This window comes from Coregonus lavaretus, assembly GCF_964263955.1.
Source record: "Coregonus lavaretus genome assembly, chromosome: 9".
NCBI classification, from domain to species: Eukaryota; Metazoa; Chordata; class Actinopteri; order Salmoniformes; family Salmonidae; genus Coregonus; species Coregonus lavaretus.
In genome coordinates this window covers 60645435-60717523 of record NC_139996.1, presented here as the reverse complement: position 1 = coordinate 60717523, position 72089 = coordinate 60645435, and the positions used below count along the sequence as shown (strand labels likewise).

At 42.6% G+C, this 72089-nt stretch overlaps 2 long non-coding RNA genes and 1 pseudogene across 3 annotated transcripts; all 3 read right to left on the bottom strand.

The window, feature by feature from the left end:
* Nucleotides 1-45864: 45864 nt before the first annotated feature.
* On the bottom strand, nt 45865-47343 carry LOC311134746 (cyclin-dependent kinase 5 activator 1-like; annotated as a pseudogene). Its single transcript has 2 exons — nt 47273-47343; nt 45865-46835 (listed from the first exon to the last, which is right to left on the bottom strand). The product of its transcript is annotated as a cyclin-dependent kinase 5 activator 1-like (transcript).
* A 4639-nt stretch (nt 47344-51982) lies between these two features.
* Nucleotides 51983-52698, bottom strand: LOC311134607. The gene is made up of 4 exons (XR_014613707.1): nt 52620-52698; nt 52443-52525; nt 52223-52314; nt 51983-52037 (listed from the first exon to the last, which is right to left on the bottom strand). It is a non-coding gene; the product is annotated as an uncharacterized lncRNA (long non-coding RNA).
* Nucleotides 52699-53962: 1264 nt separating this feature from the next.
* Nucleotides 53963-54648, bottom strand: LOC311134552. The gene is made up of 3 exons (XR_014613704.1): nt 54565-54648; nt 54225-54342; nt 53963-54000 (listed from the first exon to the last, which is right to left on the bottom strand). It is a non-coding gene; the product is annotated as an uncharacterized lncRNA (long non-coding RNA).
* Nucleotides 54649-72089: the final 17441 nt, after the last annotated feature.

Here is a 72089-nt window from a genome sequence, read left to right as displayed (position 1 = left end):
CCCGATTGGCCCGTTACGGAGGCCTCCTCTGTCGGCTATCGGAAGGGATGCTTTGCTTCTCTTTTTTTTTGACCGCGCACCCAAAACAGTACACTGCGCACCCAAAACAATACAATGCGCGCCCATAAAACACACTGTACGCCAAAAAACAATACACTTTGCGTGCGCCCGCAATAATACACTGCGCGCCCAAAACAATAGATCACTGCCGGCCTTTACACGCAATAATAGTCGCCATAGTCAAGAGTGAAATCTTGTGTTATAATTTAATGCTAGCCTGCTATGGCAAACGAGGCCAATTGTACACTGCGCGGATGCAACTGCACACTGCGCGCAGGCAAAAGCACAATGTGCGCGCAAAAGTACACTGCCGGCCCTTTATGCGCAATAATAGTCGCTGAAGTCAAGAGTGAAATCTTATGTTCTAATCTAATGCCAGCCTGCTATGGCGAACGATGCCAATAGTCCACTGCGCGCAGGCATTAGGACACTGCCGCGCGATAATATTCGCCAAAGTCAAGAGTAAAATCTTTTGTTCTAATCACCACATGTTCAGTAATGGCATTTCCCCCCTTTATTCAAATTACAACCTCTCACTTTCAGTTATTTGAAATGAAATAATCTCTCAAATATCACTATATCTAAAACAAGCCATAGAAAGTTGGTTGCAATTTCAATTAAATCATCCAGAAACGACAGAACAAACTCAAATACACTAATAGGAGAAAATATATATTTATTGATATTGTATGTTGTATAGCCTTACTTGTTGGTATCTCAGACGACCAGAACCTTAATAATAATCACCATACTTACTTCACATAGCACGGACATATAGTAGACTACTGACACTCACTCCTATGGAATGGGTATGGGGACTGGACACGCCGGGACCCAGACCCTACTGTTGTCGATCACACATATTAATGTCGTGTTCAGGGTGCTATCAGAGTTATCGGAAATACCTAGTTCCGACTGGGAAGTTTCACTTGAATGACCCTCCAAGTAGGAATTACAAGTGAGAAATAGTGAAAATGTTGTTGCCAATCTTATTGGTTTAAGAATTGTTCCGACTTCAAAACCACTTGAACACAATCATGTGGGAGTTACAACTTCCCATTTTCCACGAGAATGTGAAGTTGGCATAATACAGCATTCAAGTGCTAGTCGGTACTAGGAAACGGACATTTCTGACTTGCTAACTGGTTGAACGCGTTACAATAGCCTAAGTATATAATATGATTGACATAACCACAATAGAAAGGCCTTGGAAGTGCCATAAGTGAAAGCCGACATATTTCATTATTTTTACATTAACCTCTTTAACATGTATTAAATGAATAATGAAGAAAATTGTGTAATTTAGACTCTACGAAATATGAAATGCATTATGAAGAAAATCGTGTACTGTTGCCTACACGGAAAAGGGGGCTTTCTGACCAAAAGTGCACCAGTGTCCCAAAGTATTAATCGAAATCAAGCATAGAAAACAGCGTTAGCATTAATAAAACAATTTTTCCCACGAATTAAGTTGCACGTAAATGTGTGTATTTTCTCACAAATGATGTTCAGAAAATCTCAAACAGTACATAGGCATACAACTACAATGTTTGAAACATTATTAAATAAAGACAACATTTCTGTATATTCATAACGTTTAATTAGCCATAATAAAGAAAATAAAGAAAAATAGGCTCTCCGTTTATGGTTGTTGTGTGTTAAATTGCTGTCTTTTCACACGAATTAAGTAGCACATAAATTCGTGTCTTTTCACACAGAAACGCACGAAATCTGATGAAATACATTATGCTACCTGTGGTTTTCTCGAGCACGGTTATATGTCAGACATTTAAACGGCGACGGATAGCCGAATGCAAACCCCGTATTGAGTCAATACTGTCATCGATTGGTAAACATAATCCTTAACGTAAATATCCCAGGTTCGTACACAACGATTTTCCTTACATGTTGACTTTGCGCGCAGCCTTGGCGGCGAGCTGCATCCTTTAGGCTTTGCACCGGGTGGATTTGCGAGCGGTTTGCTTGGTTCTGGCCATGGCGCTAGCTTCCTTCTTAGACAGTCGGAGTATAGCCTCGAAATGCCCATGTGAAATGTATAAAGCCGGCAGTGGCATCTGCTGATTGGACACCATCTCCCCACCACCCCGATTGGCCCGTTTCGGAGGCCTCCTCTGTCGGCTATCGGAAGGGATGCTTTGCTTCTCTTTTTTTTGACCGCGCACCCAAAACAGTACACTGCGCACCCAAAACAATACACTGCGCGCCCATAAAACACACTGTACGCCAAAAAACAATACACTTTGCGTGCGCCCGCAATAATACACTGCGCGCCCAAAACAATAGATCACTGCTGGCCTTTACACGCAATAATAGTCGCCATAGTCAAGAGTGAAATCTTGTGTTATAATTTAATGCTAGCCTGCTATGGCAAACGAGGCCAATAGTACACTGCGCGGATGCAACTGCACACTGCGCGCAGGCAAAAGCACAATGTGCGCGCAAAAGTACACTGCCGGCCCTTTATGCGCAATAATAGTCGCTGAAGTCAAGAGTGAAATCTTATGTTCTAATCTAATGCCAGCCTGCTATGGCGAACGATGCCAACAGTCCACTGCGCGCAGGCATTAGGACACTGCCGCGCGATAATATTCGCCAAAGTCAAGAGTAAAATCTTTTGTTCTAATCACAACATTTTCAGTAATGGCATTTCCCCCCTTTATTCAAATTACAACCTCTCACTTTCAGTTATTTGAAATGAAATAATCTCTCAAATATCACTATATCTAAAACAAGCCATAGAAAGTTGGTTGCAATTTCAATTAAATCATCCAGAAACGACAGAACAAACTCAAATACACTAATAGGAGAAAATATATATTTATTGATATTGTATGTTGTATAGCCTTACTTGTTGGTATCTCAGACGACCAGAACCTTAATAATAATCACCATACTTACTTCACATAGCACGGACATATAGTAGACTACTGACACTCACTCCTATGGAATGGGTATGGGGACTGGACACGCCGGGACCCAGACCCTACTGTTGTCGATCACACATATTAATGTCGTGTTCAGGGTGCTATCAGAGTTATCGGAAATACCTAGTTCCGACTGGGAAGTTTCACTTGAATGACCCTCCAAGTAGGAATTACAAGTGAGAAATAGTGAAAATGTTGTTGCCAATCTTATTGGTTTAAGAATTGTTCCGACTTCAAAACCACTTGAACACAATCATGTGGGAGTTACAACTTCCCATTTTCCACGAGAATGTGAAGTTGGCATAATACAGCATTCAAGTGCTAGTCGGTACTAGGAAACGGACATTTCTGACTTGCTAACTGGTTGAACGCGTTACAATAGCCTAAGTATATAATATGATTGACATAACCACAATAGAAAGGCCTTGGAAGTGCCATAAGTGAAAGCCGACATATTTCATTATTTTTACATTAACCTCTTTAACATGTATTAAATGAATAATGAAGAAAATTGTGTAATTTAGACTCTACGAAATATGAAATGCATTATGAAGAAAATCGTGTACTGTTGCCTACACGGAAAAGGGGGCTTTCTGACCAAAAGTGCACCAGTGTCCCAAAGTATTAATCGAAATCAAGCATAGAAAACAGCGTTAGCATTAATAAAACAATTTTTCCCACGAATTAAGTTGCACGTAAATGTGTGTATTTTCTCACAAATGATGTTCAGAAAATCTCAAACAGTACATAGGCATACAACTACAATGTTTGAAACATTATTAAATAAAGACAACATTTCTGTATATTCATAACGTTTAATTAGCCATAATAAAGAAAATAAAGAAAAATAGGCTATCCGTTTATGGTTGTTGTGTGTTAAATTGCTGTCTTTTCGCACGAATTAAGTAGCACATAAATTCGTGTCTTTTCACACAGAAACGCACGAAATCTGATGAAATACATTATGCTACCTGTGGTTTTCTCGAGCACGGTTATATGTCAGACATTTAAACGGCGACGGATAGCGGAAAGCAAACCCCGTATTAAGTCAATACTGTCATCGATTGGTAAACATAATCCTTAACGTAAATATCCCAGGTTCGTACACAACGATTTTCCTTACATGTTGACTTTGCAAGCAGCCTTGGCGGCGAGCTGCATCCTGTAGGCTTTGCCACGGGTGGATTTGCGAGCGGTTTGCTTGGTTCTGGCCATGGCGCTAGCTTCCTTCTTAGACAGGCGGAGTATAGCCTCGAAATGCCCATGTGAAATGTATAAAGCCGGCAGTGGCATCTGCTGATTGGACACCATCTCCCCACCACCCCGATTGGCCCGTTACGGAGGCCTCCTCTGTCGGCTATCGGAAGGGATGCTTTGCTTCTCTTTTTTTTTGACCGCGCACCCAAAACAGTACACTGCGCACCCAAAACAATACACTGCGCGCCCATAAAACACACTGTACGCCAAAAAACAATACACTTTGCGTGCGCCCGCAATAATACACTGCGCGCCCAAAACAATAGATCACTGCCGGCCTTTACACGCAATAATAGTCGTCATAGTCAAGAGTGAAATCTTGTGTTATAATTTAATGCTAGCCTGCTATGGCAAACGAGGCCAATTGTACACTGCGCGGATGCAACTGCACACTGCGCGCAGGCAAAAGCACAATGTGCGCGCAAAAGTACACTGCCGGCCCTTTATGCGCAATAATAGTCGCTGAAGTCAAGAGTGAAATCTTATGTTCTAATCTAATGCCAGCCTGCTATGGCGAACGATGCCAATAGTCCACTGCGCGCAGGCATTAGGACACTGCCGCGCGATAATATTCGCCAAAGTCAAGAGTAAAATCTTTTGTTCTAATCACCACATGTTCAGTAATGGCATTTCCCCCCTTTATTCAAATTACAACCTCTCACTTTCAGTTATTTGAAATGAAATAATCTCTCAAATATCACTATATCTAAAACAAGCCATAGAAAGTTGGTTGCAATTTCAATTAAATCATCCAGAAACGACAGAACAAACTCAAATACACTAATAGGAGAAAATATATATTTATTGATATTGTATGTTGTATAGCCTTACTTGTTGGTATCTCAGACGACCAGAACCTTAATAATAATCACCATACTTACTTCACATAGCACGGACATATAGTAGACTACTGACACTCACTCCTATGGAATGGGTATGGGGACTGGACACGCCGGGACCCAGACCCTACTGTTGTCGATCACACATATTAATGTCGTGTTCAGGGTGCTATCAGAGTTATCGGAAATACCTAGTTCCGACTGGGAAGTTTCACTTGAATGACCCTCCAAGTAGGAATTACAAGTGAGAAATAGTGAAAATGTTGTTGCCAATCTTATTGGTTTAAGAATTGTTCCGACTTCAAAACCACTTGAACACAATCATGTGGGAGTTACAACTTCCCATTTTCCACGAGAATGTGAAGTTGGCATAATACAGCATTCAAGTGCTAGTCGGTACTAGGAAACGGACATTTCTGACTTGCTAACTGGTTGAACGCGTTACAATAGCCTAAGTATATAATATGATTGACATAACCACAATAGAAAGGCCTTGGAAGTGCCATAAGTGAAAGCCGACATATTTCATTATTTTTACATTAACCTCTTTAACATGTATTAAATGAATAATGAAGAAAATTGTGTAATTTAGACTCTACGAAATATGAAATGCATTATGAAGAAAATCGTGTACTGTTGCCTACACGGAAAAGGGGGCTTTCTGACCAAAAGTGCACCAGTGTCCCAAAGTATTAATCGAAATCAAGCATAGAAAACAGCATTAGCATTAATAAAACAATTTTTCCCACGAATTAAGTTGCACGTAAATGTGTGTATTTTCTCATAAATGATGTTCAGAAAATCTCAAACAGTACATAGGCATACAACTACAATGTTTGAAACATTATTAAATAAAGACAACATTTCTGTATATTCATAACGTTTAATTAGCCATAATAAAGAAAATAAAGAAAAATAGGCTATCCGTTTATGGTTGTTGTGTGTTAAATTGCTGTCTTTTCGCACGAATTAAGTAGCACATAAATTCGTGTCTTTTCACACAGAAACGCACGAAATCTGATGAAATACATTATGCTACCTGTGGTTTTCTCGAGCACGGTTATATGTCAGACATTTAAACGGCGACGGATAGCGGAAAGCAAACCCCGTATTAAGTCAATACTGTCATCGATTGGTAAACATAATCCTTAACGTAAATATCCCAGGTTCGTACACAACGATTTTCCTTACATGTTGACTTTGCAAGCAGCCTTGGCGGCGAGCTGCATCCTGTAGGCTTTGCCACGGGTGGATTTGCGAGCGGTTTGCTTGGTTCTGGCCATGGCGCTAGCTTCCTTCTTAGACAGGCGGAGTATAGCCTCGAAATGCCCATGTGAAATGTATAAAGCCGGCAGTGGCATCTGCTGATTGGACACCATCTCCCCACCACCCCGATTGGCCCGTTACGGAGGCCTCCTCTGTCGGCTATCGGAAGGGATGCTTTGCTTCTCTTTTTTTTTGACCGCGCACCCAAAACAGTACACTGCGCACCCAAAACAATACACTGCGCGCCCATAAAACACACTGTACGCCAAAAAACAATACACTTTGCGTGCGCCCGCAATAATACACTGCGCGCCCAAAACAATAGATCACTGCCGGCCTTTACACGCAATAATAGTCGCCATAGTCAAGAGTGAAATCTTGTGTTATAATTTAATGCTAGCCTGCTATGGCAAACGAGGCCAATTGTACACTGCGCGGATGCAACTGCACACTGCGCGCAGGCAAAAGCACAATGTGCGCGCAAAAGTACACTGCCGGCCCTTTATGCGCAATAATAGTCGCTGAAGTCAAGAGTGAAATCTTATGTTCTAATCTAATGCCAGCCTGCTATGGCGAACGATGCCAATAGTCCACTGCGCGCAGGCATTAGGACACTGCCGCGCGATAATATTCGCCAAAGTCAAGAGTAAAATCTTTTGTTCTAATCACCACATGTTCAGTAATGGCATTTCCCCCCTTTATTCAAATTACAACCTCTCACTTTCAGTTATTTGAAATGAAATAATCTCTCAAATATCACTATATCTAAAACAAGCCATAGAAAGTTGGTTGCAATTTCAATTAAATCATCCAGAAACGACAGAACAAACTCAAATACACTAATAGGAGAAAATATATATTTATTGATATTGTATGTTGTATAGCCTTACTTGTTGGTATCTCAGACGACCAGAACCTTAATAATAATCACCATACTTACTTCACATAGCACGGACATATAGTAGACTACTGACACTCACTCCTATGGAATGGGTATGGGGACTGGACACGCCGGGACCCAGACCCTACTGTTGTCGATCACACATATTAATGTCGTGTTCAGGGTGCTATCAGAGTTATCGGAAATACCTAGTTCCGACTGGGAAGTTTCACTTGAATGACCCTCCAAGTAGGAATTACAAGTGAGAAATAGTGAAAATGTTGTTGCCAATCTTATTGGTTTAAGAATTGTTCCGACTTCAAAACCACTTGAACACAATCATGTGGGAGTTACAACTTCCCATTTTCCACGAGAATGTGAAGTTGGCATAATACAGCATTCAAGTGCTAGTCGGTACTAGGAAACGGACATTTCTGACTTGCTAACTGGTTGAACGCGTTACAATAGCCTAAGTATATAATATGATTGACATAACCACAATAGAAAGGCCTTGGAAGTGCCATAAGTGAAAGCCGACATATTTCATTATTTTTACATTAACCTCTTTAACATGTATTAAATGAATAATGAAGAAAATTGTGTAATTTAGACTCTACGAAATATGAAATGCATTATGAAGAAAATCGTGTACTGTTGCCTACACGGAAAAGGGGGCTTTCTGACCAAAAGTGCACCAGTGTCCCAAAGTATTAATCGAAATCAAGCATAGAAAACAGCGTTAGCATTAATAAAACAATTTTTCCCACGAATTAAGTTGCACGTAAATGTGTGTATTTTCTCACAAATGATGTTCAGAAAATCTCAAACAGTACATAGGCATACAACTACAATGTTTGAAACATTATTAAATAAAGACAACATTTCTGTATATTCATAACGTTTAATTAGCCATAATAAAGAAAATAAAGAAAAATAGGCTATCCGTTTATGGTTGTTGTGTGTTAAATTGCTGTCTTTTCGCACGAATTAAGTAGCACATAAATTCGTGTCTTTTCACACAGAAACGCACGAAATCTGATGAAATACATTATGCTACCTGTGGTTTTCTCGAGCACGGTTATATGTCAGACATTTAAACGGCGACGGATAGCGGAAAGCAAACCCCGTATTAAGTCAATACTGTCATCGATTGGTAAACATAATCCTTAACGTAAATATCCCAGGTTCGTACACAACGATTTTCCTTACATGTTGACTTTGCAAGCAGCCTTGGCGGCGAGCTGCATCCTGTAGGCTTTGCCACGGGTGGATTTGCGAGCGGTTTGCTTGGTTCTGGCCATGGCGCTAGCTTCCTTCTTAGACAGGCGGAGTATAGCCTCGAAATGCCCATGTGAAATGTATAAAGCCGGCAGTGGCATCTGCTGATTGGACACCATCTCCCCACCACCCCGATTGGCCCGTTACGGAGGCCTCCTCTGTCGGCTATCGGAAGGGATGCTTTGCTTCTCTTTTTTTTTGACCGCGCACCCAAAACAGTACACTGCGCACCCAAAACAATACACTGCGCGCCCATAAAACACACTGTACGCCAAAAAACAATACACTTTGCGTGCGCCCGCAATAATACACTGCGCGCCCAAAACAATAGATCACTGCCGGCCTTTACACGCAATAATAGTCGTCATAGTCAAGAGTGAAATCTTGTGTTATAATTTAATGCTAGCCTGCTATGGCAAACGAGGCCAATTGTACACTGCGCGGATGCAACTGCACACTGCGCGCAGGCAAAAGCACAATGTGCGCGCAAAAGTACACTGCCGGCCCTTTATGCGCAATAATAGTCGCTGAAGTCAAGAGTGAAATCTTATGTTCTAATCTAATGCCAGCCTGCTATGGCGAACGATGCCAATAGTCCACTGCGCGCAGGCATTAGGACACTGCCGCGCGATAATATTCGCCAAAGTCAAGAGTAAAATCTTTTGTTCTAATCACCACATGTTCAGTAATGGCATTTCCCCCCTTTATTCAAATTACAACCTCTCACTTTCAGTTATTTGAAATGAAATAATCTCTCAAATATCACTATATCTAAAACAAGCCATAGAAAGTTGGTTGCAATTTCAATTAAATCATCCAGAAACGACAGAACAAACTCAAATACACTAATAGGAGAAAATATATATTTATTGATATTGTATGTTGTATAGCCTTACTTGTTGGTATCTCAGACGACCAGAACCTTAATAATAATCACCATACTTACTTCACATAGCACGGACATATAGTAGACTACTGACACTCACTCCTATGGAATGGGTATGGGGACTGGACACGCCGGGACCCAGACCCTACTGTTGTCGATCACACATATTAATGTCGTGTTCAGGGTGCTATCAGAGTTATCGGAAATACCTAGTTCCGACTGGGAAGTTTCACTTGAATGACCCTCCAAGTAGGAATTACAAGTGAGAAATAGTGAAAATGTTGTTGCCAATCTTATTGGTTTAAGAATTGTTCCGACTTCAAAACCACTTGAACACAATCATGTGGGAGTTACAACTTCCCATTTTCCACGAGAATGTGAAGTTGGCATAATACAGCATTCAAGTGCTAGTCGGTACTAGGAAACGGACATTTCTGACTTGCTAACTGGTTGAACGCGTTACAATAGCCTAAGTATATAATATGATTGACATAACCACAATAGAAAGGCCTTGGAAGTGCCATAAGTGAAAGCCGACATATTTCATTATTTTTACATTAACCTCTTTAACATGTATTAAATGAATAATGAAGAAAATTGTGTAATTTAGACTCTACGAAATATGAAATGCATTATGAAGAAAATCGTGTACTGTTGCCTACACGGAAAAGGGGGCTTTCTGACCAAAAGTGCACCAGTGTCCCAAAGTATTAATCGAAATCAAGCATAGAAAACAGCATTAGCATTAATAAAACAATTTTTCCCACGAATTAAGTTGCACGTAAATGTGTGTATTTTCTCATAAATGATGTTCAGAAAATCTCAAACAGTACATAGGCATACAACTACAATGTTTGAAACATTATTAAATAAAGACAACATTTCTGTATATTCATAACGTTTAATTAGCCATAATAAAGAAAATAAAGAAAAATAGGCTATCCGTTTATGGTTGTTGTGTGTTAAATTGCTGTCTTTTCGCACGAATTAAGTAGCACATAAATTCGTGTCTTTTCACACAGAAACGCACGAAATCTGATGAAATACATTATGCTACCTGTGGTTTTCTCGAGCACGGTTATATGTCAGACATTTAAACGGCGACGGATAGCGGAAAGCAAACCCCGTATTAAGTCAATACTGTCATCGATTGGTAAACATAATCCTTAACGTAAATATCCCAGGTTCGTACACAACGATTTTCCTTACATGTTGACTTTGCAAGCAGCCTTGGCGGCGAGCTGCATCCTGTAGGCTTTGCCACGGGTGGATTTGCGAGCGGTTTGCTTGGTTCTGGCCATGGCGCTAGCTTCCTTCTTAGACAGGCGGAGTATAGCCTCGAAATGCCCATGTGAAATGTATAAAGCCGGCAGTGGCATCTGCTGATTGGACACCATCTCCCCACCACCCCGATTGGCCCGTTACGGAGGCCTCCTCTGTCGGCTATCGGAAGGGATGCTTTGCTTCTCTTTTTTTTTGACCGCGCACCCAAAACAGTACACTGCGCACCCAAAACAATACACTGCGCGCCCATAAAACACACTGTACGCCAAAAAACAATACACTTTGCGTGCGCCCGCAATAATACACTGCGCGCCCAAAACAATAGATCACTGCCGGCCTTTACACGCAATAATAGTCGCCATAGTCAAGAGTGAAATCTTGTGTTATAATTTAATGCTAGCCTGCTATGGCAAACGAGGCCAATTGTACACTGCGCGGATGCAACTGCACACTGCGCGCAGGCAAAAGCACAATGTGCGCGCAAAAGTACACTGCCGGCCCTTTATGCGCAATAATAGTCGCTGAAGTCAAGAGTGAAATCTTATGTTCTAATCTAATGCCAGCCTGCTATGGCGAACGATGCCAATAGTCCACTGCGCGCAGGCATTAGGACACTGCCGCGCGATAATATTCGCCAAAGTCAAGAGTAAAATCTTTTGTTCTAATCACCACATGTTCAGTAATGGCATTTCCCCCCTTTATTCAAATTACAACCTCTCACTTTCAGTTATTTGAAATGAAATAATCTCTCAAATATCACTATATCTAAAACAAGCCATAGAAAGTTGGTTGCAATTTCAATTAAATCATCCAGAAACGACAGAACAAACTCAAATACACTAATAGGAGAAAATATATATTTATTGATATTGTATGTTGTATAGCCTTACTTGTTGGTATCTCAGACGACCAGAACCTTAATAATAATCACCATACTTACTTCACATAGCACGGACATATAGTAGACTACTGACACTCACTCCTATGGAATGGGTATGGGGACTGGACACGCCGGGACCCAGACCCTACTGTTGTCGATCACACATATTAATGTCGTGTTCAGGGTGCTATCAGAGTTATCGGAAATACCTAGTTCCGACTGGGAAGTTTCACTTGAATGACCCTCCAAGTAGGAATTACAAGTGAGAAATAGTGAAAATGTTGTTGCCAATCTTATTGGTTTAAGAATTGTTCCGACTTCAAAACCACTTGAACACAATCATGTGGGAGTTACAACTTCCCATTTTCCACGAGAATGTGAAGTTGGCATAATACAGCATTCAAGTGCTAGTCGGTACTAGGAAACGGACATTTCTGACTTGCTAACTGGTTGAACGCGTTACAATAGCCTAAGTATATAATATGATTGACATAACCACAATAGAAAGGCCTTGGAAGTGCCATAAGTGAAAGCCGACATATTTCATTATTTTTACATTAACCTCTTTAACATGTATTAAATGAATAATGAAGAAAATTGTGTAATTTAGACTCTACGAAATATGAAATGCATTATGAAGAAAATCGTGTACTGTTGCCTACACGGAAAAGGGGGCTTTCTGACCAAAAGTGCACCAGTGTCCCAAAGTATTAATCGAAATCAAGCATAGAAAACAGCGTTAGCATTAATAAAACAATTTTTCCCACGAATTAAGTTGCACGTAAATGTGTGTATTTTCTCACAAATGATGTTCAGAAAATCTCAAACAGTACATAGGCATACAACTACAATGTTTGAAACATTATTAAATAAAGACAACATTTCTGTATATTCATAACGTTTAATTAGCCATAATAAAGAAAATAAAGAAAAATAGGCTTTCCGTTTATGGTTGTTGTGTGTTAAATTGCTGTCTTTTCGCACGAATTAAGTAGCACATAAATTCGTGTCTTTTCACACAGAAACGCACGAAATCTGATGAAATACATTATGCTACCTGTGGTTTTCTCGAGCACGGTTATATGTCAGACATTTAAACGGCGACGGATAGCGGAAAGCAAACCCCGTATTAAGTCAATACTGTCATCGATTGGTAAACATAATCCTTAACGTAAATATCCCAGGTTCGTACACAACGATTTTCCTTACATGTTGACTTTGCAAGCAGCCTTGGCGGCGAGCTGCATCCTGTAGGCTTTGCCACGGGTGGATTTGCGAGCGGTTTGCTTGGTTCTGGCCATGGCGCTAGCTTCCTTCTTAGACAGGCGGAATATAGCCTCGAAATGCCCATGTGAAATGTATAAAGCCGGCAGTGGCATCTGCTGATTGGACACCATCTCCCCACCACCCCGATTGGCCCGTTACGGAGGCCTCCTCTGTCGGCTATCGGAAGGGATGCTTTGCTTCTCTTTTTTTTGGACCGCGCACCCAAAACAGTACACTGCGCACCCAAAACAATACACTGCGCGCCCATAAAACACACTGTACGCCAAAAAACAATACACTTTGCGTGCGCCCGCAATAATACACTGCGCGCCCAAAACAATAGATCACTGCCGGCCTTTACACGCAATAATAGTCGCCATAGTCAAGAGTGAAATCTTGTGTTATAATTTAATGCTAGCCTGCTATGGCAAACGAGGCCAATTGTACACTGCGCGGATGCAACTGCACACTGCGCGCAGGCAAAAGCACAATGTGCGCGCAAAAGTACACTGCCGGCCCTTTATGCGCAATAATAGTCGCTGAAGTCAAGAGTGAAATCTTATGTTCTAATCTAATGCCAGCCTGCTATGGCGAACGATGCCAATAGTCCACTGCGCGCAGGCATTAGGACACTGCCGCGCGATAATATTCGCCAAAGTCAAGAGTAAAATCTTTTGTTCTAATCACCACATGTTCAGTAATGGCATTTCCCCCCTTTATTCAAATTACAACCTCTCAGTTTCAGTTATTTGAAATGAAATAATCTCTCAAATATCACTATATCTAAAATAAGCCATAGAAAGTTGGTTGCAATTTCAATTAAATCATCCAGAAACGACAGAACAAACTCAAATACACTAATAGGAGAAAATATATATTTATTGATATTGTATGTTGTATAGCCTTACTTGTTGGTATCTCAGACGACCAGAACCTTAATAATAATCACCATACTTACTTCACATAGCACGGACATATAGTAGACTACTGACACTCACTCCTATGGAATGGGTATGGGGACTGGACACGCCGGGACCCAGACCCTACTGTTGTCGATCACACATATTAATGTCGTGTTCAGGGTGCTATCAGAGTTATCGGAAATACCTAGTTCCGACTGGGAAGTTTCACTTGAATGACCCTCCAAGTAGGAATTACAAGTGAGAAATAGTGAAAATGTTGTTGCCAATCTTATTGGTTTAAGAATTGTTCCGACTTCAAAACCACTTGAACACAATCATGTGGGAGTTACAACTTCCCATTTTCCACGAGAATGTGAAGTTGGCATAATACAGCATTCAAGTGCTAGTCGGTACTAGGAAACGGACATTTCTGACTTGCTAACTGGTTGAACGCGTTACAATAGCCTAAGTATATAATATGATTGACATAACCACAATAGAAAGGCCTTGGAAGTGCCATAAGTGAAAGCCGACATATTTCATTATTTTTACATTAACCTCTTTAACATGTATTAAATGAATAATGAAGAAAATTGTGTAATTTAGACTCTACGAAATATGAAATGCATTATGAAGAAAATCGTGTACTGTTGCCTACACGGAAAAGGGGGCTTTCTGACCAAAAGTGCACCAGTGTCCCAAAGTATTAATCGAAATCAAGCATAGAAAACAGCGTTAGCATTAATAAAACAATTTTTCCCACGAATTAAGTTGCACGTAAATGTGTGTATTTTCTCACAAATGATGTTCAGAAAATCTCAAACAGTACATAGGCATACAACTACAATGTTTGAAACATTATTAAATAAAGACAACATTTCTGTATATTCATAACGTTTAATTAGCCATAATAAAGAAAAATAGGCTATCCGTTTATTGTTGTTGTGTGTTAAATTGCTGTCTTTTCGCACGAATTAAGTAGCACATAAATTCGTGTCTTTTCACACAGAAACGCACGAAATCTGATGAAATACATTATGCTACCTGTGGTTTTCTCGAGCACGGTTATATGTCAGACACTTAAATGGCGACGGATAGAGGAAAGCAAACCCCGTATTGAGTCAATACTGTCATCGATTGGTAAACATAATCCTTAACGTAAATATCCCAGGTTCGTACACAACGATTTTCCTTACATGTTGACTTTAGGCGCAGCCTTGGCGGCGAGCTGCATCCTGTAGGCTTTGCCACGGGTGGATTTGCGAGCGGTTTGCTTGGTTCTGGCCATGGCGCTAGCTTCCTTCTTAGACAGTCGGAGTATAGCCTCGAAATGCCCATGTGAAATGTATAAAGCCGGCAGTGGCATCTGCTGATTGGACACCATCTCCCCACCACCCCGATTGGCCCGTTACGGAGGCCTCCTCTGTCGGCTATCGGAAGGGATGCTTTGCTTCTCTTTTTTTTTGACCGCGCACCCAAAACAGTACACTGCGCACCCAAAACAATACACTGCGCGCCCATAAAACACACTGTACGCCAAAAAACAATACACTTTGCGTGCGCCCGCAATAATACACTGCGCGCCCAAAACAATAGATCACTGCTGGCCTTTACACGCAATAATAGTCGCCATAGTCAAGAGTGAAATCTTGGGTTATAATTTAATGCTAGCATGCTATGGCAAACGAGGCCAATAGTCACTGCGCGGATGCAACTGAACACTGCGCGCAGGCAAAAGCACAATGTGCGCGCAAAAGTACACTGCCGGCCCTTTATGCGCAATAATAGTCGCTGAAGTCAAGAGTGAAATCTTGTGTTATAATTTAATGCTAGCCTGCTATGGCAAACGAGGCCAATAGTCCACTGCGCGCAGGCATTAGGACACTGCCCTGCGATAATATTCGCCAAAGTCAAGAGTCAAATCTTTTGTTCTAATCACCACATGTTCAGTAATGGCATTTCCCCCCTTTATTCAAATTACAACCTCTCACTTTCAGTTATTTGAAATGAAATAATCTCTCAAATATCACTATATCTAAAACAAGCCATAGAAAGTTGGTTGCAATTTCAATTAAATCATCCAGAAACGACAGAACAAACTCAAATACACTAATAGGAGAAAATATATATTTATTGATATTGTATGTTGTATAGCCTTACTTGTTGGTATCTCAGACGACCAGAACCTTAATAATAATCACCATACTTACTTCACATAGCACGGACATATAGTAGACTACTGACACTCACTCCTATGGAATGGGTATGGGGACTGGACACGCCGGGACCCAGACCCTACTGTTGTCGATCACACATATTAATGTCGTGTTCAGGGTGCTATCAGAGTTATCGGAAATACCTAGTTCCGACTGGGAAGTTTCACTTGAATGACCCTCCAAGTAGGAATTACAAGTGAGAAATAGTGAAAATGTTGTTGCCAATCTTATTGGTTTAAGAATTGTTCCGACTTCAAAACCACTTGAACACAATCATGTGGGAGTTACAACTTCCCATTTTCCACGAGAATGTGAAGTTGGCATAATACAGCATTCAAGTGCTAGTCGGTACTAGGAAACGGACATTTCTGACTTGCTAACTGGTTGAACGCGTTACAATAGCCTAAGTATATAATATGATTGACATAACCACAATAGAAAGGCCTTGGAAGTGCCATAAGTGAAAGCCGACATATTTCATAATTTTTACATTAACCTCTTTAACATGTATTAAATGAATAATGAAGAAAATTGTGTAATTTAGACTCTACGAAATATGAAATGCATTATGAAGAAAATCGTGTACTGTTGCCTACACGGAAAAGGGGCCTTTCTGACCAAAAGTGCACCAGTATCCCAAAGTATTAATCGAAATCAAGCATAGAAAACAGCGTTAACATTAATAAGGGTGGCAGGTAGGTTAGTGGGTAAGAGCGTTGTGCCAGTAACCGAAAGGTCGCTGGTTCTAGTCCCCGGGCCGACTAGGTGAAAAATCTGTCGATGTGCCCTTAAGCAAGGCACTTAACCCTAAATGCTCCTGTAAGTCGCTCTGGATAAGAGCATCTGCTAAATGACTAAAATGTAATAAAACAATTTTTCCCACGTAAATGTTTGCATTTTCTCACAAATTATGTTCAGAAAATCTCAAACAGTACATAGGCATACAACTACAATATTTGAAACATTATTAAATAAAGACAACATTTCTGTATATTCACAACTATAATAAAGAAAAATAGGCTATCCGTTTATGGTTGTTGTGTGTAGCTTACTGGTTAAATTGGTGTCTTTTCGCACGAATTAAGTAGCACAAACTCAAACATTTGAGTATATCATTGCTTATATATTTGGAGTTCATGTTAAATATAATTTTTAATTATAATTAAATGTACTGATTAAGCCAACTCAAACATTTTCAGTTTATGCTACTCAGAATATTTATTCATCTTTCTCATTGCAATATCTCAAGAGAACTTAATAATTTCAAGCATGAAAATGAAACATAAATATCCTGAGTTAACTTAACATTTATTCGTTTTTTCAATCAATCTTCTGATTACCCATAACTCAAAACCATAGACTTGTTACAACTCAAAATCATTTACCAAACTTAAAATATTTGTGGCAACTGATTGCCTTAAAAATAATAAGTACTCTTGACTTAAAGGTCAAACAAAAAAACATCATCTATTCAGATGTTTAGTATAAACTTTTCTTGCCCAGTCTTTTAGCAAAAAAATATGAAATAAAAAAACATTAATAAAAAATAACAATTAACAAGTCTACTTCTTGGCATTTTGTTTATACTTTAAGATGAACTATGTAATAGTAGAACATATTCAAACTCAGAAAAGCAAAAATTACATTAAGAAAATATCATTATATCACAAATAGCTTATAAACTGTTAATACAACATTACCAGGAGGGCATCAGCAAGTCTTGGGTGGTGACCAAACATTTGTTTAGAAATATTATTTGCCCACACCTGTGCCTTTTAGCACAAAATGAAACAATCTATTTAATAATAATAGTAATATAACAATAATAGTAATACAAATAATTAAGAATTAAAAAGAGATTTAATATAAACAATTACAAAGCCACGCTTTTGGCCATCTGGTTGTAAACTTGGAGTGCAGCAATGTATAAACAAATTGCTTGTAAATTCTTCACAACTAAAACTGCTAAAATTTCAAAACGGTACATTAACATGTACAAAGGCAGTGTTTAGCCTTCCTTTGGCTATCTGGTTCAAATCTAGCAACTTCAGGGTGCACTGTATAGTTTTAGAAAATTAATTCAAACTCGAAAAGCAAAATTAACAATATTAATAAGACAATAAAAAGTATTTAACCATTTCCATAACTGAATAAACATCCCATCCTCAGAAGAAAATAAAGTCCCTATAACACTGTTTCCAACTAGAAAGGTGGCTACTTTAAAGTAAAGTAGCCTGAAACTTTGAGGACAGTTTATTTATTTATGAAAATGTATCAATGAAGAGCTTTCCTTTCTGATAAAAATGTACTTCCCAAAGCTATATAGTACACCTTTTAAAAACAAAATGCCATAGTGTATAAATATGGAGGATATATTCATTCATAATTCAAATTGAAAGTCCAAAGAGAAAAAGAAGCAAGATCAAATTAATAGTATTATTTTACTACGCTACTAGGAAAAATCATGCCATAATTAAATGTATGATGTAAAAGCTTAAAATGGAAATACTTCAATTAAAATCTAAAATATAATTGTTTTATTTTAGCCTTTCCCCTTTATAATTTTCAATTCGACATTTTATCTTTTGAATTTTACGTTTTACATTTGACATTGACATTTTCAGATTCACCTTTTACATTTTGATTTAAGCTTTTCATTTAGAAGTGACAGGTGTCAATTTAAATGAGGAGGCATGGCCCAACTGCTGGTGGGAGGGTCTGAAACGACTTCCAGCTGACAGTTGAAGCTTTGCATTTTAAATTTGACTTTTTAAATTTAATTATGGCATGATTTTTCCTAGTAGTGTAGTAAAATAATAATATTTTTAATTTGATCTCGCTTCGTTTTCCCTTTGGCCTTTCAATTTGAATTATGAATAAAAATATCCTCCATATATAAACACTTAATTCAACCCTGAATTTCAGTTTAACAACAATTAAATGTACATTAAAACGTACAAAGACACTGTGTACTTTGTGCCATTTGGCTGAAAACCCGTTGAGTAGAGCAGCAACTTTAACATAAACAGTTGAACAGTATTCAACATGGACCTGACATGACATATTCTCATTATGGATTATGCTCTAACAGAGTGAGCCATCAGAATCCACCACTCCTTTTTGGATCTTCAGTTACACATACAACATCAGCTCATTTTTAAGATTCTGCAGCTTGGGTGACAGTTTAGAGTCATCAAGACCAAGTAAGATTTTCTGTGTGAACTCAAAAGTGTTTGTCAGTCCCTTGGGATAGCTGAGATGTAGTGCATAAATCAGGCCGAACATTACCAGGAAGGCATCAGCAAGCCTGGGGAGATTGACAACCACATCACCCTCTAGGACGACAGAGACTCTCACTGGGTGGTAGTGAACTGGGCTTGTGGCATCATCACTGACTGTTGTAAGGAGGACCACTGATGCATCCCACAGGTCTGGCTCATCCATATCATCCTTTAAAAAATGAAAGGTAGAACATATACTAATCACATTTACTGAAACTATGGCAATTTTGATTACAGTTGGATGTAGGGGTGGAACAGTACATGTATTTGTATTGAACCGAAATGGTACGGGCGTCTCGGTACGGTACATGAATTTACACGGAGAATACACAGTATAAAAATAAATAAAACTTGAGTGCAAATTTATTAATGTAATGCGGAACTACTGTTAGACAAGCGGTTCTTTAGGGACACCTAATCTGTAGCCCTGCCTTTAGCTCTGAAGCTCCCGAGCCCCGCCTACATGTCGAGTCAGTCAGTCCAGTCCAAATGAAGAGTCCACATGAAGCGAACTAGTCCCTTCCAAATACAACCAAACACGGACGTAGCTGTATCCCTTCTCGCCTCGACCACAAATGGCCTCCAGGCCCGTTTGATTCGCTGTTTGCTCCGGTATTAGCTGTTAGCTCCGCCGTTTGCTTCGCCGTTAGCGTGTGAAGCTAACACCAAAACTCACATCATCCCCTGTCACCTGCAGCTGGCATTCCGTAACGACGAGGACCCAACATCCGGGCGGTGCTACTCCCCAAGAAGACTGAGAATGCCGTCAAAGCCAAGTAAATTCGCTACTGCGGCTTCAACTTGACTACTCAACCCCCAAAGGCTATTTTAAGTGCCAACCAATTGAGTGGGTGTATACACAAAGAACCAGACACCTGGATAGTACCCGTTGAGGTTCCCCCCGGAAGAGAAATGGTTTCTGACTGCAACAGTGAGTCCTACAACATCTTAATTATATCAACCCCCTCTCCACTAAGCACCCCAGTTATTTTAGGGACACATATCACTTCTTAGAAAATATCAAACACATAGCTGTTCCCTCCCAAACATATACACATATATACAGTATCTCACAAAAGTGAGTACACCCCTCACATTTTTGTAAATATTTGATTATTATTATTATTATTATTATTTTTATTTTTTTCACCTTTATTTAACCAGGTAAGCCAGTTGAGAACAGGTTCTCATTTACAACTGCGACCTGGCCAAGATAAAGCAAAGTAGTGCAATAAAAACAACACAGAGTTACATATGGGGTAAAAAAAACATAAAGTCAGAAATACAACAGAAAATATATATACAGTGCGTGCAAATGTAGCAAGTTATGGAGGTAAGGCAATAAATAGGCTATAGTGCAGAATAATTACAATAGTATCAACACTGGAATGCTAGATGTGCAAGAGATTATGTGCAAATAGAGATACTGGGGTGCAAAAGAGCAAAATAAATAACAATATAGGGATGAGGTAGTTGGGTGGGCTAATTTCAGATGGGCTGTGTACAGGTGCAGTGATCGGTAAGGTGCTCTGACAACTGATGCTTAAAGTTATTGAGGGAGATAAGAGTCTCCAGCTTCAGAGATTTTTGCAATTCGTTCCAGTCATTGGCAGCAGAGAACTGGAAGGAATGGCGGCCAAAGGAGGTGTTGGCTTTGGGAATGACCAGTGAGATTTACCTGCTGGAGCGCAGACTACGGGTGGGTGCTGCTATGGTGACCAATGAGCTAAGATAAGGCGGGGATTTGCCTAGCAGTGATTTATAGATGGCCTGGAGCCAGTGGGTTTGACGACGAACATGTAGTGAGGACCAGCCAACAAGAGCGTACAGGTCACAGTGGTGGGTAGTGTATGGGGCTTTGGAGACAAAACGGATGGCACTGTGATAGACTACATCCAATTTGCTGAGTAGAGTGTTGGAGGGTATTTTGTAAATGACATCGCCGAAGTCAAGGATCGGTAGGATAGTCAGTTTTACGAGGGCATGTTTGGCAGCATGAGTGAAGGAGGCTTTGTTGCGAAATAGGAAGCCGATTCTAGATTTAACTTTGGATTGGAGATTCTTTATGTGAGTCTGGAAGTTGAGTTTACAGTCTAACCAGACACCTAGATATTTGTAGTTGTCCACATACTCTAGGTCAGACCCGTCGAGAGTGGTGATTCTAGTCGGGTGGGCGGGTGCTAGCAGCGTTCGATTGAAAAGCATGCATTTAGTTTTACTAGTGTTTAAGAGCAGTTGAAGGCTACTGAAGGATTGTTGTATGGCATTGAAGCTCGTTTGGAGGTTTGTTAACACAGTGTCCAATGAAGGGCCAGATGTATACAAAATGGTGTCGTCTGCGTAGAGGTGGATCTGAGAGTCACCAGCAGCAAGAGCGACATCATTGATATACACGGAGAAAAGTGTCGGCCCAAGAATTGAAGCCTGTGGCACCCCCATAGAGACTGCCATAGGTCCAGACAACAAGCCCTCCGATTTGACACACTGAACTATATCTGAGAAGTAGTTGGTGAACCAGGCGAGGCAGTCATTTGAGAAACCAAGGCTATTTAGTCTGCCAATAAGAATGCGGTGGTTGACAGAGTCGAAAGCCTTGGCCAGGTCGATGAAGACGGCTGCACAGTACTGTCTATTATCAATCGCGGTTATAATATAGTTTAGGACCTTGAGCGTGGCTGAAGTGCACCCGTGACCAGCTCGGAAACCGGATTGCATAGCGGAGAAGGTACGGTGGTATTCGAAATGGTCGATGATCTGTTTGTTAACTTGGCTTTCGAATACTTTCGAAAGGCAGGGCAGGATGGATATAGGTCTGTAGCAGTTTGGAGTATATCTTTTCATGTGACAACACTGAAGAAATGACACTTTGCTACATTGTAGAGTAGTGAATGGACAGCTTGAATAACAGTGTACATTTGCTGTCCCCTCAAAATAACTCAACACACAGCCATTAATGTCTAAACCGCTGGCAACAAAAGTGAGTACACCCCTAAGTGAAAATGTTCACTCGTTAGTGTTACAAGGTCTCAGGTGTGAATGGGGAGCAGGTGTGTTAAAATTTGGTGTCATCGCTCTCACACTCCCTCATACTGGTCACTGGAAGTTCAACATGGCACCTCATGGCAAAGAACTCTGAGGATCTGAAAAAAAGAATTGTTGCTCTACATAAAGATGGCCTGGGCTATAAGAAGATTGCCAAGACCCTGAAACTGAGCTGCAGCACGGTGGCCAAGACCATACAGCGGTTTAACAGGACAGGTTCCACTCAGAACAGGCCTCGCCATGGTCGACCAAAGAAGTTGAGTGAACGTGCTCAGCGTCATATCCAGAGGTTGTCTTTGGGAAATAGACGTATGAGTGCTGCCAGCATTGCTGCAGCGGTTGAAGGGGTCGGGGGTCAGCCTGTCAGTGCTCAGACCATACACTGCACCAAATTGGTCTGCATGGCTGTCGTCCCAGAAGGAAGCCTCTTCTAAAGATGATGCACAAGAAAGACCGCAAACAGTTTGCTGAAGACAAGCAGACTAAGGACATGGATTACTGGAACCATGTCCTGTGGTCTGATGAGACCAAGATAAACATATTTGGTTCAGATAGTGTCAAGCGTGTGGCGGCAACCAGGTGAGGAGTACAAAGACAAGTGTCTTGCCTACAGTCAAACATGGTGGTGGGAGTGTCATGGTCTGGGGCTGCATGAGTGCTGCCGGCACTGGGGAGCTACAGTTAATTGAGGGAACCAAGGTCTCTAACATCCACCAGCTCCGTGATGTCGTCATGGCGGAGTGGAAGAGGACTCCAGTGGCAACCTGTGAAGCTCTGGTGAACTCCATGCCCAAGAGGGTTAAGGCAGTGCTGGAAAATGATGGTGGCCACACAAAATATTGACACTTTGGGCCCAATTTGGACATTTTCACTTAGGGGTGTACTCACTTTTGTTGCCAGCGATTTAGACATTAATGGCTGTGTGTTGTGTTATTTTGAGGGGACAGCAAATTTACACTGTTATACAAGCTGTACACTCAATACTTTACATTGTAGCAAAGTGTCATTTCTTCAGTGATGTCGCATGAAAAGATATACTCAAATATTTACAAAAATGTGAGGGGTGTACTCACTTTTGTGAGATACTGTGTGTGTGTGTGTGTGTGTGTGTATATATATATATATATATATATATATATATATATATATACATACACACAGTGGGGGAAAAAAGTATTTAGTCAGCCACCAACTGTGCAAGTTCTCCCACTTAAAAAGATGAGAGGCCTGTAATTTTCATCATAGGTCAACTATGACAGAGAAAATGAGAAGAAAAAAAATCCAGAAAATCACTGACACAGGTCAAATGTTTTCTGTAAGTCTTCACAAGGTTTTCACACACTGTTGCTGGTATTTTGGCCCATTCCTCCATGCAGATCTCCTCTAGAGCAGTGATGTTTTGGGGCTGTCGCTGGGCAACACGGACTTTCAACTCCCTCCAAAGATTTTCTATGGGGTTGAGATCTGGAGACTGGCTAGGCCACTCCAGGACCTTGAAATGCTTCTTACGAAGCCACTCCTTTGTTGCCCGGGCGGTGTGTTTGGGATCATTGTCATGCTGAAAGACCCAGCCACGTTTCATCTTCAATGCCCTTGCTGATGGAAGGAGGTTTTCACTCAAAATCTCACAATACATGGCCCCATTCATTCTTTCCTTTACACGGATCTGTCGTCCTGGTCCCTTTGCAGAAAAACAGCCCCAAAGCATGATGTTTCCACCCCCATGCTTCACAATAGGTATGGTGTTCTTTGGATGCAACTCAGCATTCTTTGTCCTCCAAACACTACAAGTTGAGTTTTTAACAAAAAGTTATATTTTAGTGGAGTTTGGAGTGTGACTGTTTGAGGTTGTGGACAGGTGACTTTTATACTGATAACAAGTTCAAACAGGTGCCATTAATACAGGTAACGAGTGGAGGACAGGGGAGCCTCTTAAAGAAGAAGTCACAGGTCTGTGAGAGCCAGAAATCTTGCTTGTTTGTAGGTGACCAAATACTTATTTCCCACCATCATTTGCAAATAAATTCTTAAAAAATCCTACAATGTGATTTTCTGCAAACAAAATTCTCAATTTGTCTGTCATAGTTGACATGTATGATGAAAATTACAGTTTTTTTTTTATCCACAGAGGGTTCTCCCCAACAAACTGGCAAAGTACACAGACTTACTAGAGAACCACAGAAAGCGTGCAAGTTCTTGCAAACTGTGCAAGTTCTCCCACTTAAAAAGATGAGAGGCCTGTAATTTTCATCATAGGTCAACTATGACAGAGAAAATGAGAAGAAAAAAAATCCAGAAAATCACATTGTAGGATTTTTAATGAATTTATTTGCAAATTATGGTGGAAAATAAGTATTTGGTCAATAACAAAAGTTACTCAATACTTTGTTATATACCCTCTGTTGGCAATGACACAGGTCAAATGTTTTCTGTAAGTCTTCACAAGGTTTTCACACACTGTTGCTGGTATTTTGGCCCATTCCTCCATGCAGATCTCCTCTAGAGCAGTGATGTTTTGGGGCTGTCGCTGGGCAACACGGACTTTCAACTCCCTCCAAAGATTTTCTATGGGGTTGAGATCTGGAGACTGGCTAGGCCACTCCAGGACCTTGAAATGCTTCTTACGAAGCCACTCCTTTGTTGCCCGGGCGGTGTGTTTGGGATCATTGTCATGCTGAAAGACCCAGCCACGTTTCATCTTCAATGCCCTTGCTGATGGAAGGAGGTTTTCACTCAAAATCTCACAATACATGGCCCCATTCATTCTTTCCTTTACACGGATCTGTCGTCCTGGTCCCTTTGCAGAAAAACAGCCCCAAAGCATGATGTTTCCACCCCCATGCTTCACAATAGGTATGGTGTTCTTTGGATGCAACTCAGCATTCTTTGTCCTCCAAACACTACAAGTTGAGTTTTTAACAAAAAGTTATATTTTGGTTTCATCTGACCATATGACATTCTCCCAATCCTCTTCTGGATCATCCAAATGCACTCTAGCAAACTTCAGACGGGCCTGGACATGTACTGGCTTAAGCAGGGGGAAACGTCTTGCACTGCAGGATTTGAGTCCCCGGCGGCGTAGTGTGTTACTGATGGTAGGCTTTGTTACTTTGGTCCCAACTCTCTGCAGGTCATTCACTAGGTCCCCCCGTGTGGTTCTAGGATTTTTGCTCACCGTTCTTGTGATCAGTTTGACCCCACGGGGTGAGATCTTGTGTGGAGCCCCAGATCGAGGGAGATTATCAGTGGTCTTGTATGTCTTCCATTTCATAATAATTGCTCCCACAGTTGATTTCTTCAAACCAAGCTGCTTACCTATTGCAGATTCATTCTTCCCAGCCTGGTGCAGGTCTACAATTTTGTTTCTGGTTCCTTTGACAGCTCTTTGGTCTTGGCCATAGTGGAGTTTGGAGTGTGACTGTTTGAGGTTGTGGACAGGTGACTTTTATACTGATAACAAGTTCAAACAGGTGCCATTAATACAGGTAACGAGTGGAGGACAGGGGAGCCTCTTAAAGAAGAAGTCACAGGTCTGTGAGAGCCAGAAATCTTGCTTGTTTGTAGGTGACCAAATACTTATTTCCCACCATCATTTGCAAATAAATTCTTAAAAAATCCTACAATGTGATTTTCTGCAAACAAAATTCTCAATTTGTCTGTCATAGTTGACATGTATGATGAAAATTACAGTTTTTTTTTTATCCACAGAGGGTTCTCCCCAACAAACTGGCAAAGTACACAGACTTACTAGAGAACCACAGAAAGCGTAAGTCCTCCTCTTCCAGTGATACTCTTGTGAAAAATGCAAAAATCACAGCCTTCGCTGCCCCAGGACGGGTAACACAAGCAACGCTTGACAAGCTGGTGCTAAATTTTGTATGTGAGGCCAACCAACCATTTTCTGTGGTTGAGATGCCATCCTTCAAGACTTTGATAGAAACCTTGCAACCTCAAACAGTAATGACAAGGAAAACGTTATGCACAAGAATACAAGAAGCTGCAAAACACAAGAAGAGCATAATCATCAAAAAGCTGAGTGCTGTGAACTATGTTGCTACCACAACAGACTGCTGGTCTGCCAGACAACGTAGCTACTTAGGTGTCACCTGTCACTGGATAGACAACACCTCACTGGAGAGGCACTCCGCTGCATTGGCTTGTAGACCTGTCAAAGGCTCGCACACGTTTGATGTCCGTGCTGCTGCATTAGAGGAAATACATTCTGAGTACCACATCAGGGAAAAATTGACCATGGCGACAACAGACAGTGGCTCAAACTTCCTGAAGGCCTTTTGATTATATGGTGAGGAGAAAAAGGAGGAAGCCATCAATGTACAAGAAGAGTGACTCCACCCTTGATGATGCAACAGAAGATCAGAGTGAGTCAGAGGTGGAGTGTCAAGATGTGTCTGCTATTCTGGATGACAACACAGGCCTTGAGTACCAACTTCCAAGGCACCAAAAGTGTGCATGCCATCTCCTCAATCTTATATCCACAGTTGATGCCACTGCTGCAGGAGGAGCTGCAAACGAAACCTACAAGAGGCTGTCTCGGTCTGATTTTGCAAAGTGTCATGCTCTTTGGAATAAAACCAGCAGGTCAACCAGTCTGATAACAGTCTGCTGTAGTTTACAACAATTCTAATTTCTAAAGTGGAAGTTGTGAGAGTTTTACTCGGATGGTTCAGTGAAACAATTATAGTTTCTGAGGTGGAAGTTGGGAGAGTTATATATATATATATATATTTTTTTTTTGGTGAGGGAGGCCTGCTCTCTCCTTTCCCTGATGTTTAGTTCATTTTATTCCGATCTCCTCTGCATTATTGTAGCCATCTGCTGCAGCCTGTCAACTATGCCTCTGCCTCTGCCTATCCCTGTTCTCTCCTCTCCGCACAGGCTACACAAACGCCTCACACCGCGTGGCTGCTGCCTCTCTAACCTGGTGGTCCCTGCACGCACCACACACCTGGAGTTCCAGGTCTCAGGCAGCCTCTGGAACTGCCGTTCTGCCGCCAACAAGGCTGACTTCATCCCAGCCTATGCTACCCTCCAGTCCCTCGACTTCCTGGCACTGACGGAAACATGGATTACCACTGAAAACACTGCTACTCCTACTGCTCTCTCCTCGTCTGACCATGTGTTCTCGCATACCCCGAGAGCATCTGGTCAGAGGGGTGGTGGCACAGGAATCCTCATCTCTCCCAAGTGGTCATTCTCAATTTTTCCCCTAACCCATGTGTCTATCTCCTCATTTGAATTCCACGCTGTCACAGTCACTAGCCCATTTAAGCTTAATATCCTTGTCATCTATCGCCCTCCAGGTTCCCTTGGAGAGTTCATCAATGAGCTTGACGCCTTGATAAGTTCCTTTCCTGAGGATGGCTCACCCTTCACAGTTTTGGGGGATTTCAACCTCCCCACGTCTACATTTGACTCATTTCTCTCTGCCTCCTTCTTTCCACTCCTCTCCTCTTTTGACCTCACCCTCTCACCATCCCCCCCCACTCACAAGGCAGGCAATACGCTTGACTTCATCTTTACTAGATGTTGCTCTTCTACTAATCTCACTGCAACTCCCCTCCATGTCTCCGACCACTACTTTGTATCCTTTTCTCTCTCGCTCTCCTCCAACACTACTCACTCTGCCCCTACACAGATGGTAACGCGCCGCCGCAACCTTCGCTCTCTCTCTCCCACTACTCTCTCCTCTTCCATCCTATCATCTCTTCCATCTGCTCAATCCTTCTCCCTCCAATCTCCTGATTCTGCCTCCTCAACCCTCCTCTCCTCCCTTTCTGCATCCTTTGACTCCCTGTGTCCCCTATCCTCCCGGCCGGCTCGGTCCTCCCCTCCAGCTCTGTGGCTTGATGACTCATTGCGAGCTCACAGAACAGAGCTCCGGGCAGCTGAGCGGAAATGGAAGAAAACTAAACTCCCTGCCGACCTGGCATCTTTTCACTCCCTCCTCTCTACATTTTCTTCATCTGTTTCTGCTGCTAAGGCCACTTTCTACCACTCTAAATTCCAAGCATCTGCCTCTAACCCTAGGAAGCTCTTTGCCACATTCTCCTCACTGCTGAATCCCCCCCCCCTCCCTCTCTGTGGATGACTTTGTCAACCACTTTGAAAAGAAGGTTGACGACATCCGATCCTCGTTTGTTAAGTCTAATGACACTGCTGGTCCTGCTCACACTGCCCTACCCTATGCTTTGACTTCTTTCTCCCCTCTCTCTCCAGATATAATCTTGCGACTAGTGACTGCAGGCCGCCCAACAACCTGCCCGCTTGACCCCATCCCCTCCTCTCTTCTCCAGACCATCTCCGGTGACCTTCTCCCCTACCTCACCTCGCTGATCAACTCATCCTTGACCGCTGGCCATGTCCCTTCCGTCTTCAAGAGAGCGAGAGTTGCACCCCTTCTCAAAAAACCAACACTCGATCCCACTGATGTCAACAACTACAGACCAGTATCCCTTCTTTCTTTTCTTTCCAAAACTATTGAGCGTGCCGTCTTTAGCTAACTCTCTTGCTATCTCTCTCAGAATGACCTTCTTGATCCAAACCAGTCAGGTTTCAGGACTGGTCATTCAACTGAGACTGCTCTTCTCTGTGTCACGGAGGCTCTCCGCACTGCTAAAGCTAACTCTCTCTCCTCTGCTCTTGTCCTTCTAGACCTGTCTGCTGCCTTTGATACAGTGAACCATCAGATCCTCCTCTCCACCCTCTCCGAGCTGGGCATCTCCGGCGCGGCTCACTCCTGGATTGCGTCCTACCTGACCGGTCGCTCCTACCAAGTGGCGTGGCGAGAAGCTGTCTCCGCACCACGTGCTCTCACCACTGGTGTCCCCCAGGGCTCAGTTCTAGGCCCTCTCCTTTTCTCCCTATACACCAAGTCACTTGGCTCTGTCATATCCTCACATGGCCTCTCCTATCATTGCTACGCTGACGATACACAACTAATCTTCTCCTTTCCCCCTTCTGATAACCAGGTGGCGAATCGCATCTCTGCATGTCTGGCCGACATATCAGTATGGATGACGGATCACCACCTCAAGCTGAACCCTGGCAAGACGGAGCTGCTCTTCCTCCCGGGGAAGGACTGCCCGTTCCATGATCTCGCCATCACGGTTGACAACTCCGTTGTGTCCTCCTCCCAGAGTGCGAAGAGCCTTGGCGTGACCCTGGACAACACCCTGTCGTTCTCCGCTAACATCAAGGCGGTGACCCGCTCCTGCAGGTTCATGCTCTACAACATTCGGAGAGTACGACCCTGCCTTACACAGGAAGCGGCACAGGTCCTAATCCAGGCACTTGTCATCTCCCGTCTGGATTACTGCAACTCGCTGTTGGCTGGGCTCCCTGCCTGTGCCATTAAACCCCTACAACTCATCCAGAATGCCGCAGCCCGTCTGGTGTTCAACCTTCCCAAGTTCTCTCACGTCACCCCCCTCCTCCGCACACTCCACTGGCTTCCAGTTGAAGCTCGCATCCGTTACAAGACCATGGTGCTTGCCTATGGAGCAGTGAGGGGAACGGCACCTCCGTACCTTCAGGCTCTGATCAGTCCCTACACCCAGGTGAGGGCATTGCCTTCATCCACCTCTGGCCTGCTGGCTCCCCTTCCTCTGCGGAAGCATAGTTCCCGCTCAGCCCAGTCAAAGCTGTTCGCTGCTCTGGCACCCCAATGGTGGAACAAGCTCCCTCACGACGCCAGGACAGCGGAGTCACTCACCACCTCCCGGAGACATTTGAAACCCCACTTCTTTAAGGAACACCTGGGATAGGATAAAGTAAGTACCCCCCCCCCCAAAAAAAAAAATATATAAATAAATAAATAAAAGAAATTTAAAATTAAAAAAATAACAAATAAAAACAAATGAAAAACAAAAAAATATATATATATAATTGTAAAGTGGTTATCACATTGGCTATAGGGTGAATGCATCAATTTGTAGTCGCTCTGGATAAGAGCGTCTGCTAAATGACGTAAATGTGCCCTTGAGCAAGGCACTTAACCCTAATTGCTCCTGTAAGTCGCTCTGGATAAGAGCGTCTGCTAAATGACTAAAATGTAAATGTAAATGTAAACAGTGGAACGTGAATGCAAGCTGCTGTTTCTCCGACCCAATCAGACACGCTGGAGCTCCCTGTTCCTCGCTGTAGAAAGGATTGTGCGCATTCACCGAGAGCAAGGAGAACAAGCAATTCGCAATGTCTGCACAGCATTAAAGATAAAGATGTAAGTTGACTAAATGTATATTTTGTTTTAAAAGAATAATAAAAATAAATAAGCCTTGCTGATTAATGGGTGATTCCACTTGTCTCAAGTAACTAAGTTTTCTTTGCATGGTGGTGTGACAATTGTGGATGACTTGAATGAAATCATTTAACTAATTTATTTTATTTTTATTTATTTGTGCATTTAACATGTACAATGCATAATAAACACATTGTACCAGAAATAGCTATAAGTAATTGTTTTATCGTTACATCTTTTATAGGTTCAATCCAGCTGAAATTGGGTTTTTGGTCGAGTATGCTGCTGTGATGAAGCCTGTTGCCATGGTCCTTAATATCCTCCAAGGGGAATCATCTGTGCATATGGGCCTCCTGCTGCCAACACCTTACCAGTTGCGGGACAAGCTGAAGAGGTTGGAGTCAACTTGCAAAATGTGTACACCTCTTGTTCACGCCCTGCAGCAAGGGATCCAGAAACGTTTTGGAGACGTCATGAAAGAGCCTGAGGTGATTGCAGCAGCAATACTCCTACCAAGATTCAGAACATCCTGGACCACAGAGGAGAACATCTTGAATGCTGGTAAATATAATTGTTTATCAATTCAAATGTGAACCAGTAGACATTTACCTATATAACTCTGTATAATATTACTGTAATTTAGGATTATAGTGTGTCAGTGACAAACCACAGGGTGGCAATATAGTTAGAAGCTCAGGTAGCTTTTAATGTCAAACATCAGCAGCTTGACAGCCTATACAGTAGAAGGGTAAGAATAATGTGCAGACTTAATTCGTTTGAAAAACGATTTATCTTGCCCTAAAACCCACAGGCCTTGACTACATCAGAAATCACCTCAACACCGACTTGGATGATGTCACCAGCGCAAACAGCAGCCTCTCTGATGAAGACGACTTCTTTGCATCCATGGAGTTGGGAAAATCACAAGTAGGAGAGCTGGAGAGGTACCTTTCATGTCTGTCCCCTGCAGGTATGGATCTACTCCACACCTTTCCTCGCATCAAGAAGCTGTCACTCAAAGTCAACACAGGTCTTCCTGCATCTGCAGCCTGTGAGAGACTTTTCAGTCATGCAGGACTCCTGTTCACTGCTAAACGATCACAGCTTCACAGCAAGAACCTTGAGAGCCAGCTACTGTTGAAGCTTAATAGTGACATCACTGAGCGATTCTTTGGTGAAATAGTTTGTTTCTGCATGTTTTGACACACACACACAAACTCCCAGTGGGGCCTTCAATATAAAAGGGTTTTCATGTTACTGTGCCAAAGAGTTCCTGGAGTGTTGACTGAAGTCAACCAGTCAAAGGGCCAGTGTCAGCCTAAAGGTTAGAATACTGCCAAATCTGTTGTCTGTCTGTGGGAGTCTAGATGGGGGAAGCTGCTCCTCTCTCAGCTGCTTTTGAGCAAAGCGTGTAATCCCCTTAACTGTGTAATGGTTGTGCTAGAGAGCACAGAGCTATTAATGTATAACTCCATTGTAAAGACACATCATACATGCTTTATGCTGCTTATCTTGGGGAGGTGGGGACAAGTGTGACTTTTTTTTTGCTGACTTTTCTTGTTAGATATTGGAGCTGGAAGTAAACATAATGCCCCATCTACAACTACATCACTCTCCTCTGATGCCTTTTAGAGAACATGCATTCAGCTTAATTTGTGTTCTGGGATACTAGGCCTGCAATATTGTTTTATTTGGCCATCTATCATGGACTGGTGCTTTTTCAGTTGATGTGTATTGCTGCTCTTTTCCTCTGCTCAGTGAGATGTGCAGTGTGGCCTAATCACAGATCAGATTATTAATTTCTAGGCACACAGAAAAAGGGCTGTTGCTTGCCATGCAATACAAAGGTACTGAGTAGGCCTAATCAACACCTATTGATTATTTTATGTTGACCGCTTCCTTCTGGTGTGCAGTTTTCTGTTCAGCATACCTGGTATGAAATGTTTTTGTGTTTCCTTCTGTTGTTCTGTCACTGTGGAGATACACACATACACAGTTTATGAGAGTTTATGGGTTGCCTCATTCTAGTTCTGCCTGGTAAAAAAAGTATAAAGGTTTGGAAATGTGTGTTACTTGTGCTTATTTTTTTTATTATTATTATTTTATTTGATAAGTACTTGAATTTACCGGAATTATTTTAATTTAAGCTATTTTGTAATTCATTTTAATTTATTTTATTGTTGGATGAACTATAATTTGCCTAAAGATGATTATTTTGTATTTTTGTCTGTCTGATTGTTGTATCGTATCGGAAGATTATGCCTTTGTTAAATGTTTTTCATGACGAAATGGAATGTTGGTTATGTTAGTATAATGTAACATATAATAGACAGGAAGTGTATTGTAAACTGGCCAGCAGAGGGAGCCATCTTGTTGCATTGGTTATAAATAGGGGTACACGAAGAAGATAGGTCAGAGCAGACATCAGAATTGGACGACACTACTGCTCTCCGGACAATGCGTGTCTGTAAACTCATGCTGAAGCTTGTGATCTGAATAAACCTTATGATCAATGTTCAGTATGAGCAGACTTCTTTTGTTGACAGCATAATGATCACCATTCATCATATACGACATAATGGCGCCCAACGTGGGGCCTGGGTTTGCGTCTCTTCCTTGTTTCAGTCAACCGCCGGCCTAACTCTCTCTGAAGCATGGAGAAAGGGTGAGTGTCCTTATCGCTTCGGAGTTTGTTAGATTGGATATGACTTGTGTACATTGAGGGGATGTTCCATTATGACCCGGCCTCGGTGGTGTTGTTGCTGGTCAACTAGATTCGGCTAAAATTTATCCCAGGGGAAACGGCAGATAATTGGGAGTTTTTAGAGCATGAAACGGTAGGATTTAAGTATTGAACGTGTATAATTCATTGGTAACGGGTGACAATGGGTTAGTAGAGAATAAAGGTTGGAAGACGTCTGCACCATTAGGGCACCGGGGGATCTGGAAAAGCCCTCGAATCGAGGCGATTCATAGGAATGGGCCATAAAATCCTTGCAACGCGTTATGTGGTGTATGGTTAATTCAGGGAATTATTAAGCTGGATGGATTATATGTATGTTATATACTCATCGTATGGTTGACGAACTATAATGCTTGGGGTAACCTCTCTATGATTATCCAGAACTTACGGCAACACAAAGTTAGAAGGAGATATTATTGATAATCATGGAAAATGATTGGGCCACGGTGCAGGGTGTTCATTGGTATAGCTAGTAGGCCACAGTTGGCTAGAGGCTGAAGCTAAGGCTTGATTGTTTCAGGCCACGTGGTACATCGTTGCTCAGGCTAATCTTTGTAAGGCTAAAGTGTGAATCATGCTATGGTGTACCTTAGGCTAAGCTAAAGGCTAATGCTACAGGTTAATTGTGTTGTGTGCTACATGCTAACGGATATCCTTAGAGATTCCGTTGCGACGGGTGAAAGTCTCTTAAACTTGTTTATGTGTTTGTAAGTCAGGTTATATGTTTTGTGAGCGCTGGTAAATGTTGTTTGATTATAAGGGGGAAATGGGAAGTTACAGCTGGCTGTTATTCTTTCTGTTTGGGGAGAGAGAAGAGAGAATCTTTCTTCCACGGTGAAAAGGTATTTTTGAATGGTTGTGCGCATGCGTTTAATGTTGCGACACTACACTACAGAAAGGGGGAGTTTATGACACGAGATTAGGACACGCTTTGGTTTACGGCACTAAATCTACGACATGCGGTCGACGAAACAAAATGGTGGCGTTAGTAAATGCATGAAGATGCGTTTAATTTTAAAATGATATTTGCGCATGCGTGGGATTCTGCAAAACAACACATGGGGGCTGTAGGGAGACGGAGAAACACACAGACAGAGAGATTTTAGCACGAGTATTCTAGGTTAAAGATTGGTTAAAGATGAAACTTGTTTTGTAGCCTATTGAATTTATAAATTAGATATATGGTAGCGGATTATAATACATTTAATTAAATAATTAAATAACGGATTAAAATAAAATAAAAAGGTTTTTGGGCGATCTATAATTAGTCCTGAGTTAAAGTCTTAGAGCGAATGTAAAACGGACGAATATTGAATGTGGATAACTTGGTTAATTGCATAAACTGCTGAAATCGTGTGTGTTTCTATGTTTTTGTGAAATATGAGAGGAACATGGAACGGCGAGACGAGAGAGAGAGAGAAGGGGCTGACTGTGTGCGTCACGAACAAGGTGTGACGAGGCAGACGAGAGGATCGGATCAGGCTAGTACACAAACTCGTCCTAACAGAATATGTGATGTTATGACGAGTTTACATGGGCTTGGCAAATACTATTTCATTAAAAATTGCATTTTGGAAGCTCTGTATCACTGGGGTTTAATTACAGATGTGTTGGGAATCCAGGATGGATTGAGGATTCTTCTGTAAATTTATGATAATTAGAGCTATAGAGCAAGGGGGTTTATGGGGATTGTAGTATTGAAGGGTTAGAGGCTTTGTTTAGGGGTATTTTAGTCTGAAGATGACTAACTTGCATTTACTGGCAGTTGATGGGCTGTGGTAATATACTCAACACTAATGGATAAGGTGGTGACATAGGATATAGGAATAAAAATTGGTTTTAATTATTCAGGATTTTTAATTGACTTATTTGGATTTATTTGGAGTTGTTAGGTTATATTAAGAATTACAGGGGGAAGCCTATATAACTTAAATAGTCTAAAATAGGATAGTTCACAATAAAGGAATATAAAGGGCTTGGTATAGGGGAAAATTGATTAAAATAGTCATTTTTTAATCAAAGTAATCAAAGTCAGAAACAACGATGAAGATGAATTCAGAAGACGGAAGAAAACCGAGATGTCTGGGAACTTAAGGAGAAGAGGATGATGATGATGAGAGGTCATGGGTGGAGGTGACTCTGTGATCAGAAGGAAGTGGCAAGAGAGGAAAGAAGGATACTGGAGATTTGATCTCTGATGAAAGTTGAACGCAGAAGGAGACAAGATATTCGAGTTCTGATGAAGAAAAGTAAGAAGATGATGGAAGATGATATTTCAAGAACAGAACTTAGAAGATAACCTTTTAAAGAATACTGATAGGTTCACAACGAGAAGAACCGGACGAAGAAAACTCTATCAAATACAACTTATAACTGGTGGTGGAGAAGACGAAAAGAAGTGTTGGTTATGAAGAATCAGAGTGAATCAAATCAACAATCACTGTTACAGCTTTAACTGAACAATATCAAAGGCAATTGTACCAGCCAAGGGGGGACCAGATGTTCCATATCGACTGTCAGTGTCTGGACAGACACAGAATTGGAGAAGAAGAAACAGAGGAAGATCAACGAGCAAGTGAAGATCACCGGTGCTTCAGGTGAACACTAAATATTCTAGAGTGCCGAGAATATCCGGAAGGGGTGCATTGCTGAGAGCCTTGATTAGAGAAGAAGAGAAAATAGCTAACAGTTGAAACCACCGGCCATTAGAAGTGATAGGGAATAGGGGAAAACTTATTTGTGTTCAGCCTAAAGAGGTTAAACATCTCACTAATTGATAACGAATTAGGATAGGGATTTGAGGTAGTAAAACGGTTAATTACTCTTAAAGTACTAATATTAGAAGATACTGTTATTTTAGTGTTGGGAAGAGAATTGAATTGTACAATAAGATGTCCACTAGACGACTGTTAGACAATCTGTCTGGGAAAAAACTTAATAGGGGTGACTGTTATTTTGGGTTACATTCTTACACTAAGAGATTTGAGGTTAGGCTAAAAGGTGTTTAGTCGGTTTTGCCAAGTCTGTGTGTAATGAGTCAGAAGCAGGTGGGGAACTTTCCCAATCACATATTCTAAAATTTGGTGGTAAGAGATTTTGTCAATAAGTCAGGGGAAAAGGTTTTAAATGTTATGAGAGAAAAGATTAGATTTAAAATAGGTTAGGAGAACTAGGGGTGAAGGAACTCTGAGACAGTAAGCTAAGTTTAAAGTTAGTAGTAAGACAGAGAGAGAACAGTGAGGAAGAACATTTTAAAGTTTAGTGGGAAGATATGGTAGGAGTTTAAATCGGTTAGGAGCAGATGCATTGAGAAAGTATGTGTTGCTGAATGATTTGAGGGTGATTGAGTATCTATGTTTACAGTTTCCAGCAGGGAAATCAATGTCATTATAGGTGTATTTTGTGTAATCAAAAGTTTAAAGTTTAGAGGTAGAACTGAAGGGGGAAAAAGTGACACTAGTGGGGATGGATGGAAGTACAAGGAAGGAGTTCAAAGTCTTGGGGGAAAACTAGGAGTAAATAAGGACATTAACACTTCAGTCTATTAGAACAACAGGGAGAAGTAATTTAACTCTTTCAACATTGATAGTTATTAAAGTCATAAATATAGCGCATTTGATTAAGGGTCCAGCATCAATTATAGGGGGAAAATACTGTTATGAGGGGTAGGAGAATAATAATTATAATATGCCATTTAGGATGATGACGTTTCTTTCACAGAGAGCGAGAGAGAGAGATAATTAGGGAGGATAAGTATGGTTAGCAGGATCAGAAGTAGGAGCTGTTGCACCTACTCAAATAAGGGATTATTTTGCGTAAGGTTACAGATAAAGATCAGGGAGAATATGTGTATTTATCTAGTGAAAGCATAGAAATTTGTTCCGGTTAGGAATTATTGGTTAAAGGGCTATGTAATTCATAAAGTAACGCTTATAATGGAAGATTTGAAGTCTGTAAAAGTTTTTAGTCATTGAGGGAGTTCAGGAGGAGTAGAACTGAATGGACAGTAGTCACTCCAACAGTAGATAAGACACAGAGGATAATGGGAATGGGAACTTGTGCACTAGAAGTAATTAGGGTGGATACAGCAGCTAAATCAACTACTTTAAGGGTAACTTTGGAAGGGATTAATGATACGATGGTAATAGCAAATGTAGGAAGGATGACAACAACTTTTCTGAAATTAAAGAGGTAGCAAGAGGGACTCAGGAGGTTATGGTACGAATGGGGTTAAAATAGAGCAGATAGAAACAATATAGATTAATCTGAAATGGAGAATAGAGATTCATCATGGAAGCTGCAGTATGGGGTCTTTTGATTTTGATGACAGAGGGGGGGGGCATCTGATCAGTGCTGCTCGTTCCTCTGTTGTGAAAATTAGAGATAGATTAACTCATTCTGTAGGGTCAGTGAGGAATCTTGAGGGTCCATGTCTGTTGAGAATTCCATCCAAAACGTGTTGGACGGTTGCGCAGCCTCTAGCGGGTCTGGGTCAGGATTATGCTTTGTCATGACTGTGGTATCGGCAACAGTCATTGACCGATAAAATAATGTAGTTGTCAGAACAGTAGGGTTTAAGTGTTCTTGGGTAAATGAATTACCCTATGGGAATTGTTAGATGGAAAGGAAAATCAGATAACAACGGAACCCTGAAGTATTCAGGTGAAATATTGAGGGCTAAAAGTTGTGTTTGTTCTAATAAAACATATGAGGTAAGGGGTATGTTTATGGAAAGATCAGATTGGGATGTTAGATGATAACTTTGGATAAGCATGACCTTAAGGGTAGTAATGACAAATAATAGGTTACTTTTTATATATCAGGTAGTAAGAAGAGCAGGACTTTGATGGTTAAAAGATTAGCTTTTGACTGACAATGTGACTATGGGAATGTTAGAGGATAAGGGGAAATTATGATAGAGTATATTCTTACCCTATGGGGATAGGATGTTGTTACAGGTCAACGTTGAAGCTTCCATATGAGGTTTTACCATTATAAGAGGGATAGCATTGGACACAGCTAAATCTAGGGTTAAAAGGGTGACATTACATTTACATTTTAGTCATTTAGCAGACACATGGCGACATGTCATAGTCTTCAAGCCTATCATTGAAGAATAAGTTTAAGGGAGAAGGGGGGACTTCATTCATGGTATGGTGTAACATTTGGGAAGATAATATTGATAAATATTAGTGTATTACTGTGAGTCCAGATAGTTCAGATAATATCACTGGGGTTATGGATGCATTGTAAGGGATGCATTTGAAAGGATTTGGTTGCAAGATCAATTAGGCCAGTAGGGGCAGTGATGGGTCAGATTCTAGTTTAAGCTTTGATAACACTGTGTGATGTTTGTACTGACTTTTGAGAAAGTTATGAGATTGAGATAGGTTGGAGAAGTGGTGCCTGGAGACAACACTCAGATGCCGGTGTGGACTGTTCCTGATCTGGATAAAGATGGACAAGTGGAACTGAGGGATAAATATCATTTTGGATTATTTGAGGATTTTTCAAATTGTTTTTTCAATATTAGTATAATTTTTAGTATGATTTATGAATCAAAGGGGGGAATGGATAATGTGATTCATGCATCATTTATGTATCATTTTTTAAATTCTTAGGTGAAATGGAGGTTTAATTTGAAAGTGTTTTTTGGGAAAGATACTGTTTGGTCGGTTATTTTCTTGTCATTCCAGAAGCATGTGGGAGAACATGTGGAGATTGGAATACTCAAACAAAGACAATATGAAGGGACAATATGACTGGAGGAGATGAAACAAGGATGGTGTGGCTGATTCCATCATCAACAAGTCCATTGGAAGAGGACACTACAGGGAGAGGAAGTGTAGTGGACTACATTCCAGTGTCTGCAATGAAATATAGACATATTTGATGTGTAATACATAATTGTGTCATATTCTTAGGTATTGATTTTAGTAGAATGATGTTTGATGTTATTGAATGCAGATGAGGATCTTAGATGCTTTTGTTTATTTCGATGGGGTTAGGGACAGAAGGTCTAGGAAGGGAGAGATTCATTGTACGATTCGATGGGTGGACCAGCCGTACAATGGATATTTATGGATAGGATTTTGTTTACATGTGTATTTAATGGCATCATAGTTTCAAATGCATTTACATGAGTTATGAGGTTATCTGGAGTACCGACGGTGGTTGCCTGGGGCAGAGGGACCGTGAGATAATTTTACTGTCTTGATTGATATGGATGGATGGCTGCTGGACAGTTTTTCGCTCTCACACTCCATAGAGATTTATTCATAATTCATAGTAATGTGTTCATACTTCATAAACAGTTGTTCATATGTCATAGTAATGTATTTACACTCCATAGAGATTTCTTCATGGGTCATAGTAATGTATTCACACTTCATAAACAGGTATTTCATAGAAAGGTATTTACACTCTAGAGGAGAATGTTTTTGGGTTTAAGGTTAAGAATATTCAATGAGATAAATGGTTAATAGTCATAATCTTATTCTGTTTGTTTTCGAGACGTTTATTTCGTCTCGAAAGGGGGGAATATCGTATCGGAAGATTATGCCTTTGTTAAATGTTTTTCATGACGAAATGGAATGTTGGTTATGTTAGTATAATGTAACATATAATAGACAGGAAGTGTATTGTAAACTGGCCAGCAGAGGGAGCCATCTTGTTGCATTGGTTATAAATAGGGGTACACGAAGAAGATAGGTCAGAGCAGACATCAGAATTGGACGACACTACTGCTCTCCGGACAATGCGTGTCTGTAAACTCATGCTGAAGCTTGTGATCTGAATAAACCTTATGATCAATGTTCAGTATGAGCAGACTTCTTTTGTTGACAGCATAATGATCACCATTCATCATATACGACAGTTGCCTTGTGTTAAAAAATAAACTCAAGTAACTCATTTACATTACATTTACATTTTAGTCATTTAGCAGACGCTCTTATCCAGAGCGACTTACAGGAGCAATTAGGGTTAAGTGCCTTGCTCAAGGGCACATTTACGTCATTTAGCAGACGCTCTTATCCAGAGCGACTCATAAATTGGTGCATTCACCCTATAGCCAGTGGGATAACCACTTTACAATTTATTTTTTATTTTTTTGGGGGGGGGTAGAAGGATTACTTTATCCTATCCCAGGTATTCCTTAAAGAGGTGGGGTTTCAAATGTCTCCGGAAGGTGGTGAGTGACTCCGCTGTCCTGGCGTCGTGAGGGAGCTTGTTCCACCATTGAGGTGCCAGAGCAGCGAACAGTTTTGACTGGGCTGAGTGGGAACTATGCTTCCGCAGAGGAAGGGGAGCCAGCAGGCCAGAGGTGGATGAACGCAATGCCCTCATTTGGGTGTAGGGACTGATCAGAGCCCAAAGGTACAGAGGTGCCGTTCCCCTCACTGCTCCATAGGCAAGCACCATGGTCTTGTAACGGATGCGAGCTTCAACTGGAAGCCAGTGGAGTGTGCGTAGGAGGGGGGTGACGTGAGAGAACTTGGGAAGGTTGAACACCAGACGGGCTGCGGCATTCTGGATGAGTTGTAGGGGTTTAATGGCACAGGCAGGGAGGCCAGCCAACAGCGAGTTGCAGTAATCCAGACGGGAGATGACAAGTGCCTGGATTAGGACCTGTGCCGCTTCCTGTGTAAGGCAGGGTCGTACTCTCCGAATGTTGTAGAGCATGAACCTGCAGGAGCGGGTCACCGCCTTGATGTTAGCGGAGAACGACAGGGTGTTGTCCAGGGTCACGCCAAGGCTCTTCGCACTCTGGGAGGAGGACACAACGGAGTTGTCAACCGTGATGGCGAGATCATGGAACGGGCAGTCCTTCCCCGGGAGGAAGAGCAGCTCCGTCTTGCCAGGGTTCAGCTTGAGGTGGTGATCCGTCATCCATACTGATATGTCTGCCAGACATGCAGAGATGCGATTCGCCACCTGGTTATCAGAAGGGGGAAAGGAGAAGATTAGTTGTGCATCGTCAGCGTAGCAATGATAGGAGAGGCCATGTGAGGATATGACAGAGCCAAGTAACTTGGTGTATAGGGAGAAAAGGAGAGGGCCTAGAACTGAGCCCTGGGGGACACCAGTGGTGAGAGCACGTGGTGCGGAGACAGCTTCTCGCCACGCCACTTGGTAGGATCGACCGGTCAGGTAGGACGCAATCCAGGAGTGAGCCGCGCCGGAGATGCCCAGCTCGGAGAGGGTGGAGAGGAGGATCTGATGGTTCACAGTATCAAAGGCAGCAGACAGGTCTAGAAGGACAAGAGCAGAGGAGAGAGAGTTAGCTTTAGCAGTGCGGAGAGCCTCCGTGACACAGAGAAGAGCAGTCTCAGTTGAATGACCAGTCCTGAAACCTGACTGGTTTGGATCAAGAAGGTCATTCTGAGAGAGATAGCAAGAGAGTTGGCTAAAGACGGCACGCTCAATAGTTTTGGAGAGAAAAGAAAGAAGGGATACTGGTCTGTAGTTGTTGACATCAGTGGGATCGAGTGTTGGTTTTTTGAGAAGGGGAGCAACTCTCGCTCTCTTGAAGACGGAAGGGACATGGCCAGCGGTCAAGGATGAGTTGATCAGCGAGGTGAGGTAGGGGAGAAGGTCACCGGAGATGGTCTTAGCAGGAGGAAATAGGGCGGCAGGTAGCTTAGTGGGTAAGAGCGTTGTGCCAGTAACCGAAAGGTCGCTAGTTCTAATCCCCGAGCCGACTAGGTGAAAAATCTGTCGATGTGCCCTTGAGCAAGGCACTTAACCCTAATTGCTCTTGTAAGTCGGTCTGGATAAGAGCGTCTGCTAAATGACTAAAATGTAAATGTAAAATGAAATCAACACTGCTCATAATTCTTCACTATTATCCCCTACAGTCCTCACACACAGGGGCGTGTATACGTTTGGCTTCAATTAAAAAAGAAAATGACATAACAGAAACAAAATAGTGTTTGTGTGTTCTCCTAGTCACTGTCGTCGTCAGACCAGCCCAGGTCCATCATGTTCATGTCCAGCGTCGCGGTGTTGGCGGCCATATTGATTTTGGTTCCCTGTCGTAGGCTGCAGGTCTTAGAAGAGTTCTGATTGGATGTTGTCCGCATGCTCACCTGTACCCCCGACTTCACCCCCTGACCTCTGACCCCTAACTCACTCCTGACCTTATGACTTATGACCCCAACATTAGCCATGTCACCCCTGACCCCTACCACCCCCATGTTCATATTCATATCCATGTCCCCTATCCTCTCTATCCCCCCAATATCATCCAGAGAGTGCATATCCCCAAACCCAACCATACTCCCCCCACTCAGCTCCCTAAACATTGACTGCATCCTCCCTCCCTCCACACTCCCCCCCTCCACCACCCTCTCCTCCTTCGTTACCTCCCTCCATCCCTCTTGTCTCCCAGTCTCCCCCCATCCCCTCTCCTCCCTCTCTGTCTCCCCATCTACCTCTCCAATCCCACCCTGGAACCCCTTTAGCATGATTTGTAGCCTCCCCCCTTCCCCTAGCTCCAGCCGACCCCCTTCTATCCCTCCCTCCGTCCCCCTCTCCTTCACTCTCTCCCCCCAGGTTACCTCTATCCCTCCATCCCCATCCTCCTCCCCAAGACTGATTGAGAAGCCCCTAATCATGGACTGGAACCCACCTATCCCCCTGTCTATCCCTCCCTCCATCCCCCTCTCCCTCCGTTGCTGAGGTCTCTGATGAGGCAGGATATCTTGGCGCTGTTTGACTCCTGAGACTGAGAACGGAAGAACGACTCCGAGCTGATGCCTGATGCTATGGGGGAGAAGAACTGAAAGAGAAAAAGAGATGGGGGGGGGGGGGGGGGGGCAGTTGAACACAACCCAGATGTCATCATTAACCACACTATAAATGTGTTGTTACTCTAGGGATGCGGGGCTTTGACTCCATACAACATGACTGTTTCTAATATCTAAATCTCAAATAAGGTTGTAAAACAAATAGAAAATGTTTATGAATGAAGCATCAGGGTCTTTGAAACCCGGCAAATATGTAGGCTACTCACAGGGGTGACATTGGACCTCTCCATCAATCTCTCCTCCCACAGTCTCAGTCTTCTCTCCCTCTCCTCTTCTCTCCCTCTCCTCTTCGCTCCTTCCATCCCCATCTTTTATATGTCCCTGGCAAATTATAATGACGATCAATCTCCCTCCACATACCCTCCCCTCGCTCTCGCGCACTCTCTTTCTGTCTGTAGGAACTTTGTGGAGGAGAAGTTGGGGGTGAAGTATACAGAGGGGAGGAAGACAGAGTTTGCTAAGTCCTTCAGAGAGAGTGGACCTGCCTCGCCTGTATTCTTCATCCTGTCTCCTGGAGTAGACCCTCTGTAAGACGTGGAGTCACTGGGTAACACTAAGACAACTAATTGTGTAATGTAAAGATCACTGTAAATCTGCATGAATATGACACACACACACACACTGAGAAAATATTGTTTCCATGGTAACAGGCAGGAAGTTGGGGTTCACCATAGACCTGGGGAAACTCCACAATGTGTCTTTGGTTCAGGGTCATGAGGCTGTGGCTGAGGTCGCCATGGAGATGGCTGCTAAGGAGGGACACTGGGTCATTTCACAGGTATGGCTATCCTGCTATATACTGTACATAAAACATAATTCATTAATTCATCATTGCATCCATCCATCCTTCCATCCATTCATTGTTTCATTAATCAATTTATTAGTTTGTTCGCACTTACATTTGTTCATCCATCCATCCATTCATCCATTCATCCATCCATCCATCCATCCATCCATCCATCCATTCATTCATTCATTCATTCATTCATCTCTGTCAGAATATATACCTGGTGGCTTGCTGGCTGGGGTCGTTGGAGAAGCTTCTGGAACGCTGCTGTGAGGGCAGTCACCAGGACTACAGAGTGTTTATGAGTGCTGAGCCTGCCCCCACACCACAGGAGCACATCATCCCTCAGGTACAGACACACACACATACACACACATGCATTTATAATAACACGGTGTGTTTTCCTAATTTAAAAGTGTGTTTGTTCTCCTCTCCTCACTCAGGGCATCCTGGAGAATGCCATCAAGATCACCAACGAGCCTCCCACTGGCATGCATGCCAACCTTCATGCTGCTCTGGACAACTTCGACCAGGTACAGGAATGTGTGTATTAATGTCTGTCTGTCCACTGGTGTTAGGGATGGGCAATTGAAATTATTGTTCAAAATAATCTCATCAAATGTTTGATTCACACTTTATAATAATGTCCAGTAATAGATCATTTCTAAGGCTATTATAAACAGTTCTCACTATTTACTAATTGCTGTTTCTACATTTGCAAATGTTAGTAAGCTATACATAGTTATTTATACATTTTCAAATGAATTATTGGATAATTTATTAGATGTTTAATATAGACCCTTATAAAACATTTACTAATCATTAGTAAAGTACAGTGGTGTAAAGTAACTAAGTAAAAATACTTTGAAGTACTACTTTGAGGTATCTGTACTTTACTTGAGTTTTTATATTTTTTACAACTTTTACTTCATCTTGACTACATTCTGAAATAAAAGATGTGCTCGTTACATTTCTAATGCTCAGGCAGGACAGCAAAACGGTCAAATTCATGTACTTATTAAGAAAAATGCATCCCTACTGCCTCTGATCTGGTTTGTAAAATATTGTTGAACTGTGTCCCTGGATTCCCATAAATAAATAAAAATAAAGGCAATTAGCATAATATAAGGAATTTGATATATAGCCTTTGCTTTCACTTTTGATACTTAAGTACATTTAAAACCAGATACTTTTAGACTTTTACTGAAGTAGTATTTTACTGGGTGACTTTCACTTTTACTTGAGTCATTTTCTTTACTTTTACTCAAGTTTTACTGAATTGGGTACTTTTTCCACCACTGGTAAAGTATTATCTCCACCAAGATCTCAAAATGACATGGAAAATATCAGTTGTAAAATAATAAGGACACAACACTGGATGTTTAAGAGAATATAATAGCATTTTATTCCAAAACAGTCACACTGTTCGTTCAAGTTCATCAGAACCAATGGTCCTCAAACGAACCCCTGTCCCCCAGAACTGTCCAGTCCTGTGCTTACTGTGGGGGAACATGGGTGTTCACTTCACAGTCTAAAGCGGCAGGGTTGCAGCTTGTCTGTTCAACCATAATCTGAGCACTAGCCCACTCACACAAGGGTGCCTCCTTCCCTCCCGTGGTAGAAAGTGCACATCTCACACAGTCAGAACAGTAGGCTGGTAGGCTGCAGCCTGTGTGATGTGAGCACTAGCACAGTCACTCGTGTGCCTCCAATCCTCCCGTGGTAGGCAGTGCACACGTCAGACAGTCAGCTGGTACAGTAGATAGTAAGCTACAGCCTCAGTCCTCTACACATTCATACCTACCGATTTGTGTTCTCTTTCAAGCCAAATTAACCCTCATATTAACCCTTAAAATCTATAAATCATATTTTCCCATCAAAGCTCACCCTCTACCCATTCACTGAACCAATCCTCTTCCCTCCCATTTTGAAATGTCAGGCTATAGTAGGCCCCTCCCCTCCCCTGGCCCCTCTACCCTAGGTCCCTCACTGAGTGCTGTACACACCGCTGAGCAGGCGGCTCTTCATCTCCTCCTTCTGGCTCTCGTTCTTCAGGTCAGCAAACATCTGGGAGAAGAAGTTAGGGTCTGTGTTCATCTGGAGCATCTTACCACTCATCAGCTTGGTGATGGACATGCAGCGGATCCAGAAGGTCTGCCTGCAGGTCTCCACCAGGAAGGGTCTCAGGGGGTAGGAGATCTGGTTGCCCACGTAGGAGCAGGTCGTGTAGAGGCAGGTAAGCAGCACGGCATGCAGCTCATGCAAGGTGGCCACCTCGGAGGAGACCGCCTCGCGGCACAGCATGTAGAGGAAGACCACCATGGCCGGGTTAATGCAGCTCTGGTTCTGATAGCAGTTGTCCAGCAGATAACGGTCAACCACCCGCAGCCACAGCGCCGGGTCCATGAAAGACATGTCCTGGATCAGGTAGCAGCGCCGGCACAGGAACTCACCCAGGCAGCGCAGCAGCTCGCCGGTTGTAGCGTGGACCATCACCAGCCTCTTGGGCGTGTCGAGGTCCTGGGCGATAACCGTCTGGGGCGTGTCGGGGGCCGTGTTGGAGTTGGTCAAGGGGGCCTTCTCGACCGACGAGGCGGCGTTGTTGGAGCTGTTGGCAATGGCTGGAGTGCTCTGGTACTGGGTGGACAGCTTGTCACAGGATTGAGACTTCTCCAGGGTGAAGGTGGACAAGTTGGAGGAGGACTGGGACTTCTCCAGGTTCTCGTTACTCAGATGGGCGATGTTGTTTTGGTTGATGTTCTCGTGGGCCTGCACCTTCTTGGAGCCCTTCTTCTTCACAATCCGCCTCCATGGCGAGTAGCGCTTCAGGGTCTTGTCTTTGCCGCTCTTACGGGTCTGGATTTAAAGAAGTGGCCCACCGTGTCCGGCCCATCTTTGAAGTGGACTGCCTTCTCGCGGAGTGAGATAGACATTGCAGATCCCATGGTCAATAGTGCCTGTGGAAAAGAAAATGCTTCAATATTAGCAAAATGAAATGCATGGCATCAGTTCAGTAGGCCTACCTAGCTCAGCTCTGGGTGTCTCCCAGATGGCAACCTATTCCCTATGTAGTGCACTGCTTTTTACCAAGGCCTATAGGAGTCTGGTCAAAGTAGTTCAATATATAGGAAATAGGGTTCCATGTGGGACATAATCTAAATCAAAGAGTATTAAGCATAGACATTAGGGTTATGTGTTCATAAACATGAGCAATATAATATTTCAAAGCAAAACAAAAATATTACTCACTGATTTCAAGTTGATATGTGAAAAATTGTAAAGATAATTCAATATTAGGGCTAGGTACCTGTGAGAGGAGGGGATAGGGCTAGGTACCTGTGAGAGGAGGGGATAGGGCTAGGTACCTGTGAGAGGAGGGGATAGGGCTAGGTACCTGTGAGAGGAGGGGAAAGGCGTGGGAGTGCGTGTGCTGTAGGCGGTTCTGGCGCTGGTGCACATGCTGGGTCCTCCACTACAGCTGAATCTGACGCTGCGGCCAAGAGAGGTCACCTCTCCTGCCTCATTACTTCCTGATCCAGAAGAGCTTGGCGAATCAGAGAGCTCTATCTGCATGGTGAGGTCAAGGGCGGGAACAACCACAGTGGATGTAGACTCCATCACCCATGCTACAATATCCATGCACTTGGCACTAAACTCATGTCTGCTCATCTGCAATGTTAAAAGACCATACAGAGTTAGTTTGTTAAAGGGGCTGCACTGATATAAAACGGGACATAAAATGGACATTACCTCTATGATTTTAGATTACGTTATGGATGGACATTACCTCTATGATTTTAGATTACGTTATGGATGGACATTACCTCTATTATCTTAGATTACGTTATGGATGGACATTACCTCTATTATCTTAGACTAAGTTATGGATGGACCTCTATGGAACTAGGCCACACCCAGACATCCCTGATTGGTTATTTGGTCCGTTGAGTCCTTTGTATTGGCCCGAGACTATGGGAGACTCTCAATCTCCTCGCCTCCTTCTCAAAACCCATTGGATGAGAAGGTCAGAAGGGCGGGACCTCTGGCTTTCTCATCCAATGGGTTTTGAGAAGAGAGGACACGAGGAGTATGCAATTGAGATAGGGAACATATCTAGGGGATGCATGGGGAAGCCAAAGAGAAACTTACTCGTCCTTCATGTCCTGCACAAAGGTGTGTAGGTCTGGGTAGCTTCTCTTTCCCCTGCTGAGGGTGAGGCTGGTCTGGGAAGTTTCATCCTTGTGGGTCACGGTAGTGAAGGTCACCACTGCAGCCTGATGGCGACAACAGAAAGCAGAGTTAGGCTGTAATTCAATTTTGCGTCATTAAAACACAAAATATCTCAATGAAATGTCATACATGTAATAGAAAAATACATCAAATACATCAACTTGTCCGAGAGAGATTTACAAGGTTACAAAAACGTCACGCCAGGGTAAGCCTACACGAAATACAGCCCTTATTTTATGTGTTTCTAAAATCGCCTATGGGGAAAATGAATGGTGGAAAAACGATTGGAACCATTTCCCTGTTTGACCGCTAGATTTTATGGGTATTATCACACAACCACTGTGGGACTCTATAGAAGGGTTGGTTGTTAAGCAACAAAACTGGCATGCAACTATGGGGCAAAATAGACAGGGTTTGACTTAGACTGTTGACAACATGTAAACTATATTTAGTCTCTAAATGTTTAATGCAAACATAAATACATTTGAACAATGAACTCGTATCAAATACATTGTTACAGTTGTTGTTGGTTAGCTAGGTAGCGAATTATAGTCATTGCATAGACATGATATCAGTCAAAACACCTCAAAACAAGACATGGTATCAATAACACCATACAACGAGCTGAAACATGCCACAGAGCTACGATTCCCCACATGGCAGCTTGTTGTTAGCTGAGGTTCAGAATCATAACAAGATACACGACTTCCGGCCATCGATGCGCGAGCATCATTTTCGTCAGCCAACCCTTCTATGGCTCCTGGTCAAAAGTAGTACACTAGCCTACATAGGGAATAGGGTGCCATTTTGGACGAATTTATGAAGGTGCTGTCATAACCTTTGACCCCCATTTGACCCTACTGTACCTTTAGCCAACTCTCATGACTCCCCGGCCATATACTTTCTAGTTTGATATTACAGCATGAATAGCACATTATTTCATTTGTTAAACAATATTTAATCCACAGTAATTAATATAATTGAAGATTTAAAAATAAATAACATGTCTACCTTGAACTCTTTATTCTCCATCTCCTTGCAAAATCAGCACATTTCCTTGCCAAAATGAACGCGCATCCAGAGCGAAAACAAACGCAATCCTCCAGCACTAGGGAGGATTAGACTGAACTGCTCCAGCGGTTTTTGATCAGTTTCAACGTTTATCAGTGATGACGTAACAATGCTGTACAGATTTGACGCACTTTCGATCTCGTGCTGATGCAACAATCTGTGTTGTTGAAAGCTCACGTATGGAAATCCTGCGAGCTGTAAACAAATTTAGGCTATTGTTGCCCTTAAAACTGTAATGTTGAGGACGCCATGAAAAATAAAATACATAACCCACACCGTTAGGCCAAGGTACATGCAATATTATAATAATATATATCTCACTGGTCATTCCCAAAGCCAACACCTCCTTTGGCCGCCATTCCTTCCAGTTCTCTGCTGCCAATGACTGGAACGAATTGCAAAAATCTCTGAAGCTGGAGACTCTTATCTCCCTCAATAACTTTAAGCATCAGTTGTCAGAGCACCTTACCGATCACTGCACCTGTACACAGCCCATCTGAAATTAGCCCACCCAACTACCTCATCCCTATATTGTTATTTATTTTGCTCTTTTGGACCCCAGTATCTCTATTTGCACATAATCTCTTGCACATCTAGCATTCCAGTGTTAATACGATTGTAATTATTTTGCACCATAGCCTATTTATTGCCTTACCTCCATAACTTGCTACATTTGCACACACTGTATATATATTTTCTGTTGTATTTTTGACTTTATGTTTTTTACCCCATATGTAACTGTGTTGTTTTTATTGCACTGCTTTGCTTTATCTTGGCCAGGTCGCAGTTGTAAATGAGAACCTGTTCTCAGCTGGCTTACCTGGTTAAATAAAGGTTAAATAAAAATAAATAAATAAAAAATATTAATCACTTTGCCAATAGACTTCTTGTTCCTTGTTGTATGTAGCCTTTCTTTTGGGATTAGCACCACTGTCACCTAGAAATTGATACTGCGGTTGTCACATAAAACAGATAACCCATAGTTCATTATTAAATAACACAACTCATTTCTTTATTGTATTACTCATAAAATATACAGCAATCTTCAGATACTGAAAGAATTCATGGGAGTTTCGAATTCAGTCACTATTTCATATGTACATGTTAGTTTCATCCTTTTAAAGAAAAAAAAGGACACGAAAAAACCTGTGAACCTCCTGATCCTGATTTGACGAACATGTGTATTGTACATATTTCCAGTTAAAATGATTTTCAAAAAGAGACAGAAACGGGGGTTTGAACAAGCAATCACATAAAAGGATTGAGTGGTTTCATTTTTTTGAAGAAGTTAAAGCAAGCAAAACCTGTCAAAATAAATTGATTATAAGACCAAGACAAATAATATATATATTTTTTTTTTTCAACAGAAGAGAATCTAAATGCTGCTGTCCTACCATTGGTTTACAGTGTTTCTCCTCTCCAAGGGAGGCATGTTTTCTGCCTCGGAATAGTATCAGTGCTTTTCACAAACGTTGTAGTACTTAGTGTGCATCATTGTTTTCGCTCATACAGCTGCCTCTACTCTCCTAACCTCCCCTCAGTAACTAAAGAAGGCACAAAATGATGACATAAATATCACAAGAAAGTAAATTATTCATTCATGTATTCTTTCTAAAATATTTTCTAGAGGGCAAAGGACAGGTAGGTTTAAAAACACAAATGTAAATAGTCCTGTCATACAAATGCAAAACTGTACGTCCTAAATGGCACCCTATTCTTTATAGAGTACACTACTTTTGACCAGAACCCTATGGGCCCTGGTCTTAAGTAGTGTACTATAAAGGGGATAGGGTGCCATTGGGGATGGAAATTCTTTGAAATTACTCATGAGAGCAAATACTATGATTTTTTGGTTCCCACAGAGGGTCAGGAGCTTAAGACATGAATGATTTTATTAAAATGTTTGTTCATAAAAAATAAATGATTTCCCCTCCTCCCACATGGATTACAGACAAGAGGCTAGGTGCGTTCTGACTGTCTTAGTGTGCGGATAAACATGACCATCACTCTCATAAAACTTAAATGAAACATCACTCCTTATGTTTTTTCTCAGCCCAAAACGCTCAATCCCATTTCTACTGTCAAAACAGGTTTTGAAAAGGCTTCTTCCACATCTTTTGGTCCATGTCTGTTTTTCACTCAGTGAAGTGCTACTATCCCCTTGGACTACAGGTTATTGCCGTCATAAGGTGTCCGTCTGTCTGTTGGCTGGACAGTTTCTACCGTTTAGGACCTTTGTGGGTAAAGGTAAAGGTGGGGTATAGCAGCAGCAGTTCCTCTGAAGTCCAGTATCTGCTGGAAGGACACCTGGTGGTACGAGAGGATGAGTGTGGCCAGCCAGCCTGTTGTGCCTACCCCTCTCCCTCCCTCCCTCCATTTCTCTCTCTCCATCTGCGGGACTCTTAAGGCTCCTGTGCGGACTGTCTCGGCTCGTGCCCTCCCAAAGCTGGCTGTGGTGATTTAAGAAACGGTGTGTATGTGTGTATTTGTTTGTGGCCTCTGCCCCACTTCACTGTCCATCCGCCTGCCCTTGGCTCCCCTCCTGGGCAGCGACCACCACCCCCCTCAGTATGTCTCTGAGTCTGAGTCGTTGAGTTCCTCATCCTTGTAGAAGCCTCCATCGTGTTCGCGGTGGCCGATGTTGTTGAAGCTGCAGTAGGAGCTGTGCTCGCTGCGCAGCACGGGCAGGCTGTCGAAGGTCACACTCTTGGAGGGGCTGGTGGTGTAGTGGTTAATGGCACTGAAGGACAGGCTGGGCGCCGGGTTGCAGGGGGACACGGGCATCATGGTGGCCAGGATCAGAGCCAGGGAGTCCGCCACGTCTTTGTTGGGGGCGCAGGCCAAGGCTGGCGTGTAAGCTGAGGGGTTCAAACAGAACAGCAGAGGGTCACTTCAGGAGCATCACAGTTTACTATAACACTTTTGGTGAAAAACATGATACAAAGTTAAGACAACAACCAAGCAGTGGACTAGAGAGAAACATTTGTGGACACATTGAGAAGAGAAGTACAGAAGAAAACGGTGTTAGCGTTATGGATCTTACCATTCTTATCGACTGCGAGCACGCTAGCACCCTTCACTAGTAGCTCCTGAACCACCACCGTCAGACCATTTCTGGCTGCAACGTGTAACGGCCTGAGGAGAAAGTACCGTCAGATTAGCCAGCAGCAAATGAGGATACCTTCCAAATGCCAGACTATTCCCTATATAGTGCACTTCTTCTAATACTTCTGGCCCAATTAATACAGCTGAACCATACGTACGTCTGTAAGGCTGCGTTAGTCGAGTTGATGAGGTTCCTGTCTGTAATCTTCTCCAATATCAACAAGGCACTGGTTTCATGCCCCTTTAAAAACCAGAGTCAAACATGTCAGACCAAAATTTTAACCAGAGAGAGCCAACTGTTCAGATGAACGTCATCTTCATGTGGGGATGCTCACCTTACTGCAGGCCAGATGAAGAGCAGTGTTCTTGACTGCATCCTGCAGGGTGAGCTCTGCTTTGGCACTGCTCACCAACAGCTCTGACACAGACAGAGAAACATAAAGAAACTCAATTAGGAAATGAAGCGACTTATTAAAATGTAAAACAGACATGTTGAACTTAAACCGGCTGGGTGAGGCAAAGCGGAGGAGAGGGGGCTGCGTACCGACAGCGTTGGTTTGTCCGTTCTCAGCAGCCATCATGAGGGAGGTCTTCCCGGAGGCATCGGGGGAGTTGACCTGGGCGTTGTGGCCTAGCAGCAGCTGAAGACACTCCACGTGGTCCGTGAAAGCCGCCGCATGCAGGGGGGTCCTGGAGAGAGAGGAAACTTATTTCACCGACATCATGTAGGACTGTTATAAACAAGTTTGTTCAATTAACCCTGTTTATACCATAGAAATATAAAATCACTAATAGATGTATTAAAAGTAATCTACAATCCCTCATCCAACCCCAGAGGTAATTTTATTCCCCAGACAACATTATTCTCCAGAAGAAAAGGACTGTGTCATGTGCTGTAGTTACCGGTTCTTGGTGTCAGTGGCGTTGACAATGGCCGGCCCCAGAGTGTCAATCAGCATCTCTGCAGCCCCCTCGTTGTCATTGATCACAGCTCAGTGGAGGGGGCTGAACGAGTTGCCCTCGGTCTTGTGGAAAACCTCCTGTTCCAGCAGCACCTCTACACACGTGTCATGGCCTAGTGGAAGATTGATTCATACAGGAAAAGGATGACGTCGCTGCAGACCACAACAATACTCTCAGAGAAAGCTACACATCTGACAATGGTGAAGTCACAAAAGATGTTTTAGCTACAACATATGCTATGTCAATACCTGACAAAGTCCTGTTTCAGTGTAAGGTCCTCCACTGAGAGTCATAACCCCTAATTCTGTTGTAGTCTTGTTCATTCCCCCACATGGCTCCGTCCACACCAATCGAATGCTTTTCAAGCCACAAGAGGGAGTGAATGAGTGTACACTTCATGGAGGAGAGAACAGAGCTACAGTCCAGTTAGTCAGTACGTACCGTTGTATGGCCTGCCTAATTCAGGGACATGTTTACAGTGCTGAAGAGAGAAAATCAGAAAAGATCTAGTGTTCCGTTAGTCCAGTACGTACTGTTGTAGCAGGCCCAGTGTAGTGGCGTGTAGCCCTGGTTGTCTGTGATGACGGGGAGGGTCTCCACTGACTGGGCGGCGTGTAGGAGCCCCCCCAGCACCCCGATGTGTCCGGATGCCGCAGCCAGGTGGACAGGGGTCCGCCCCTTACAGTCCCGAACCAGGAAGCTGGCGCTGTGCTAGAGCAGGGCCTCCACACACTCCTCATGACCCGTCACCGCCTGGGAGGAAGGGCGGGGAGACAAGAATGGATTTGAAATAACTAATAATCAATGATATAATAATGAATCATCAATTATTACAAATGATGTCTGGAGGCAGGTCCCCCTACAGGGATGAATACACCACTACCCATGGACAACTACTTTTCTGAAGATAATATGTATATTTGAGCCTCCCCGTCTCTTTCTGTGTGTGAGCGTATACAGCCAGCTCTCCTCCTCACCCCTCTGTGTAGCGCTGTTCTGCCCCACTTGTCTTTGGCTTCTACGCTGGCTCCCTTGTTGAGCAGTGAGTACAAACAGTCTGTGTGTCCGCTCAGCACCGACAGCATCAGAGGGGTTCTGATACACAAGACAACAAGGTCATATTACAAACTGGTAATAACCAGGTTGAGTCCCAAATGGCAACCTATTCCCTATATGGTACACTAATTTTGACCTGAGCCCATAGGGTTCTGGTTTAAAGTAGTGCACCAAGTAGGGCATAGGGTGCCATTTGGGACGTAGACCTAGTGTCAAAATCTCTTTATTTCAGGAATTGTATCCAAAGCCCAATTGACTTACTGTCCATTCCCGTCTTGAACGTCCACTGCACTCTGGAGGTCAGCATTTCCAATCAGCAAACGCAAACACTCCGAATCACCGTTGGTAGCTAGAGGAGGATAAACAGAGAGGATATAAGAATGTGAGATGATTGACCGTTGGTAGCTAGAGGAGGATAAACAGAGAGGATATAAGAATGTGAGATGATTGACCGTTGGTAGCTAGAGGAGGCTAAACAGAGAGGATATGAGCTGATTGCTGGACGACTATTACCTTCACATGAACAGACAGATTTCTAGAACAGTGGTATTGGTAGATGACATCCTCAGGATGTTAACACAGCAGATAATAAAACATTTTGGGGCTGAGGCCCTCGAAGCCTGTCACCTGCTAGCTGTGTACCTGGCTCTGGATAGAAGTCCCCCTGTGCACTGATCTAGGATCAGCTTACCCTCCCCAGATCCTCAGCAATAATGACAAAAAATGACCTTAGATCAGTGTGTAGAGGGCATTTTCACACTATGCTATATAATATCCCTAGAGTGGACATTGGCATCCTAGCAACATGACCAAACAAATGTCCATCTTGGTAAGGAAAACTTTTGAATTACAGAATCTCTAGGTCTTACGTGATATCCTATGCGTACCTGCAGCGTGGATGGGGTCCTCTTCAGGGTGAAGTCTTTAACCAGGATGGAGGCTCCCTGGTTGATGAGGACGTCAACACACTCCACATGGCCTTTAAAGGCAGCCAGGTCCAGAGGGGTGCGCCCCTGGCTGTTCCTCACGTCTAGATCCAGCAGAGACTGAACCAGGACCTCCATAGCATGGTGGTGGCCGTGGTACGCCTGAATGGAAACAAACACACAGTCTGAAGCAAAGTCCAGTGGTATGCCTGAACAGATATACACTCCTAATATAATCAATGTCCTATAGTAGACCAGTGGTATGCCAGAACAGATATACACTCCTAATATAATCAATGTCCTATAGTAGACCAGTGGTATGCCTGAACAGATATACACTCCTAATATAATCAATGTCCTATAGTAGACCAGTGGTATGCCTGAACAGATATACACTCCTAATATAATCAATGTCCTATAGTAGACCAGTGGTGCACCTGAACAGATATACACTCCTAATATAATCAATGTCCTATAGTAGACCAGTGGTATGCCTGAACAGATATACACTCTTAATATAATCAATGTCCTATAGTAGACCAGTGGTATGCCTGAACAGATATACACTCCTAATATAATCAATGTCCTATAGTAGACCAGTGGTATGCCTGAACAGATATACACTCTTAATATAATCAATGTCCTATAGTAGACCAGTGGTATGCCTGAACAGAAACAGTCCTAGACCTCTAAAGTAGACCAGTGTCTCTCAAATCGGGTGCCCATTTTTTCTCCCGCCCAGCATCAACATCGAAGGTCCCTGCCAAGCGTGAGATTTAGAAACAAACACACTACTACTCCTCTGTTGGAGGTTGATTAACTCAAATGGCAAAATAAGGAAATCATCCTCATCATCACCGTGTCAAAATATGCATGTATTTTACACTAATCAGGAACAGATAGGAACATGGTGTGTGAGTGTCTGGACAATCAACTTTTCGTGGAAAAACAACACAATGCCTGCATCCCAGATAGCACCCTATTTCCCATGTAGTGCAGTACTTTTGATCTGGGCCCATAAGGTTCTGGTCAAAAGTAGTGCACTAAATAGGGAAGAGGGTGCCATTTGTCATGTGGCGAGACCCCTACAGGAGCAGGTAGGCTTTACTCACAGCTAAGTGTAGGGGGCTGATGGGAGCTCTGACATCAGAGTCGTTCAGGATGTCTGTCCTGAACCGTCAGTCGAGTCCCCTTACCAGGGGACTCGACTGACGGTAACCGGTGCTGGTTAAAATGACAGATATTTTTAAACCAGAGAACTCTCACACCCTAAGCCAGAATTATACACCTAGACCAACAAGCCTTTTGGTCAAAGATTTTTGGTTTTCCACAGAAATGACGGTCAAGATATAAATTGATGTCTCCATGTTGCTGTACAGTGACAAATTGTATTGGTGGTATAGTGGTGAACATAGCTTCCTTCCAAGCAGTTGACCTGTGTTCGTTTCCTGTCCAATGCAGAGCATTAAGTGTTTAGTGGGTTTAGGTTCTGGATTTGGTCTCCAGACTTGTGGGTTCGAATCTATATCCTTGTTCGCGTAACTCTTCACAGTCTGCTTTGCTCTTGCACGTTTTCTATATTCATTTGGGGTCATGAAATGAATAAACATTGTGCAAAATTGAACCTGCTAGCGCATCTCTCAATGGATTAACAGTCCATTGCCTTAACCACTCAGCCACCTTACCCTGCACTCTAGCTGTTGCATTCGCCCCTCCTACCAGTGGCCCGAGATCCGACTATCTCCACATGTTAAAGGTTCTACAAAAGGGTTCGTCCGGGATTTGAACCCGGGACCTCTCGCACCCTAAGCGAGAATCATACTCCTAGACCAACGAACCATTTGATCTTCTATATTTTTTGCTTTCCACAGCAAAGACGGTGAGGATATGGATTGACGTGTCCATGGTGCCAGGAAAGAGTGAATAACATGTTAGTGTTGGTGGTATGCTTTTGAGCATAGCTGTATCACAAGCATTTGACCGGGGTCCAGTTCAAATTCTCTTTAATTGGTCTGTTGTGTCTTCCAGTTTCGATCTACTTCAGCCGTAACCGCAGGAAATGAATGATGAGGGTAGACGAATGCGATAAATGAAGATTTTAAAAGAGGAAATGAAAAAAGAAGACCTCAAAATTATTTGGAACTCATTTATTTTGAGTCGATTGACGCACCGGTATGTCAATCGAAGTAAAATCATCTTAAAAATCCCAATTATATTCGGTCAGTTTTAAACTAGATGCATCTCAATCCTCCATAACAACTGATGTCACACCTCCGCTTCTGCGGTGAAAGGTGGCAGAGCTAGAGCGCTGTTTGTCAAACCATAAGACATCCCAATAATCGATCATCCCACAAAAACGTATTTAGCTTCCAAACACTTTGACCTACAACATTTTTTGACTGCTCTATGGAAAGGGGGTACTCTCACGGACACGATGGTGTTCTCCGTTTTGCTCTATGACCCCCACAAGTGTCAGGGGACTCGACTGACGGTAACCGGTGCTGGTTAAAATGACAGATATTTTTAAACCAGAGAACTCTCACACCCTAAGCCAGAATTATACACCTAGACCAACAAGCCTTTTGGTCAAAGATTTTTGGTTTTCCACAGAAATGACGGTCAAGATATAAATTGATGTCTCCATGTTGCTGTACAGTGACAAATTGTATTGGTGGTATAGTGGTGAACATAGCTTCCTTCCAAGCAGTTGACCTGTGTTCGTTTCCTGTCCAATGCAGAGCATTAAGTGTTTAGTGGGTTTAGGTTCTGGATTTGGTCTCCAGACTTGTGGGTTCGAATCTATATCCTTGTTCGCGTAACTCTTCACAGTCTGCTTTGCTCTTGCACGTTTTCTATATTCATTTGGGGTCATGAAATGAATAAACATTGTGCAAAATTGAACCTGCTAGCGCATCTCTCAATGGATTAACAGTCCATTGCCTTAACCACTCAGCCACCTTACCCTGCACTCTAGCTGTTGCATTCGCCCCTCCTACCAGTGGCCCGAGATCCGACTATCTCCACATGTTAAAGGTTCTACAAAAGGGTTCGTCCGGGATTTGAACCCGGGACCTCTCGCACCCTAAGCGAGAATCATACTCCTAGACCAACGAACCATTTGATCTTCTATATTTTTTGCTTTCCACAGCAAAGACGGTGAGGATATGGATTGACGTGTCCATGGTGCCAGGAAAGAGTGAATAACATGTTAGTGTTGGTGGTATGCTTTTGAGCATAGCTGTATCACAAGCATTTGACCGGGGTCCAGTTCAAATTCTCTTTAATTGGTCTGTTGTGTCTTCCAGTTTCGATCTACTTCAGCCGTAACCGCAGGAAATGAATGATGAGGGTAGACGAATGCGATAAATGAAGATTTTAAAAGAGGAAATGAAAAAAGAAGACCTCAAAATTATTTGGAACTCATTTATTTTGAGTCGATTGACGCACCGGTATGTCAATCGAAGTAAAATCATCTTAAAAATCCCAATTATATTCGGTCAGTTTTAAACTAGATGCATCTCAATCCTCCATAACAACTGATGTCACACCTCCGCTTCTGCGGTGAAAGGTGGCAGAGCTAGAGCGCTGTTTGTCAAACCATAAGACATCCCAATAATCGATCATCCCACAAAAACGTATTTAGCTTCCAAACACTTTGACCTACAACATTTTTTGACTGCTCTATGGAAAGGGGGTACTCTCACGGACACGATGGTGTTCTCCGTTTTGCTCTATGACCCCCACAAGTGTCAGGGGACTCGACTGACGGTAACCGGTGCTGGTTAAAATGACAGATATTTTTAAACCAGAGAACTCTCACACCCTAAGCCAGAATTATACACCTAGACCAACAAGCCTTTTGGTCAAAGATTTTTGGTTTTCCACAGAAATGACGGTCAAGATATAAATTGATGTCTCCATGTTGCTGTACAGTGACAAATTGTATTGGTGGTATAGTGGTGAACATAGCTTCCTTCCAAGCAGTTGACCTGTGTTCGTTTCCTGTCCAATGCAGAGCATTAAGTGTTTAGTGGGTTTAGGTTCTGGATTTGGTCTCCAGACTTGTGGGTTCGAATCTATATCCTTGTTCGCGTAACTCTTCACAGTCTGCTTTGCTCTTGCACGTTTTCTATATTCATTTGGGGTCATGAAATGAATAAACATTGTGCAAAATTGAACCTGCTAGCGCATCTCTCAATGGATTAACAGTCCATTGCCTTAACCACTCAGCCACCTTACCCTGCACTCTAGCTGTTGCATTCGCCCCTCCTACCAGTGGCCCGAGATCCGACTATCTCCACATGTTAAAGGTTCTACAAAAGGGTTCGTCCGGGATTTGAACCCGGGACCTCTCGCACCCTAAGCGAGAATCATACTCCTAGACCAACGAACCATTTGATCTTCTATATTTTTTGCTTTCCACAGCAAAGACGGTGAGGATATGGATTGACGTGTCCATGGTGCCAGGAAAGAGTGAATAACATGTTAGTGTTGGTGGTATGCTTTTGAGCATAGCTGTATCACAAGCATTTGACCGGGGTCCAGTTCAAATTCTCTTTAATTGGTCTGTTGTGTCTTCCAGTTTCGATCTACTTCAGCCGTAACCGCAGGAAATGAATGATGAGGGTAGACGAATGCGATAAATGAAGATTTTAAAAGAGGAAATGAAAAAAGAAGACCTCAAAATTATTTGGAACTCATTTATTTTGAGTCGATTGACGCACCGGTATGTCAATCGAAGTAAAATCATCTTAAAAATCCCAATTATATTCGGTCAGTTTTAAACTAGATGCATCTCAATCCTCCATAACAACTGATGTCACACCTCCGCTTCTGCGGTGAAAGGTGGCAGAGCTAGAGCGCTGTTTGTCAAACCATAAGCCATCCCAATAATCGATCATCCTACAAAAACATATTTAGCTTCCAAACACTTTGACCTACAACATTTTTTGACTGCTCTATGGAAAGGGGGTACTCTCACGGACACGATGGTGTTCTCCGTTTTGCTCTATGACCCCCACAAGTGTCAGGGGACTCGACTGACGGTAACCGGTGCTGGTTAAAATGACAGATATTTTTAAACCAGAGAACTCTCACACCCTAAGCCAGAATTATACACCTAGACCAACAAGCCTTTTGGTCAAAGATTTTTGGTTTTCCACAGAAATGACGGTCAAGATATAAATTGATGTCTCCATGTTGCTGTACAGTGACAAATTGTATTGGTGGTATAGTGGTGAACATAGCTTCCTTCCAAGCAGTTGACCTGTGTTCGTTTCCTGTCCAATGCAGAGCATTAAGTGTTTAGTGGGTTTAGGTTCTGGATTTGGTCTCCAGACTTGTGGGTTCGAATCTATATCCTTGTTCGCGTAACTCTTCACAGTCTGCTTTGCTCTTGCACGTTTTCTATATTCATTTGGGGTCATGAAATGAATAAACATTGTGCAAAATTGAACCTGCTAGCGCATCTCTCAATGGATTAACAGTCCATTGCCTTAACCACTCAGCCACCTTACCCTGCACTCTAGCTGTTGCATTCGCCCCTCCTACCAGTGGCCCGAGATCCGACTATCTCCACATGTTAAAGGTTCTACAAAAGGGTTCGTCCGGGATTTGAACCCGGGACCTCTCGCACCCTAAGCGAGAATCATACCCCTAGACCAACGAACCATTTGATCTTCTATATTTTTTGCTTTCCACAGCAAAGACGGTGAGGATATGGATTGACGTGTCCATGGTGCCAGGAAAGAGTGAATAACATGTTAGTGTTGGTGGTATGCTTTTGAGCATAGCTGTATCACAAGCATTTGACCGGGGTCCAGTTCAAATTCTCTTTAATTGGTCTGTTGTGTCTTCCAGTTTCGATCTACTTCAGCCGTAACCGCAGGAAATGAATGATGAGGGTAGACGAATGCGATAAATGAAGATTTTAAAAGAGGAAATGAAAAAAGAAGACCTCAAAATTATTTGGAACTCATTTATTTTGAGTCGATTGACGCACCGGTATGTCAATCGAAGTAAAATCATCTTAAAAATCCCAATTATATTCGGTCAGTTTTAAACTAGATGCATCTCAATCCTCCATAACAACTGATGTCACACCTCCGCTTCTGCGGTGAAAGGTGGCAGAGCTAGAGCGCTGTTTGTCAAACCATAAGACATCCCAATAATCGATCATCCCACAAAAACGTATTTAGCTTCCAAACACTTTGACCTACAACATTTTTTGACTGCTCTATGGAAAGGGGGTACTCTCACGGACACGATGGTGTTCTCCGTTTTGCTCTATGACCCCCACAAGTGTCAGGGGACTCGACTTACGGTAACCGGTGCTGGTTAAAATGACAGATATTTTTAAACCAGAGAACTCTCACACCCTAAGCCAGAATTATACACCTAGACCAACAAGCCTTTTGGTCAAAGATTTTTGGTTTTCCACAGAAATGACGGTCAAGATATAAATTGATGTCTCCATGTTGCTGTACAGTGACAAATTGTATTGGTGGTATAGTGGTGAACATAGCTTCCTTCCAAGCAGTTGACCTGTGTTCGTTTCCTGTCCAATGCAGAGCATTAAGTGTTTAGTGGGTTTAGGTTCTGGATTTGGTCTCCAGACTTGTGGGTTCGAATCTATATCCTTGTTCGCGTAACTCTTCACAGTCTCCTTTGCTCTTGCACGTTTTCTATATTCATTTGGGGTCATGAAATGAATAAACATTGTGCAAAATTGAACCTGCTAGCGCATCTCTCAATGGATTAACAGTCCATTGCCTTAACCACTCAGCCACCTTACCCTGCACTCTAGCTGTTGCATTCGCCCCTCCTACCAGTGGCCCGAGATCCGACTATCTCCACATGTTAAAGGTTCTACAAAAGGGTTCGTCCGGGATTTGAACCCGGGACCTCTCGCACCCTAAGCGAGAATCATACCCCTAGACCAACGAACCATTTGATCTTCTATATTTTTTGCTTTCCACAGCAAAGACGGTGAGGATATGGATTGACGTGTCCATGGTGCCAGGAAAGAGTGAATAACATGTTAGTGTTGGTGGTATGCTTTTGAGCATAGCTGTATCACAAGCATTTGACCGGGGTCCAGTTCAAATTCTCTTTAATTGGTCTGTTGTGTCTTCCAGTTTCGATCTACTTCAGCCGTAACCGCAGGAAATGAATGATGAGGGTAGACGAATGCGATAAATGAAGATTTTAAAAGAGGAAATGAAAAAAGAAGACCTCAAAATTATTTGGAACTCATTTATTTTGAGTCGATTGACGCACCGGTATGTCAATCGAAGTAAAATCATCTTAAAAATCCCAATTATATTCGGTCAGTTTTAAACTAGATGCATCTCAATCCTCCATAACAACTGATGTCACACCTCCGCTTCTGCGGTGAAAGGTGGCAGAGCTAGAGCGCTGTTTGTCAAACCATAAGACATCCCAATAATCGATCATCCCACAAAAACGTATTTAGCTTCCAAACACTTTGACCTACAACATTTTTTGACTGCTCTATGGAAAGGGGGTACTCTCACGGACACGATGGTGTTCTCCATTTTGCTCTATGACCCCCACAAGTGTCAGGGGACTCGACTGACGGTAACCGGTGCTGGTTAAAATGACAGATATTTTTAAACCAGAGAACTCTCACACCCTAAGCCAGAATTATACACCTAGACCAACAAGCCTTTTGGTCAAAGATTTTTGGTTTTCCACAGAAATGACGGTCAAGATATAAATTGATGTCTCCATGTTGCTGTACAGTGACAAATTGTATTGGTGGTATAGTGGTGAACATAGCTTCCTTCCAAGCAGTTGACCTGTGTTCGTTTCCTGTCCAATGCAGAGCATTAAGTGTTTAGTGGGTTTAGGTTCTGGATTTGGTCTCCAGACTTGTGGGTTCGAATCTATATCCTTGTTCGCGTAACTCTTCACAGTCTGCTTTGCTCTTGCACGTTTTCTATATTCATTTGGGGTCATGAAATGAATAAACATTGTGCAAAATTGAACCTGCTAGCGCATCTCTCAATGGATTAACAGTCCATTGCCTTAACCACTCAGCCACCTTACCCTGCACTCTAGCTGTTGCATTCGCCCCTCCTACCAGTGGCCCGAGATCCGACTATCTCCACATGTTAAAGGTTCTACAAAAGGGTTCGTCCGGGATTTGAACCCGGGACCTCTCGCACCCTAAGCGAGAATCATACCCCTAGACCAACGAACCATTTGATCTTCTATATTTTTCGCTTTCCACAGCAAAGACGGTGAGGATATGGATTGACGTGTCCATGGTGCCAGGAAAGAGTGAATAACATGTTAGTGTTGGTGGTATGCTTTTGAGCATAGCTGTATCACAAGCATTTGACCGGGGTCCAGTTCAAATTCTCTTTAATTGGTCTGTTGTGTCTTCCAGTTTCGATCTACTTCAGCCGTAACCGCAGGAAATGAATGATGAGGGTAGACGAATGCGATAAATGAAGATTTTAAAAGAGGAAATGAAAAAAGAAGACCTCAAAATTATTTGGAACTCATTTATTTTGAGTCGATTGACGCACCGGTATGTCAATCGAAGTAAAATCATCTTAAAAATCCCAATTATATTCGGTCAGTTTTAAACTAGATGCATCTCAATCCTCCATAACAACTGATGTCACACCTCCGCTTCTGCGGTGAAAGGTGGCAGAGCTAGAGCGCTGTTTGTCAAACCATAAGACATCCCAATAATCGATCATCCCACAAAAACGTATTTAGCTTCCAAACACTTTGACCTACAACATTTTTTGACTGCTCTATGGAAAGGGGGTACTCTCACGGACACGATGGTGTTCTCCGTTTTGCTCTATGACCCCCACAAGTGTCAGGGGACTCGACTGACGGTAACCGGTGCTGGTTAAAATGACAGATATTTTTAAACCAGAGAACTCTCACACCCTAAGCCAGAATTATACACCTAGACCAACAAGCCTTTTGGTCAAAGATTTTTGGTTTTCCACAGAAATGACGGTCAAGATATAAATTGATGTCTCCATGTTGCTGTACAGTGACAAATTGTATTGGTGGTATAGTGGTGAACATAGCTTCCTTCCAAGCAGTTGACCTGTGTTCGTTTCCTGTCCAATGCAGAGCATTAAGTGTTTAGTGGGTTTAGGTTCTGGATTTGGTCTCCAGACTTGTGGGTTCGAATCTATATCCTTGTTCGCGTAACTCTTCACAGTCTCCTTTGCTCTTGCACGTTTTCTATATTCATTTGGGGTCATGAAATGAATAAACATTGTGCAAAATTGAACCTGCTAGCGCATCTCTCAATGGATTAACAGTCCATTGCCTTAACCACTCAGCCACCTTACCCTGCACTCTAGCTGTTGCATTCGCCCCTCCTACCAGTGGCCCGAGATCCGACTATCTCCACATGTTAAAGGTTCTACAAAAGGGTTCGTCCGGGATTTGAACCCGGGACCTCTCGCACCCTAAGCGAGAATCATACCCCTAGACCAACGAACCATTTGATCTTCTATATTTTTTGCTTTCCACAGCAAAGACGGTGAGGATATGGATTGACGTGTCCATGGTGCCAGGAAAGAGTGAATAACATGTTAGTGTTGGTGGTATGCTTTTGAGCATAGCTGTATCACAAGCATTTGACCGGGGTCCAGTTCAAATTCTCTTTAATTGGTCTGTTGTGTCTTCCAGTTTCGATCTACTTCAGCCGTAACCGCAGGAAATGAATGATGAGGGTAGACGAATGCGATAAATGAAGATTTTAAAAGAGGAAATGAAAAAAGAAGACCTCAAAATTATTTGGAACTCATTTATTTTGAGTCGATTGACGCACCGGTATGTCAATCGAAGTAAAATCATCTTAAAAATCCCAATTATATTCGGTCAGTTTTAAACTAGATGCATCTCAATCCTCCATAACAACTGATGTCACACCTCCGCTTCTGCGGTGAAAGGTGGCAGAGCTAGAGCGCTGTTTGTCAAACCATAAGACATCCCAATAATCGATCATCCCACAAAAACGTATTTAGCTTCCAAACACTTTGACCTACAACATTTTTTGACTGCTCTATGGAAAGGGGGTACTCTCACGGACACGATGGTGTTCTCCGTTTTGCTCTATGACCCCCACAAGTGTCAGGGGACTCGACTGACGGTAACCGGTGCTGGTTAAAATGACAGATATTTTTAAACCAGAGAACTCTCACACCCTAAGCCAGAATTATACACCTAGACCAACAAGCCTTTTGGTCAAAGATTTTTGGTTTTCCACAGAAATGACGGTCAAGATATAAATTGATGTCTCCATGTTGCTGTACAGTGACAAATTGTATTGGTGGTATAGTGGTGAACATAGCTTCCTTCCAAGCAGTTGACCTGTGTTCGTTTCCTGTCCAATGCAGAGCATTAAGTGTTTAGTGGGTTTAGGTTCTGGATTTGGTCTCCAGACTTGTGGGTTCGAATCTATATCCTTGTTCGCGTAACTCTTCACAGTCTGCTTTGCTCTTGCACGTTTTCTATATTCATTTGGGGTCATGAAATGAATAAACATTGTGCAAAATTGAACCTGCTAGCGCATCTCTCAATGGATTAACAGTCCATTGCCTTAACCACTCAGCCACCTTACCCTGCACTCTAGCTGTTGCATTCGCCCCTCCTACCAGTGGCCCGAGATCCGACTATCTCCACATGTTAAAGGTTCTACAAAAGGGTTCGTCCGGGATTTGAACCCAGGACCTCTCGCACCCTAAGCGAGAATCATACCCCTAGACCAACGAACCATTTGATTTTCTATATTTTTTGCTTTCCACAGCAAAGACGGTGAGGATATGGATTGACGTGTCCATGGTGCCAGGAAAGAGTGAATAACATGTTAGTGTTGGTGGTATGCTTTTGAGCATAGCTGTATCACAAGCATTTGACCGGGGTCCAGTTCAAATTCTCTTTAATTGGTCTGTTGTGTCTTCCAGTTTCGATCTACTTCAGCCGTAACCGCAGGAAATGAATGATGAGGGTAGACGAATGCGATAAATGAAGATTTTAAAAGAGGAAATGAAAAAAGAAGACCTCAAAATTATTTGGAACTCATTTATTTTGAGTCGATTGACGCACCGGTATGTCAATCGAAGTAAAATCATCTTAAAAATCCCAATTATATTCGGTCAGTTTTAAACTAGATGCAAACTTAATCCTCCATAACAACTGATGTCACACCTCCGCTTCTGCGGTGAAAGGTGGCAGAGCTAGAGCGCTGTTTGTCAAACCATAAGACATCCCAATAATCGATCATCCCACAAAAACGTATTTAGCTTCCAAACACTTTGACCTACAACATTTTTTGACTGCTCTATGGAAAGGGGGTACTCTCACGGACACGATGGTGTTCTCCGTTTTGCTCTATGACCCCCACAAGTGTCAGGGGACTCGACTGACGGTAACCGGTGCTGGTTAAAATGACAGATATTTTTAAACCAGAGAACTCTCACACCCTAAGCCAGAATTATACACCTAGACCAACAAGCCTTTTGGTCAAAGATTTTTGGTTTTCCACAGAAATGACGGTCAAGATATAAATTGATGTCTCCATGTTGCTGTACAGTGACAAATTGTATTGGTGGTATAGTGGTGAACATAGCTTCCTTCCAAGCAGTTGACCTGTGTTCGTTTCCTGTCCAATGCAGAGCATTAAGTGTTTAGTGGGTTTAGGTTCTGGATTTGGTCTCCAGACTTGTGGGTTCGAATCTATATCCTTGTTCGCGTAACTCTTCACAGTCTCCTTTGCTCTTGCACGTTTTCTATATTCATTTGGGGTCATGAAATGAATAAACATTGTGCAAAATTGAACCTGCTAGCGCATCTCTCAATGGATTAACAGTCCATTGCCTTAACCACTCAGCCACCTTACCCTGCACTCTAGCTGTTGCATTCGCCCCTCCTACCAGTGGCCCGAGATCCGACTATCTCCACATGTTAAAGGTTCTACAAAAGGGTTCGTCCGGGATTTGAACCCGGGACCTCTCGCACCCTAAGCGAGAATCATACCCCTAGACCAACGAACCATTTGATCTTCTATATTTTTTGCTTTCCACAGCAAAGACGGTGAGGATATGGATTGACGTGTCCATGGTGCCAGGAAAGAGTGAATAACATGTTAGTGTTGGTGGTATGCTTTTGAGCATAGCTGTATCACAAGCATTTGACCGGGGTCCAGTTCAAATTCTCTTTAATTGGTCTGTTGTGTCTTCCAGTTTCGATCTACTTCAGCCGTAACCGCAGGAAATGAATGATGAGGGTAGACGAATGCGATAAATGAAGATTTTAAAAGAGGAAATGAAAAAAGAAGACCTCAAAATTATTTGGAACTCATTTATTTTGAGTCGATTGACGCACCGGTATGTCAATCGAAGTAAAATCATCTTAAAAATCCCAATTATATTCGGTCAGTTTTAAACTAGATGCATCTCAATCCTCCATAACAACTGATGTCACACCTCCGCTTCTGCGGTGAAAGGTGGCAGAGCTAGAGCGCTGTTTGTCAAACCATAAGACATCCCAATAATCGATCATCCCACAAAAACGTATTTAGCTTCCAAACACTTTGACCTACAACATTTTTTGACTGCTCTATGGAAAGGGGGTACTCTCACGGACACGATGGTGTTCTCCGTTTTGCTCTATGACCCCCACAAGTGTCAGGGGACTCGACTGACGGTAACCGGTGCTGGTTAAAATGACAGATATTTTTAAACCAGAGAACTCTCACACCCTAAGCCAGAATTATACACCTAGACCAACAAGCCTTTTGGTCAAAGATTTTTGGTTTTCCACAGAAATGACGGTCAAGATATAAATTGATGTCTCCATGTTGCTGTACAGTGACAAATTGTATTGGTGGTATAGTGGTGAACATAGCTTCCTTCCAAGCAGTTGACCTGTGTTCGTTTCCTGTCCAATGCAGAGCATTAAGTGTTTAGTGGGTTTAGGTTCTGGATTTGGTCTCCAGACTTGTGGGTTCGAATCTATATCCTTGTTCGCGTAACTCTTCACAGTCTGCTTTGCTCTTGCACGTTTTCTATATTCATTTGGGGTCATGAAATGAATAAACATTGTGCAAAATTGAACCTGCTAGCGCATCTCTCAATGGATTAACAGTCCATTGCCTTAACCACTCAGCCACCTTACCCTGCACTCTAGCTGTTGCATTCGCCCCTCCTACCAGTGGCCCGAGATCCGACTATCTCCACATGTTAAAGGTTCTACAAAAGGGTTCGTCCGGGATTTGAACCCGGGACCTCTCGCACCCTAAGCGAGAATCATACCCCTAGACCAACGAACCATTTGATCTTCTATATTTTTCGCTTTCCACAGCAAAGACGGTGAGGATATGGATTGACGTGTCCATGGTGCCAGGAAAGAGTGAATAACATGTTAGTGTTGGTGGTATGCTTTTGAGCATAGCTGTATCACAAGCATTTGACCGGGGTCCAGTTCAAATTCTCTTTAATTGGTCTGTTGTGTCTTCCAGTTTCGATCTACTTCAGCCGTAACCGCAGGAAATGAATGATGAGGGTAGACGAATGCGATAAATGAAGATTTTAAAAGAGGAAATGAAAAAAGAAGACCTCAAAATTATTTGGAACTCATTTATTTTGAGTCGATTGACGCACCGGTATGTCAATCGAAGTAAAATCATCTTAAAAATCCCAATTATATTCGGTCAGTTTTAAACTAGATGCATCTCAATCCTCCATAACAACTGATGTCACACCTCCGCTTCTGCGGTGAAAGGTGGCAGAGCTAGAGCGCTGTTTGTCAAACCATAAGACATCCCAATAATCGATCATCCCACAAAAACGTATTTAGCTTCCAAACACTTTGACCTACAACATTTTTTGACTGCTCTATGGAAAGGGGGTACTCTCACGGACACGATGGTGTTCTCCGTTTTGCTCTATGACCCCCACAAGTGTCAGGGGACTCGACTGACGGTAACCGGTGCTGGTTAAAATGACAGATATTTTTAAACCAGAGAACTCTCACACCCTAAGCCAGAATTATACACCTAGACCAACAAGCCTTTTGGTCAAAGATTTTTGGTTTTCCACAGAAATGACGGTCAAGATATAAATTGATGTCTCCATGTTGCTGTACAGTGACAAATTGTATTGGTGGTATAGTGGTGAACATAGCTTCCTTCCAAGCAGTTGACCTGTGTTCGTTTCCTGTCCAATGCAGAGCATTAAGTGTTTAGTGGGTTTAGGTTCTGGATTTGGTCTCCAGACTTGTGGGTTCGAATCTATATCCTTGTTCGCGTAACTCTTCACAGTCTGCTTTGCTCTTGCACGTTTTCTATATTCATTTGGGGTCATGAAATGAATAAACATTGTGCAAAATTGAACCTGCTAGCGCATCTCTCAATGGATTAACAGTCCATTGCCTTAACCACTCAGCCACCTTACCCTGCACTCTAGCTGTTGCATTCGCCCCTCCTACCAGTGGCCCGAGATCCGACTATCTCCACATGTTAAAGGTTCTACAAAAGGGTTCGTCCGGGATTTGAACCCGGGACCTCTCGCACCCTAAGCGAGAATCATACCCCTAGACCAACGAACCATTTGATCTTCTATATTTTTTGCTTTCCACAGCAAAGACGGTGAGGATATGGATTGACGTGTCCATGGTGCCAGGAAAGAGTGAATAACATGTTAGTGTTGGTGGTATGCTTTTGAGCATAGCTGTATCACAAGCATTTGACCGGGGTCCAGTTCAAATTCTCTTTAATTGGTCTGTTGTGTCTTCCAGTTTCGATCTACTTCAGCCGTAACCGCAGGAAATGAATGATGAGGGTAGACGAATGCGATAAATGAAGATTTTAAAAGAGGAAATGAAAAAAGAAGACCTCAAAATTATTTGGAACTCATTTATTTTGAGTCGATTGACGCACCGGTATGTCAATCGAAGTAAAATCATCTTAAAAATCCCAATTATATTCGGTCAGTTTTAAACTAGATGCATCTCAATCCTCCATAACAACTGATGTCACACCTCCGCTTCTGCGGTGAAAGGTGGCAGAGCTAGAGCGCTGTTTGTCAAACCATAAGACATCCCAATAATCGATCATCCCACAAAAACGTATTTAGCTTCCAAACACTTTGACCTACAACATTTTTTGACTGCTCTATGGAAAGGGGGTACTCTCACGGACACGATGGTGTTCTCCGTTTTGCTCTATGACCCCCACAAGTGTCAGGGGACTCGACTGACGGTAACCGGTGCTGGTTAAAATGACAGATATTTTTAAACCAGAGAACTCTCACACCCTAAGCCAGAATTATACACCTAGACCAACAAGCCTTTTGGTCAAAGATTTTTGGTTTTCCACAGAAATGACGGTCAAGATATAAATTGATGTCTCCATGTTGCTGTACAGTGACAAATTGTATTGGTGGTATAGTGGTGAACATAGCTTCCTTCCAAGCAGTTGACCTGTGTTCGTTTCCTGTCCAATGCAGAGCATTAAGTGTTTAGTGGGTTTAGGTTCTGGATTTGGTCTCCAGACTTGTGGGTTCGAATCTATATCCTTGTTCGCGTAACTCTTCACAGTCTGCTTTGCTCTTGCACGTTTTCTATATTCATTTGGGGTCATGAAATGAATAAACATTGTGCAAAATTGAACCTGCTAGCGCATCTCTCAATGGATTAACAGTCCATTGCCTTAACCACTCAGCCACCTTACCCTGCACTCTAGCTGTTGCATTCGCCCCTCCTACCAGTGGCCCGAGATCCGACTATCTCCACATGTTAAAGGTTCTACAAAAGGGTTCGTCCGGGATTTGAACCCGGGACCTCTCGCACCCTAAGCGAGAATCATACCCCTAGACCAACGAACCATTTGATCTTCTATATTTTTTGCTTTCCACAGCAAAGACGGTGAGGATATGGATTGACGTGTCCATGGTGCCAGGAAAGAGTGAATAACATGTTAGTGTTGGTGGTATGCTTTTGAGCATAGCTGTATCACAAGCATTTGACCGGGGTCCAGTTCAAATTCTCTTTAATTGGTCTGTTGTGTCTTCCAGTTTCGATCTACTTCAGCCGTAACCGCAGGAAATGAATGATGAGGGTAGACGAATGCGATAAATGAAGATTTTAAAAGAGGAAATGAAAAAAGAAGACCTCAAAATTATTTGGAACTCATTTATTTTGAGTCGATTGACGCACCGGTATGTCAATCGAAGTAAAATCATCTTAAAAATCCCAATTATATTCGGTCAGTTTTAAACTAGATGCATCTCAATCCTCCATAACAACTGATGTCACACCTCCGCTTCTGCGGTGAAAGGTGGCAGAGCTAGAGCGCTGTTTGTCAAACCATAAGACATCCCAATAATCGATCATCCCACAAAAACGTATTTAGCTTCCAAACACTTTGACCTACAACATTTTTTGACTGCTCTATGGAAAGGGGGTACTCTCACGGACACGATGGTGTTCTCCGTTTTGCTCTATGACCCCCACAAGTGTCAGGGGACTCGACTGACGGTAACCGGTGCTGGTTAAAATGACAGATATTTTTAAACCAGAGAACTCTCACACCCTAAGCCAGAATTATACACCTAGACCAACAAGCCTTTTGGTCAAAGATTTTTGGTTTTCCACAGAAATGACGGTCAAGATATAAATTGATGTCTCCATGTTGCTGTACAGTGACAAATTGTATTGGTGGTATAGTGGTGAACATAGCTTCCTTCCAAGCAGTTGACCTGTGTTCGTTTCCTGTCCAATGCAGAGCATTAAGTGTTTAGTGGGTTTAGGTTCTGGATTTGGTCTCCAGACTTGTGGGTTCGAATCTATATCCTTGTT